Raw genomic sequence first — 72089 nt, forward strand, 5'->3', positions numbered from 1 at the left:
TTATAGACGCCGGCTCATCTTTCAATTTTTAACGTCGGAGCTCGACGGTCTTCCGCTCGGAGAGTTTATAGACGCTGGCTCGTCTCTCGATTTTTAACGTCGGAGCTCGACGGTCTTCCGCTCGGAGGGTTTATAGACGCCGGCTCGTCTCTCGATTTTTAACGACGGAGCTCGACGGCCGTTAAGGCTAACTTTAACATAGCCGTTCGGTGCAACCATTAGCCATCCTTTGAATCATTTTTGCTTCCTGCATTACAAGGACGTGGGGCGACCAGAATATACACAAAAATGAGTTACATCAGTGCACCTTTCACCCAGCTCTATAAGGCTGGAGATGATTCGCGCTCATGGTCGTTCCAGCTGCCACCCGTCTTCATCCTCCAAATAATAAGCGCCCGAGCGGAGCTTTTCGATAACCTTGAAGGGGCCCGCCCAAGGAGCCTCCAGCTTGCCGACGTCGCCGACCGGCTTTACTTTCTTCTAGACAAGATCGCCAACCTGGAATGCTCTGGGGATCACGCGCCGATTATAGTTTTACTTCATCCGTTGCCGGTACGCCATCAGCCGGACGGATGCCTTGGCTCGTTCTTCATCGACCAAATCCAGCTCCATGTTCCTTCGCTCGGTGTTGCCCTCATCATAATTCTGGATCCGGACGGACTCGACGCCGACTTCGACAGGAATCACCACTTCTCCGCCGTACACCAGATGGAAAGGCGTGATGCCCGTTCCTTCCTTTGGAGTCGTTCGGATGGCCCATAGGACGCTCGGCACTTCATCCACCCAACTTCCTCCCAAATGGTTGAGCCGAGCGCGAAGAATGCGAAGGATTTCTCGATTGGCTACTTCAGCTTGGCCATTGCTTTGGGGGTATGCCACGGACGTGAAGTGTTGCTCAATGCCATAACTTTTTCACCAATCTTCGAGCAACTTTCCAGTGAATTGTCGCCCGTTGTCGGAAACAAGTCGTCGAGGGATGCCGAACCGACAGATGATGTGTTGCCAGATGAATTTCTTGACTATCTGTTCAGTAATCTTGGCTAGTGGCTCGGCCTCCACCCATTTAGAAAAATAATCGACTGCCACTAGCAAAAATTTCCACTGCCCGGTCGCCATAGGGAATGGGCCGACGATATCCATTCCCCATTGATCGAACGGACAGGAAATCGTGGATGTCTTCATCTCCTCTGCCGGTCGGTGGGAGAAGTTATGATACTTTTGGCAAGAGAGACACGTCGACACGGTCCGAGCGGCGTCTGCTTGTATGGTTGGCCAGAAGTATCCGGCCAGCAGGATCTTCTTAGCCAGCGATCGTCCGCCCGGATGCCCTCCGCACGATCCTTGATGCACTTCTTGGAGGATGTATGCCGAGTCTTCCGAGCTCACACATTTCAACAGTGGGCGGGAGAAAGCCTTCTTGTATAGTTGATCTCCAATAAGTGTGAACCGACCGACCCTCCTCCTTAACAGCTGGGCTTCATCCCGATCAGACGGTGTAGCACCCGAGCGGAGAAACTCTATGATAGGTGTCCTCCAGTCGCTTGGAAACGTGAGGCCCTCCATTCGGTCGACGTGCGCCACCAGAGATACTTGTTCAATTGGCTGCTGGATGGCGACCGGCGTTATTGAGCTCGCGAGTTTGGTTAACTCATCGGCCGCTTGATTCTCTGCTCGGGGTATCTTTTGGATAATAACCTCCCTGAAGTCGGCCTTGAGTTTTTCAAAGGGTTCGGCGTAGAGTTTGAGCCGAGCGTTGTTAATCTCAAAGGTACCAGAGAGCTGCTGAGCGGCCAACTGAGGGTCTGAATGCAGCATCACCCGTCCGACCCCTACATGCCGGGCGGCCTGTAAGCCGGCTATGAGGGCTTCATACTCTGCCTCATTATTTGTAGCTCTATAATCAAGCCGGACGGATAGATGCATCTTTTCTTCTTGGGGCGACAACAGCAATACACCCACACCGCTCCCGAGCCGAGTGGACGATCCGTCCACAAATATCTTCCACATGGCTTCGGGCTCTGGCCTTTGTACTTCGGTGACAAAATCCGCTAAGGATTGCACCTTTATCGCCGAACGGGGCTGGTACTAAATGTCAAATTCACTTAACTCCGTTGTCCATTTGATGAGCCGTCCGGACGCTTCGGGATTCAGCAACACTCTTCCCAATGGGCTATTCGTCCGGACGATGATTGTATGAGCCAGGAAATAAGGACGGAGGCGCCGAGCGGCGAGGACCAAAGCGAAAGCCAGCTTCTCAAGCCCGGTGTAGCGAGATTCAGCATCTTTTAAAATATGGCTCAGAAAATATACAGACTCTTCTCTACTCGCTTTCACTAGTGCCGAGCCTACTGCTTGCTCGGTTGAAGACAAGTAGATACAAAGCGGCTCACCCGCAGCTGGCTTGGATAGTACCGGGAGAGAGTTCAAATATGTCTTCAGATCTTTGAAAGCCCGATCGCATTCTTCGTCCCAGTGAAACTTAGTGGCTTTGTGCAAGATTTTGAAGAAAGGTAGGCTCCGGTCGGCGGTTTTGGAGATGAACCTGGACAGAGCAGTTATCCGACCGGTCAAGCGTTGCACTTCCCTCAGATTTCTTGGAGGCGGCATATCTTGTAGAGCTTTCACCTTGCTAGGATTTGCTTCGATACCCCGCTCGGTCACTATGTAACCCAAGAAACGCCCGCCTTTTGCTCCGAACAGGCACTTCTGAGGGTTCAGCTTAACTCCGTATTTCCGCAGTGTTCGGAAAGTCTCCTCCATTTCTTCGAAGAGGTCAGCCGCTCGGACGGACTTGATGAGAATGTCGTCCACGTATACTTCGAGATTTCGCCCGATCTGCTCTTTGAATACTTTGTTCATCAAGCACTGATAAGTAGCTCCCGTGTTCTTCAGTGCGAACGACATTACATTATAGCAATAGGTGCCGTCGGTTGTAACGAAGCTGACTTTTTCTTGATCTTCTGGGGCGAGCGGCACTTGATGATAGCCTTGATAAGCGTCGAGCATACATATTAGCTCGCAGCCCGCGGTGGAGTCTACCAGTTGATCGATCCGCGGCAGAGGATAAAAGTCTTTCGGGCAAGCTTTGTTGAGATCCCGAAAATCTATGCACACTCTCCACTTGTTGTCCGGCTTGGAGACTAATACTACGTTCGCCAGCCAGCTTGGGAACTGAACCTTGCGTATATGGCCGGTCTCCAGAAGCTTCTCAACTTCCGCCCGGATGATGGTGTTCTGCTCGGCGCTGAAATCCCTTTTTCTTTGCTTCACCGGCCGAGCGTCCGGTCTGACATGTAGCTCGTGCTGCGCTATGCTCGGTGAAATTCCGGGCAGCTCATGCGTCGACTAGACGAAGACATCACAGTTTTTCTGGAGGCATTTGTTCACTTCCTGTTTCTGGCTTGCCTCCAAATCGGCCGTAACAAACGTTGTGACCTCCGATCGGGACGGGTGAATCTGCACTTCCTCTTTTTCTTCATAAACTAAAGAGGGAGGCTTTTCAGTTATAGCGTTCACCTCGATCCGTGGCGACTTCCGAGCGGAATTTGCTTCTGCTCGGACCATCTCGACGTAGCATCGCCGAGCTGCTAGTTGATCTCCCCGTACTTCACCCACTTTGTCCTCGACGGGGAACTTGATCTTCTGGTGGAAGGTGGAGACGGCCGCTCGGAACTCGCTGAGCGCCGGTCGTCCCAAAATGACGTTGTATGATGAGGGAGAGTCGACCACCACGAAGTTTGCTGTCCGCGTCCTCCTGAGAGGCTCTTCTCCCAGTGAGATAGCCAGCCGGCTTTGTCCGACCGGCAGGACTTCATTGCCCGTAAACCCGTAGAGGGGGGTTGTCATGGGCAGCAGCTCGGCTCAGTCAATTTGTAGTTGATCAAACGTCTTTTTGAATATGATGTTGACCGAGCTTCCTGTGTCAATAAAAATGCGGTGAATAGTGTAATTGGCTATTATCGTTTTGATGAGCAGAGCGTCATCGTGGGGCACTTCAACTCCTTCCAAGTCCCCGGGCCCGAAACTGATTTCGGGTCCACTCGCCCGCTCTTGGCTGCAGCCGACTGCATGGATCTGGAGCTCCCGGACGCTCGCCTTCCTTGCTCGGTTGGAGTCTCCTCCGGTCGGCCCACCAGCTATGATGTTGATCTCGCCTCGGGAAGTGTTGTTTTTATTCTCTTCCTCCCGGGTGGACGGTCTGGGTTGCTCCCTAGACATTCGGGGATTGTCTTCACGTCTCTGTGTATGCTGCCGCTCGGGAGTCTGCCTTTGCCGCCTATCGGGTATCGTCCGCTCGGCTTCACAGAGCCTCTGTCGCCTGTCAGACGATGGTGATCTGCGGCCGCCACTCCGAGGAAAGGGATGAGCAATCAAGGGAAGACTCCGACAATCTCGGGTGTTATGCGTGTTCGTGCGATGGAATGAGCAGAACATGGGAGTCCATTTCTTCTTTCTCCGGGGCCGCTCGGCTGCTACTTCTTGGACATGAGGTCTTGGATGAGAACGAATTGCTTCGGCCCGCGGTCCTCTGGGCGGCTGATTAGCGGTATGCGTCTTCCACTCGGCATGGGGAGTCCGTTCAGTGGGAGTTTCTTTTCTTCGGGCCGCTTGGGCTTCTTCCACGTTGATGTATTTGTTGGCCCGGTGTAGCATATGATCGTAGTCCCGGGGTGGCTTCCGGATGAGCGAGCAGAAGAAATCCCCGTCCACGAGGCCTTGTGTAAACGCGTTCATCATTGTCTCTGAGGTGGCCATTGGAATGTCCATGGTCACCTGGTTGAAGCGTTGGATATAAGCCCTGAGCTGCTCCCTAGGCTTTTGTTTGATGGCGAAGAGGCTCACGCTAGTCTTCTGGTAGCGCTGACTACTGGCGAAATGGTGGAGGAAGGTCGTACGGAAGTCTTTAAAGCTTGTAATGGATCCGTCCAGCATCCTCCGAAACCATCGTTGAGCCGATCCAGAGAAGGTGGTCAGAAAAACTCGACACTTCACCCCATCTGTATATTGGTGAAGGGTAGCCGTATTTTCAAATTTACCCAAGTGATCGTCCGGGTCGGTGGTTCCATTGTATTCACCGATCACCCAGGGCACATAGTGCTTTGGTAGAGGGTCCTTCAAGATGGCCTCTGAGAACTGACGATTGACCCGCTCGGGCGAGGCGTCCGCTCGGGGGGCTTTGCCTTTTCTGTTATCCCGCATTGGTACTTCATCTGACGAAGAGCCTCTATCGCGATTAGCTGCTGCGGCTTCAGGAGGAGTGCGGAAGAGAGCTCGATGGAATGGAACTGTGGCCGGTGGTGCTTCCGCTCGGCCACCTGATGCTGATGCGGCTTGCTGCTCAGGCCGCTCGGCTGGTGCCTTCTGTTTTTGTTCCACAAGCTTAGCGGCCCTCAACTCGATCAGAGCGTCAAGTTCCTCCGTGGAAAGCGTCACCGTGTGCTGTCGTCCAGCCTCGTCCATTGTTTCTGTTCGGATGCAGGAACGTTCCCACAGACGGTGCCAAATTGATCCTGTCCGAAAGCTGAATCAACGGACGCTGGGCACGTGGAGCTCTCCGGTTGCTGACGTAGGTCTTCGAATGCTGGTGCGAACTTCCGGCGATCCTGCAAAGAAGTCGGGCCGGGAAGGGGTTCTCGGCGACGACCCTCCGACGCTCAAGTCAGAAAACGAATGGCAAGAAGGTGGCTCCAGGGATTTCAGATTGCATACCTCCGATGAAGTCTGATGGCGTTTATATAGAGCCTCGAGATCTTGGTGCACACAACCGGAGGTGTACACGTGTCATACCCCATACCGCAACATGGGCTTGTCAGAAGAGCATGTTTGACTCCATGCCGCTACAGTCTGAGCGTCTCCTTGATGGGACAGCAGAATATTCGATCGCACCATACTGCGTATGGTTTAGTCTTCGAACATGCCTATTGTTAGCAACAGGGGTTACTGAGATGACGTCCACACTGTCCCCTACTCTTTGACTTCCTCTTCTAGGATCGACCATCCAGCCGCTCGGCCAGAGCGCTCGTCTTTAGTCCGACGTAGGTGGTCGCCCGTCCGGGAAGACTGAGGGTCGTCCTTCCGCTCGGCCCTTCGTTCCTGTTCAATCGAGCGCCGGAACCCCGACTCCTGCCGGGGCGCCTGTTGCCATCAGTTATTCACCGGTCGGCCGGCCGGGAGGTCGGCCCATCCTTCTCCGGTCGGTCGATCGGTCCGCCCTTTCTCATGAGTCCGGTCGGTCCATCCCTATCCGATGGACCACCTGACCCTTTGACTTCCACTTGGCATTGACTTCCCCGCATGGGGGTTTCCTATTCTTACCGCCGGATCAGTCATTATTAAAACTCGGGTTCGATCGTCGGATGCTTCCTGCACCAATAAATACCTCCCGTAATTTATTTTCTTTCAGAAAATATGATACCACCAGAGGTGGATCTACGATTTTAGGTTTCGGGGGGAGGGGGTGTCGTATACTAAGTGACAAAAATAATTATTAAATACATTATATAATAATGACATCTCCAAACTTTCAAAATGCATAATGTATATTTAGTTGAAATGTGAAAAATAAAAGAGAAAAAAAATTAAAATTTAGTCCTACGAAGATTCGAATGCAAGAGGTGTGTTAAAATAAAAATAAAACTTACCATTAGACCAACTATACATATATATTTAAATTGAGATAAAATTATATATATATACTGATAAAATTTTAAAAATTTCTCTATAAAATTATATATATTTTTTTTTTTTGGAAAGGGAGGGTGGCTGTGACCCACTCATGTCCTAATGTAGATTCATCCCTGGAGACCATCCTGGAAGAGCGACTAAGGTGAGAACTTCACCATTTTCTTCAATAAATTGGTATTTTAGTAGTGTAGTCTTCCTTTTGAATTAAAACTCACATATTAAATTCAAATGTGATGTGGATATATCCTAGGGGTAGTGGAGAAATTAGAAGGGGGAGGAGGGGCATAGGGGTCTTTTTACTGTGTACGGCATTAACGGGGAAAGAGGATACTGTTCATGGGGAGGTTTTTTCCCTTCGTGGGCTTTGCTTCGCCGTCGCCAGGAGGATGGGGTTCTTCCTCTCACACTCCTCGTCGGTGCCGGCGCCGCCCTTCACCTCTTCTCCTCTCCCATTCCTCCTCGCGACGCCGTCGTCGGACTCCCCTCGCCCTCCTCGCGACATCGTCGTCGGACTCCCCTCGTCCTCCTTGCGACGTCGTCGCCGGATAGACCGGCCTCCTCCTTTGCTCCTCTCCTCCTCACCGCGTCGCCACCTGGGGCCCTCTCTTCCGCCATCGAGGAACTCTCCTTCCTCCCTCTCATGCGGCTCTCCTCTCCACAAGACCGCCAGGTGCCGCCACCTCACCGGAGGCCGACAGTGCTGCTGTAGATGAGGGAGTGCACCTCCTCTTCTCCGTGGTCGTGGCCCCTCATGTGCCTCCACTGTGAACGCCACCGCCAGCCGAGCGGCGCCCACCTCAGAGCTGCTTCCTCTCTCCCCACAGCTTTGCCCGTCGGAGCCGACGACACAAGCAAGAGGGGGGAGGACGCCACTGCCGTCACCAACAACTCCCCTCATCAGCAGCACACTCCGACGAGCCAAGGCTGTGCGCGTTGGGAGAGGGGGCACTACTGCCGTCATCGTGGGTCATTGGACCGCCTTCACCGCTCACCAAACCGCCTTCATCGCTCGCTGGTATCCGCAACTGCCCCGTCGCCTCTAGTGTTCGTCAGCTCTGCGCAGCTACCCTCTGGATCGCCAATTTTCGTTGGCCACGATTCCCCCTGTCCATCGGGACAGATTTGAGCATGTTCCTCATCCACTTTGTTGTAGTTTTCGCATCGCTATTGTGTTCCGACCTTCATCCGCGGTTGTATTTCGGATTATGTACTCTGTGTTTAATCTCCTTGTTGTTATTTTTCGGCCTGCGTTTCGTTATCTTGTTCTGGTTTGCATGCTGAAGTCATATCCCGGCCTGCGTGCCGACGTCTTATCTCGATCTGTGTGCCAATGTTTTATCCCGGTCTACGTACTGGTACCTTATCCCGGGCCACGTGCCGATGTTTTAGCCCGGTCTGCGTGTCGATATTTTAGCCCGGCCTGTGTGCCGAGATCACGTCTAGTTTCATGCCGCCACTTCCAGCTCTGTGACGTGTCCGACTCTGCTTTATCAGATCCAGCTCTTCGTCTGGTGCATGCATATACTCTTCCGGATCATGATAACTCGAACAGGATCCCATCCGAGGATGTCCCCTTAGACCAGGGTACGTCTTTATATTCGCCTCTCATTTATTTCATTAAATTGGACTCTGATCAACAAATTGATGTCACACTACTGTTTTCTATAAGGACTGCCCCACGTCATTTAGAGTGAGTTAGCAAAAAAAAACTCAAATTGACATGCACCGAAAAACAAATAACAAATACAAATCAAGAAATACAATTATTCTATTAAACTACTAGATTAGAGGATATTCCTACCAAACTAAAAGATACCAAGTTTACTATTTCCTTAAAAGCTAAACCTCCTAAAGAGGAATTCTTATCAAAATAAACTCTTAAAACCTTAAAAAGTGTTTATTTTGATTATTCCTCTTCACCAAGCAGAATTCAACTCTAGGCGAATTATTAACATTTTCTTTTGAGTCTCATTTCTAATTATTAAGTTTAGGGAACAATCGCACTTATATTTTTCTTCCTTATCTTTCTTCTCTGGATGCCTTCTTCAAGTGAGTAAAAAATTAGCACTCACTTTAAGCTTTGTCTTCTTTTTGCCCTTTTTGGTGACTTCAGCTTAAACAAGTTTATAAGATACATAAACAAATATTATAATCAAATTTTCCTAATGCAGTATGAATGATTTGAAAAATATGTTATAAGTAAACTTGAATTCATGAATGCAAGATGACAATCTATCATATCACTAAGTATTTTACAATAATCATTAGTCATAAGGCTTAGGTAAGGAAACTGACTCGTTCGGCAAGATAAACTTTTAAGCCATGCATAATTATCTGCAAAGGGTAACAAGCCAATCAACGTTTTATTAGACATCAAAGTTCCATCTGTTTCTTGAAGATGTCTGTGAGTTTACTGCTTTAAGCTCTGTCCTGTTTTCTTTGGTAATTCAGTAGGTGCTTATTCTACACGTTAATTCTAGGGTAGTACTTTGAACCCCTCCAGTAACGCCTAATGTCCAACCACAATCAACTTACCATTTAGCACTTCTTCAACTTATTACTAACTAGACTACCCCAAAAGTGAAAGGTCTGAACTCTAACTAGCACAAACCATACCACTACTCAGTACACGAATACATGATCTCAAACCATTCCTAATCCTTGCCAAACTTATCGTAGCTGTCCATTTTGCTCGTCAACTTCTCCTTCTGTTCCTGAGTTCCTTTCACAACTCCTTCCTTGGCGTCCTTCGCCTTCTCCCCGACAGAATCTGATTTCTCTTTGGCTTGTCGTAAGAACTCCTCGGCCGTCGATCTCGCCTTCTCTACGACCCCCGGTGAATCATCTTCGTGCTCGGTGGAATACTGAGATAGATCGATGATAAATAAATCGAAATCCAACAAAAAAAAATGGAAATCTTTGGGGGGGGGGGGGGGGGGGGGGATTAAACGATACCATAATAGTGGGACGGGGATGGGATGTGGAGCTGAACGGGAAGGGACCGCGGCGAGCAAACAACGCGAAGCTCTTCGCCTTCATCTTCTCGATCGATGAATGAATCGCGACGCCGACGATCTCTTTCGTTGCTTCTAATTTAGTTCCATAATTAAATACTTGTGGTAGTGGTGGTACGTGGAGGCGAAGGAGACGGGTCCGGATAGTTCGTGAAACGTGTCTGGTAGCTGGAATGCCACGTCGAACAATAAATTTTGTACGGTTCGATCTTATCCACTCATAATCGATGAAAGGGCTGTTTTATTCATCTCAAAAGACTAGTAGAATTTTCTGCCTACTTACCTTTTGGAAATAAAGAAAAAAACATTTAAAACGGCGCTCTTCGTTATCTCAATTGTTAAATGGTTGTTTTTAATTATAATTAAAATTATTATGTCATAACAATATGACAATTATTAATGATTGATCCTTTTAAAATTTTCCTTATTTATTTATTATAGAAGCAAAACTGCCCAAAATCTCGCACGTTGTCCTGACATATATACAAAACGAACCTGCATCTGAATTAAACTACCAAATTGCCATCTGAATTAAGCAATTTATTCGAGACGGCTTTCTATTGGGGGATTGAATCGTCTTCTCTGTCTTGGGTCGCCGATCGGCTCTCTTCCCTGCGATGGGGAAACAACTTGCCTTGATCTCCTTCTTCGGCGCCGTGACCCTCCTCCTCCCGCTGTTGTGCCTGGCGCAGGGAGAGACAGACGACGCACCGGCCACTTATATCGTCCACGTGTCTCCCTTCCACAAACCGGCCTCCTCCCCCACCCACCTCCATTGGTACGCTTCCACGCTGCGATCTCTCCCTCACCGGCCGGCCGCCCACCTCCTCTACGACTATTCACGCGCCACCTCCGGATTCTCCGCGCGCCTTACCTCAGGCCAGGCCGCCGCCCTCCTCCGTCTCCCCTTCGTCCTGGCTGTCCTCCCCGACCGCCGCCGCCAGCTCCACACCACCCGCTCCCCTGCCTTCCTACGCCTCTCGACCTCCTCCGGCCTCTGGCCCCTCTCCTCTTTCGCGTCCGACGTCGTCGTCGGCGTCCTCGACACCGGGATCTACCCCTCCCGCGCCAGCTTCGTCGATGACTCCCTCCCCCCGCCCCCTTCCTCCTGGCGGGGTTCCTGCGACGCTGGAGATGGCTTCAACGCCTCCTTCTGCAACCGCAAGCTGATCGGCGCCCGGTTCTTCTACAAGGGCTACGAGGCGGCGAGAGGCCCCATGAATGAGACGAGCGAGTCGAAGTCGCCGCTCGACACCGAGGGCCACGGTACCCACACCGCCTCCACCGCCGCCGGATCAACCGTCGCCGAGGCTGGGTTCTTCCAGTACGCCCGCGGCGAGGCACGCGGGATGGCTACCAAGGCCCGGATAGCGGCATACAAGATCTGCTGGAAATCCGGGTGCTACGACTCTGACATTCTAGCCGCCATGGACGCCGCGATCGCCGATGGAGTCAACGTCATATCGCTCTCCGTCGGTTCTGGCGGCTTTTCCCCCGCCTTCTACCGCGATTCGATTGCCATCGGGGCGTTCGGCGCCGCGCGTCACGGAGTGGTGGTCTCGTGCTCCGCCGGGAACTCCGGCCCTGGACCGCGCACCGCCGCCAACATCGCGCCATGGATCCTTACTGTGGGCGCATCTACCATCGACCGGCAGTTTCCGGTCGATGTGATCCTCGGAAATGGATCCACCTATGTCGGCGTTTCGCTTTACTCCGGAGATCCATTGGATTCGACCTATCTTTCTTTGGTCTATGCCGGAGATTACGGATCTCGGCTTTGCATTCCGGGCTTGCTCAACTCCACCATGGTCGCCGGCAAGATCGTCCTCTGCGAGCGCGGAGGCAATGCGCGTGTCGAAAAGGGTAGCGCCGTGAAACTGGCCGGCGGAGCCGGAATGATCCTGTCCAATGATGCCGGAAGCGGGGAGGAACTCGTCGCAGATTCCCACCTTGTTCCGGCCACCATGGTAACCCACACCTCTGGCGAACAGATCAAGGACTACATCAAATCCCAAGCTTCGCCCACAGCTACCTTCGTCTTCCGCGGCACCGTCATTGGCGACTCACCGGCCGCACCCAAGGTGGCGGCTTTCTCGAGCAGGGGGCCCAACTACCGTGCCCCGCTTATCCTCAAGCCGGACGTTATCGCTCCCGGCGTCAACATCCTTGCGGCGTGGACGGGGAAGAACAGCCCGACGGACCTCGACATCGATCCGCGGCGGGTCGACTTCAACATCATCTCCGGTACCTCCATGTCGTGCCCCCACGTCAGCGGCATCGCTGCCTTGCTCCGCGGCGCCTACCCTGAATGGAGCCCTGCCGCCATTAAATCCGCCCTGATGACCACGGCCTACAACACTGACAACGCCGGAGAGCCCATCAAGGATCTGGCCACCGGCGCCGAGTCCACTCCGTTCGTTCGCGGCGCCGGCCACGTGGATCCCAACCGGGCCCTCAACCCCGGCCTGGTCTACGACGCCACCACTGACGACTACCTCGCCTTCCTTTGTGCGATTAACTACTCGCCGGAGCAGATCGCTGTCTTCACCAAGTACGAGATCAGCGTCAACTGCTCCGACGCGGCATTGGCCACCCCCGGCGACCTCAACTACCCTGCTTTCGCCGCCATCTTTTCGTCGAGCAGCGACGTGATCACCTACAAAAGAAGGGTCCGCAACGTCGGAGCTTCCGCAGCGGTGTACGAGGCCAAGATCACCAGCCCGCCGGGCGTGGACGTGACGGTGACGCCGAGCAAGCTGGAGTTCGACGCCGCCGGCGAAAGCTTGTCGTACGAGATCAAAATCGCGTCTTTGGCTGATGCGGCAGCCTCTGGTGGTCAGGCCTTCGGCTCCATCTCATGGAGCGATGGAACGCACGAGGTGAGGAGTCCTATTGCTGTGACATGGAGGCAAAGCCTCGTTTCCTCCATTTGAGCAGGAGAACGAGCTCCAATTTCCGGCGAAAGAAGAGCTTTATGGAATTCGTTCTGCTGTTGAATCCATGCTTTCAGACATGGAATCCCTTCCGAACTGTGACGGATCTGAGAGTTCACTTGCTTTGGATTTGAAACAATGAAGTTGTCTTTTCTGTGTGCACTGCATTTGTTTTGTTTCAACAGATGGTTAAGGGTGTCGATTGTGTTGTTAAGGTATTTAATCTGGTAATTGCAAATTAATTTTCATAACTAATGGTTAGGAGTAATATAATCAAGTAAGTTTGTAATGTAATTAATAAATGTAATGTAATTAATATTATATTACTATTTTTATGAAAATATATTATATTATGCATGTAATTTTGAATTATAAGAAGATTTGTTTAGTATATATTATAAATAGTAAATATAATTTATATTATTATAAAATAATAAAAATATCATGTTAGATGGTAATGTAATTGGGTTATATTTTGTTGGCTTGATTATACCGTAAGGTTGATTATCATTCATCAACGAGGTTGATTATCCCTCATCAACGAGGTCAGATCTAGTAGATAAAAAAGTAGATTAAAGGATGGACAATTTATAATTATGGTTGAATTTTGGTAACGATTTGATCACAATTGGTTGTAATCTCTTTCTGAATTTATCATCCCTCAAGATTATAGTTTGGGTCGGGACAGGGGGTCAGAAACTGTCTCCACTCGGCGCTGAGTAGCCTGGCCATTTGCCCACCTTCGGTGGCTTTCAAACAGTCTTTGGTCATCCGTCCCGATTTAAATTATAACTTGGGAGGATAGTGAACTTAAAAAGGAATCACAATTAATTATAGTTGGATCATGATTACGATTAGATCATAATTATAAATTATGAGTGATCAAATCCCTAATTATTGTTATTATTTTTAATCAGGAATCTGGCCTCCTCATCAACGTAACCTAATTGAATGGGAATATGTATGTAAATTACTTGTTTTGATAAATAAGAAATTAACATTCAAGACCAAAGGTTATTAGGCTTCTCCAATAAACGGCAAATGCACTTATATTAATTTGATTCAAATATATACGTGTTACTTCTAGTAAGATAAATAAATAATAACAAGATTATATCCCTAGTATATTATTATTTATATTTAAATAAATATTATTTTATAGTCACAAATTAAATTTTCTCTTCCTCATTTAATATGTCTATTGTGTCACCTGCCTTCCAAGTTCCATCCATGTAAATAAAACTCCCCCCTCACTCATCCAACTCCAACGTCAGGTAACAAATCTCTTCTGGAGTTCAAAATTTTAAAGTCTACAACTTATCTTTTATAAATTAAAATACTTCCTTAAACAAGATGTTAAAAATAAACTCAATAAGTCTACTAAATTCAAATATTGCTCCTCCAACTTCAATGATTACATAGGAAAATTTTCAGCTTAATATAGACATGGATAGAAAATGTCAAGGGCCACTACAATGACATTCATTCTAGAATGGTAGAATCTTGGAGTATCATCAAAACCATTAATTCCACTTGGTTATCTTGGACAACCTCTGGCGAACAATTGTGAGCCTTTAAGAAGGAAACATACTTTGAAAATACCATAACAGAAGTAATATGGTGTTGGCGGTAAGCCCTTTACATATCACAGCCACAAAATACGAGTCCAGATCTTCTAGTCCATAATTCCTGATCTCTTTCGTAATTTGCACGTCGGATCAAGACCAGAATTTGACTAAAATTGGTTGCGATTTTTTTTAGATTCACCTTTCCACCTAGATTATAATTTTGAGTCGAGACAGATGGTTGGAAGCTGCTGATAGTGGACGGACTATATGATGCCGAGCAAGGAACGGCCAGCCCATCGCCAACTACCTCTGGCTGTTTGTCTCGATCCAAAACTACAACCTAGATGGGAAGGCAAATCCAAGAGAGATCGTAATAAATTTTAGTCAGATTCTCATCCTGATCCGACGTGAAAATTATGGAAGGAACCCAGGACATGATTTACAAAACTTTTCGTTCTCAGACTACAATGAAGAGCATTAAAGGTAGCTTAGTAAGAACATAACTGGCAATCAAGAAACAAACAAGTACTGGTTCGGAGAAAATTTAAACACGATTCTTAGATTTTAAGAAGCATAGGGTTCACCAAAATGTTAACAATTGTCCTAACAGGTTGTAAGGGCTGTTAGTATTTAAAAGACCATGAGATCTATAAACATCGGTTATCATTTGTATATGGTCACAAGTAGTAATATCATCATCCACACTTCTACAACAACTTGGGTACGGTAAAGAATAATTTAACATGCATAGAATGTTGCCGACACAAATTGGCAGAAAAATCCACTCCAATCAGATCTCAGAAGAATACAGTTGCACTAATTCTGGTTAACTGATCAACTTACACCAAGCAGCAACTTCATTAGTCCAATGGCATCACTCACCCGGATAGAGATGAAGATAAGATAAATGACAATGAGGCCAAATCCTAATAGCTTGTTGGGGCGCATATCGTGTCTTGGCAAAACAAATAGAGCCCATAAGAGTCCAGACATAAGAAAAGCCATGGTGTAGATACAAGAACTGTCTTGAGGAAGCATAAATGAAGCTGGTCTGGCTGAACATGCACCAAGCAACATAGAGATTCCTAAACCTGCAAGTGTATTAAACATTGGTCCAGCATAACATCCTGACATGGCAACTTGAACTGCATCGCCACCATTCAGTGCCAAAGCAACATTTGACATCAAATCACCCATGGAGTTACCCCATGCCAACACAGTTAAACCCAGTATGGATGGATTGATCTGCAATATCAAACCCAAGGAAACTAGAAGTGAGAGCAACTCGCCGGCAATCATATAAAACCAGACAATGCTCATGACAAACCCTCCTGAAACCCAAAGGAGCAGGTACTTCCGAGGTGGGTGTTCGTGACTAGTAAACATTAGAGCTAAAACTCCTAGAACCCCACCAACAAGTGCACCTACAAGGAACACAATGGCACTAAACACAGAGTCTTCATTATGTCGACTATTCCATAGAAATGCCAGAAGAATTGGTGCTAAGGTAGCACTAGCAACGGCATATACCTTTGACCATCTATCTTCCTCAACAACTGGTATAGTCAACCTTCTTGGAACCGATAGAGGAATCTCCAGAACATTCAAAAGTTTACCAAATAATGTTGTACCAGTCTCCTCCTCCTCCTTCCAACCCCAAGGAGGTCTCGGCTTTTCATGTGAATGACCAAAACCTTGATTTGAATAGATGGCTACATGGGAAGCCCAGAACCACTGGGGCAGATTATTCAAGTGCGGTGCATCAGCGCCTGCATCATCGTCAAGAAAATGGCTACACATAGGTAAGTCTTCGTCGCTTGCATAGGAAAATATGCTGCCTCCAGGTGGAAGCAATGGCGTCAAGGAGTCCAACTTCAACCTATGGGCCTGCTCCCTGAGAAGCTCATTTGCTGCCACGATGAAGGCATACAACACATAGATCAAGATGAACATCACTGCTCCCAAAACACTTATCTTTCCGATGATCAAGATTATGGATAATGCAGCAAGAGCGAACAAAAAGAAGCTAACATCCCTTATGAAGCACTTGCGATCAATCTGAACATTCTTGTCAGCAACACAAAATGTAACTGTGCCAACGACAATGCAAGTGACGAAAGTAGCTCCCCCAAGCACACTGTTGAGGCCAACTCCGCCAGATCCGCTGGAACCCATAAACGCTGCAATGCTAGCAAAGACATCGGGCGCACCATTACCAAGCGGAAGAAGAGTAACGCCAGAAACTGTTGGAGAGAGCCTCAACAGACTCGACACATTTGCCAGGCTAGAACAGAAGTAATCCGCTGCGGTGTTGCCAAGCAAATAAAACAACGCCACCATCCACAGGCCAAGCACGGCGTATCCTAAAGCCGGAAAATTTTGACAGGTGCAGTAGAAAAAAGCAAGGTAATCGAAGAACCCGTCGGTATCACATTTTATGTGCGACCTCACGTACTTGCACTTGGCAACGAAGCCCTCCGACCGGGCTAAGCCGGAGCAGAGACTCTGGATGTTTCCAACTTCTGAAATCGTAGAATTAAAAGACGAAACCTTTTCAATCAGCCGGCGAGGATGGATACTCGTCGGAGAGGAAAAGTAGTCCAAATCCTGTTGGGGGAACTGATTGCGGAAGACGTCGTGCCGGTTGAAGAGGAAGAGCAACAGGATCACGGAGAACGAAGCATTCAAAAGCGCTCGAATCCGGTAACCACGCGTCAATTTCTCCACCATCTCCACAAGCCCCGGCGAAGAACCCGGCGTCTGGAATCAGGAGGATCCACCGCGATTAGGGTTTGACGGAGCGGCGGTCGATCTGAGAGGATGGGATTGGTGGAGGGCGTCGAGGATTGGATAGCGCGATCAGGGATTGAGGTCGCGCCTGTGATTGAATCGACCGCGCTTTTGTCGTGTTCTCGGCTCCGTTTCCGTCTTCCGTTTTCCCTCCTCGAGGAGGTCCGAGACAAAGGGACGAGGAGCCCCGATGGGCCGTCTTATTCATCGACTCGCCCGATTTGTGGATTGCAATCTTGACCGTTCCTTGAGGGACGGTGGATGATTTACTGCTTACGTGTACGGCCGCCCTTTAACTCCGTTTGAAATTTCAATGCAATAGATAAATAAAAATGAATTTTTGGGAATTTTTTTTTCGCAATGACATCGAATCCGCGACAATGGAAGTTCGGAACTCTCGCCGTAGCCTTCCCCGTGTCAGAGGAGGAAGCGCGGCCATTTCCGACAATGGAAGTTCGGAGTCGGATCCCAGTTCTCTCGCATATCCATGTTTTTCGAGTACTGAGCCCTACGATGCATCCCGACCAAGGAAGCCGGTGCCCGAAGTAAGGAGAATTGATGGTATTTAGGAGAGCTTGAGTTTGATGCTAGGTTTCCTTGCTTTTTGGATTTGATCCCGACCAACGGGCCATGCGCTGGTATTCTTTGCTGTACTAGGGGTGAACTTCTTTACGCCTTCATCTGATTCTTGTATTTATTATTATTTTTTCGTTTGTGCGGGATCGAAATGCAGTTCGATAGTGGGAATGCACTCCAGATTGGAAAAAGTTTTCCTTTTTTTTTTTTAATTTCTGATTCGAAGGAGGTGTTGTAAGGGAAAGGCGGAGAGGTTGTTTTTACAAAGTCGAAGCTGATTTACTGCGTCAATCCATGGATGAAGGAGGCTCCTTAGATGGACTATGGTGGACCTTTTGAGGGATATGTGGTTGGCGTTGGGACAACCGATGAGCTACGTACTGAGGTGTGATAAGTCGACACCAATGGTTGCGTTGATGATATTGCAACCCTGGTGCTACTTCTTTATGTTATCTGATACTTCACTTATCCAGCTTGCTTTTGTCTTGAGATTACTTAGTTTTCTCCTCTTGTGTTTGCTACTATTGTAGTATAATTACTTGCCTTTGGAAGTAAGAGATCCTTTCAGACAGGACAGTAATGTCTACTTAACCCGATCAAAAGTTTTCCATGCTAAACTTAAGGTTGATGTTACTTCGATTTGTTTGCAGAATACTTGCAACATTTCTTGGGTGTCACAAATAAATGATATCTGAATTTCTGAAATAGGAATCACTGTTCTTTAAGTTCCCCTATTTTTATGTTCTGAATGTCTTCAGCCTGATGCTTTAGTTTGGTATTTGATCTAATAGCTTGAACAAGATTCATGGTATGAACAATTGGGCATGTTCTGGATGACCAATAGATTATTTAATCATACAAGTTGAACCGATTAGAATTAGAGAGGTGAGGGATACAAGGAAATCATATAAAACTCCATTTAACAGAATTAAAGTGACATGAACGTGTTGTTTCATGCTAGTTTGTGGAAAAACCTTATTATTAGGAAACAGTTGTGATATTGTTCTGGATACTCTGATATTTGTTGTCGTATTATTTAACAACAAAGACTAGTTTAATCTAGATCTTGAAGGCTGATTAATGATGGGAGAATGTTTTAAAGTTGGGACAATTTCTTGCTGCCTGGCTGATAATTACTGTAAGTGAAAATTCAAGAGTGATTTGATCTTTAGCTGGTCGGCAAGTCAGACTTTGCAAGTTATTCTGGGTTTATCAGCTGTTCCTTCTTTGGTGAAAGGCCAGCTTTTGCTTCTTTGGTTAATATTCCTTCTTGACGCTTCTACTAGACTAATGCTTTCTTTTTATCTCTCCTCAACATCTGGGTTTATTTGCAGCTCTCCTGGCAGTCATGGATTTCTCGTTTCAGGAGGTCCGGCAAGATAATTCCAGCAGGTGTTGTATCTCCTGTCTCCCTGGCCATGGTTGCTCTCATGGAATTCTTCATAATTCGCATGCTCAATGTCTCGAGAGAGTTCATACTGTTGAAACACAAACACTTCTGCTAAGGTTCTTGCATATTCTGAGGATATAGAACTAACTTCGATATTTGGCACACATTTCTTATGTATATTGTTCTTCTTTCCTACATCTTGAAAGCATTTAGGTGGTCAAAGTAGTTGGTCCACCTGCCATCCCATGGAATAACTGAGGTCGGTAGGATAAGGGATAGTAGAACAATGGACCAGCTTGGTTATGATGATGATTCGTTTCAATTGTAAGGCCCAACACAGATATTGCTCACTGTTGGATTTCACCTGTTAACTTTCTGCCTTGCTATCTAGCCTATCCCTTTCTGATGCACTTTCAATTGCTACTATCACAACTAGGTTAGCAATCCGGAGGATGGTGCAATAGCTTACTTCTTTTCTCTCTTTATCTTTTGAGCTTGTTTTTTTTTTTCTGGTTAGAAATATGCACATCTCATTCTTCTTTCTTGCTTTTGACTTCTGTTAGAATTTCTGTCTGAACGTTGCTCTTTATTTAGTAAGTGAACAATGCAATTTATGAAAGAACGCGCTCTCTTCTTTTCTTGATGACTGCCTCTGCTTTCACGTTTTGGTTATTCACTTTATGGAAGAACATGCTCTCCTCGTTCCTAGAGGACTGCCTTGACTGAATTACATTATCCATGTTAGATTTCTGTTTTTAAAATTTAAAATTTAGGATAGATGAATTATCTTATCAAATTTAGGTATTCATTTTTTTACAATATAATACCTCAACTTTTTTATAATTTATTCTATATTTATTTTTTATTATGTTTTCCCTACTTAATATTTATTTTTCATTATAAAGATTTTTTTAAGTAAAATATAAAATTTAAGATAAATTTTATATTTTAAAAAATTAATATGGCTTAACCCTTTTAACCGGTGATGCCAAGAATTGAAACTCTCTTTTCCATTAAAATGCTTATAGTTCCTTAACTAATTAGAGGGTGATATATTTATTCCACTGATTATGTGATTTACTTTTTTTTCTATATATATATATAATATAAGGATGAATTACGAGGAGTATTTGGGACTTGCATATTCTAGTGTAGTCTTCTCGTACATGGGATATCTATTAGAATATATAAATATAGAGAATTGTAGTGCAGTACTCTCTTCAAGTCTCTTGCTTGCTTGAGTATAATGATTATACAGTGGGGGCATCAAATTCTCTTGCTTGATTATATGATTATACAGTCGTGGCATCGAATTGTACTCCTTTCTTTTGCCGTCGCACCACAATTTGGCTGGCTCTCATCGCCACCACACGGTCCGAAAGGAATCCCTTCTGTTCTTCTCTCCTTTGAAAAAGTAGAATTTTTGATGAGGTCATCCAATTCCCAATATAAAGCTTCCTTCTGCCTGGCTTTCTTCTTTGGCCTCTCTCTCCGTCACAGCTGCAGCCTGCTCTCTCACAACAACACACAATTCCATGAGCATCTCCCTTGAAGACTGTTACTCCAAGCTCGTGCTGCTCTGCCTTCTCAAGGAGGTCGCCCTTCTCCTCCCTCTCCTCCTCAGGTGGCTATTCCTCCCCAGCTACGCCCGGTGGCCTTCTGCATCCCCCTCCCCCTCCCCCTCAGAAGACGCCGCAGCCAGAGCGCGACGCCTCGCCGCGGCGGTGAGGGCAAGCCTGCGCGTCACGACCTACGAGGACCTGGCGGGCGAGGAGGAAGACGAAAGGTACGGCGGCGCGGGCGTCACGTGCGCGGTGTGCCTGAGCGAGGTGGCGGCTGGGGACGCGGTGTGGGAGCTGAGGAACTGCCGCCACGTGTTCCACAAGGGCTGCTTGGACCGGTGGCTCGACCACGACGAGCATCTCAGCTGCCCGCTCTGCCGCGCGGCCCTCCTCCCAGCACGGCGACCGCCGCCTCCGCCACCGGCAGAGCCCAGCTGGGCCGTCGAGCGCCTGCTCTATCTCTTCGGCGATGACCATCTCCTCGCTCCTCCTCTGTAGCCCTATTTCATGGAATCCGTTATTAATTTTAAATTTAGTTATTATAAAAATCCCTAGTGATTATTCTGATGCATATCAAACTAATTATATATGGTGCTTATTGTTGGTGATGTGACAGACAAATATACTCCAATGAATGACTATGGGGAGTAAAATAATTTTTTAATCAATTCAATTTACTTTATATGCCTTCATTAATGCTTGCGATTAAATGAATTATACTAATCTGATAAAAAGAATGATTGATTCCTATTTAATTAAAATGTTTTCTTTTCCCTTATGAAAATTTTTTCCTTCTTTATTATAAATAAATTAAGAAAATCATCAAAATTCCTTTAAATATATATATTTTAAAAAATATCTATTTTATCCAATTACTCATTGTAATTATGTAATGAAAATGTTCTAGGCATGTTATCTCAGTGTATATTGAGCAAATAATAAAATCATAATTAAATATTCCTGACGATGAATATTAATTTTACAAAAATATGAAAAATTACATTTGGCTTAGATGATATATAGATATAATAACTTAATGATCAAATAATTATTAAATAAATTACGATGTGCTATTATTTGTGGATCTAAAATTCCAATAGAAAAAATAATCTAAAAAATAAATCAATGCAAACGTCTTTTATAGTTCATCAAATGTGTTCACTTTGATGGAAAAACTTATAATTCAATCAAAATTCAATTACCTAATGTTATATTATTATGATATTCATTTAATTTATTTTTTATATTTTTGAAACATAATTGATGGATAAAACAAATGTTTTAGTCAATAGCAAAAAATAAAATAAAATAAAATAAAATTTTTTTATGTAATATTCTTCATATTAGTTTGTAACATCACTATATAAACTTCCTATTCCTATGTTATTTGCTGGGCTTTGATCCGATTTCTTCTCTCCGAGAAGAATGGGAGGTCGACCTTTGTTTTATTTCTTAGTTCTTCCTGATTATTTTATTTCTCATACGGGGAGCTCTCCGCCTTTGCCTTCGATCCACATTCCACAAAGAAACAACTTCGATCAAGTTTTGCATTTCTCCTCGGATTCAAACCAGGCTGCGATATCGTCTCTCAGGGAATCGGTCGAGGTTACTTGTTGTAGTGTTTTCTCAGGTAAAAGATCTCTCTCTCTCTCACTCTCTCTCTTTTTTTAAAAAAATGTTTCCGTGGTCCCGAGCATTTGCGGGGTGTAATATTAGAAGCTGCTAAAGTTTGTAATTTATGATTTGAGGGAATTTTTCAAATGTTCTGTACATGTAAAATAGCTATCGCTTGAAGTTATTTATGCATTGTGTTTTGATCTTAGAGTCAATCTATTGTTCTTGAACAAACTGAATGAGAGATTCTGAATTTTGAGGGACGATAGAGGCCACCGGGCTCGCGTTCATTGAGAATAATATAGGCATAAGATTAGGAGGGTTCACACGGCATACAGATTAGGGATTTGAGGTAACAATTTGGGATTTAGACCTTAGGTGTTAGAATTTCTTCTGAAGTTGAATGCTAAGTTTCATCAATCCTGCCGTGTATTGTGATTTATTACTTTCTCAATTAAATTAGGAGCTGTAAATCTGATGTATAATCAAAATGCCAGAAAATATAAATTTCACTTAGAGGAATTCATTGAATTCTTTCTTGCTCTTTGAGGCATTTTTTTTTTTTTTTTTTGGTGTTTGTTACTTAAACTTTACCTCAATGTATTAGTTCAACGAACCCAAAGAACATTGTCCTTTGCTTACAAGCTCACTTTTTCACGTATTCTTGGCTCGATCAATTATCTAATCATTAATTGACTGCTATATCTTATTTTGACTGGATTCTAGTATGTTGAGATACTAATACATTGAATATCTAACTTGTACAGCTTCTGCTGATTCACTTGGAAGCCATAGACAGAGCTTCAGTTAAACCAGAGAAATATGTCAATATCTAGAAAAGATTTGGATCCTGCTTTCCATGGGGCAGGACAGAAAGAGTATCCTTCATCAACAATATTTGTATTATTAATATGTATAATTTGATATTGCCATGAGATTATATTCCTTGACAAAACATAGTGGGATGGAAATATGGCGCATTGAGAACTTTGCCCCTGTCCTTGTTCCAACATCTTCGCATGGGAAATTTTTTATGGGTGACTCGTATGTGATTTTAAAGGTACTACTGTCTCAAAACATCATAATTTTTTAGTCTTTTGTGAAAATTTCCTATTTTCCTGTTGCCAGAGCAATTTTATCTCTTTTAAAACTATACATGATTATGATTTATATGGTAAATCTTTAGGATGTTCTATCCCATAGAGCTTTACCTAAATGCAAGTCATGAACCGTATGAACTTATTGTGACAAATTATGATTCAAATTTGAAGAAATGTCTATGAGTATAAATCTTTAAGAGCTTATGAATGTTTAATCATTAAGAGCAAACTTTTTCCCCACTATTATTTAGCTTTTCAGGATCCCATCTAGAATACATTTTGCACCATCATTAAGACAATGTAAGAATACATTTTAATACTTGTCAGAATCTGTTATAGATTATACTTTTGAGGCTTGGTTGTTGTTGTATTTATATATGGTTCAGAAAATGTCCACCCAGGACCCTCAGCATTTTAGAACCATAAATAAAAAGTGGGGAAAAAAGACAATTGAACAAAAACTTGATCATCTTGATTGTTTTTCAAGTGTTTTTTTTTTGGCCCAAGTTATTCCAGGTGTACTAAAATATTATTGATTCATAAATCTACTGTCTCCTACTTCTTTTCTCTGCAGACAACTGCTACAAAAAATGGTGCTTTGCGTCATGATATCCATTATTGGCTTGGTAAAGATACTTCTCAGGTTAGGGTGTTAAGTCTTCTAGTTCATGGTTCCCCTTCCCCTTCTGAAATAGTATGACGTTTTATATTATTTTAAGGGCAGGATGAAGCTGGAACTGCTGCCATCAAGAGTGTTGAGCTTGATGCTGTTCTTGGAGGACGTGCTGTTCAGTATCGTGAGGTACAGGGTCATGAGACGAAAAAGTTCCTCTCTTATTTTAGACCATGCATCATGCCACTACAAGGCGGGGTGGCATCTGGATTTAAGCACACTGATGTCAACGCGAACACAAATGAGACTCGCCTATATCTCTGCAAAGGGAAGCATGTTGTCCACATAACAGAGGTACCTGAATGATCTGCAAATTATGGATATATAACCATCATTAAGGATTTTCTTATTTCCCTTCATTATATATATAGGTTCCTTTTGTTCGGTCATCCCTCAATCACGATGGCATTTTCATTCTGGACACAAAATCTAAGATTTTCCAATTCAACGGATCCAACTCATCCATTCAACAGAGGGGTAAAGCTCTTGAGGTGGTCCAGTATATTAAAGACACCTATCATGATGGGAAGTGCGAGGTAGCGGCAATTGGTAAGTTCTTAGACTGAAGATCTTTGTTCCATGAATGCCAATCTGACACAAGGTTACTTATAGAGGATGGTAAGTTGATGGCTGATGCTGATGCTGGAGAATTCTGGGGCTTCTTTGGTGGTTTTGCACCTCTTCCACGAAAGGTGCCTTCTGAGGGAGTAAAAGATGTGGAGACCTCTACAAAACTACTTTGGTAAGTTCTATAAATTGCAATGTATCTTAATATGTAATTTAATCTAAGGTAGTTTCTGATAATTTATGACTTCTTCAGTGTTGAGAAAGGACAGCCAGCAACAGTTGATGCTGACTTACTGACCAGAGATTTGTTAGATACTAACAAGTGTTACTTGCTGGATTGTGGCATTGAAGTTCATGTGTGGATTGGCAAAAATACATCTCTTGAGGACAGGAAAAGTGCAAGTTCTGCTGCAGAAGTAACAAACAACACTTGCCTTGAAATGACTAGCCATTTCTTATTTCTCTAGTCAATATACTCCTCATTTTACTTGTACAGGAACTGATAGGTGGGTCTGACAGACCAAAATGTCATTTAATGCGTGTTGTTGAAGGATATGAGACTGTCATGTTTCGATCAAAGTTTGATAGATGGCCAGAGACAACTGGTGTGGCTGCACCTGAAGCTGGTAGAGGCAAGGTAGCTGGTAAGTTGAAAACAAGTCTTTGCATCTCTTCTGTTTGATATCAAAATTGTAATTTTGAGGTTGCTTCTACTGTCTTAGCCCTTTTAAAGCGCCAGGGGTTGAATGTGGAAGGCCTTGCAAAGGATGACGCTGTCAAGGAAGACCCTGAACCCTTTATTGATTGTACAGGTGATTTAAAGGTATTGTTTTTAGCTTCCATGTTCTCAGAAGCTTTACTTTCTCAAAAGTTTTGACTTGGAGGGAAAGAAGTAGACTTGTTTCTCCATTCCATTGAGCAGGTTTGGCATATAAATGGGGAAGAGAAAGAGCTTCTTTCATCTACCAATCAGTCAAAATTTTACAGTGGAGATTGCTATATTTTCCAATATGCATACGCTGGTGATGACAAAGAGGAGCGACTTATTGGCACTTGGTTTGGGAAGCTGAGTGTTGAGGTAAATTCACTATGTTCTTTTGTCTTGTCTATTTTTACAAAAAAAAAATATAAAACCATCATAAGAAGAATGATCTCTTGGAGCGTAAGAAATACAAACAAAGACATGGCATGGTTTTGCAAGTATAGCCACCTAAAACAATGCAAACAAAAACATAGGTTTTTAGTTATGAGTTTTAAATTTCCATGTCATGACAATGTAAGCAGGTCTTTTCCAATAGCAACAAGGTTTGAATTATTTGTATTGACTATATGAATCTAACATTAATTTGGTTTTCCAATTTAAAGTGTATTGACTCATAGTAATTGATGATTCCAAAGTGCATAACTGCTTTCCTTAATGCTTGGCTTATTTTTTCTCTTCTTTCACTGTATCTTTAAGAAGATTATCGCTGCCTTTCATCTGAGAATTTGAAATGGAAAAAAAAAATTGAATCATTGTTTGTCAGAAATTATTATTCCTTATATTAGATAGTGGTATCGAAAAGTATAATTGTTCTTGATTGGAAAGGTATTAAAATCATAATTAAATTAAAAACCTGTGGGTCCTCAATATGAAGGCTTTCAATACTTTATAGTATCACCTTTTTCATTAATTTTGCCATCTAAGATTTTTTTTAGTTCTTTTACTAAACATAATGACAGAAAAACAATAGAACTGATTAATGCAATGGTTTTATTCTTCTCAATCCATGATATCTAAATGGTCCCTTATCTTCAACTTAGATACTCTTGTTTGCTTTATGATTTACTAAAAGTGCATTTATTCTTTGAAAATGTTTGTTTGACCCAAAAAAAATTAGTGTTGTTGTTCTCTCTCTGAGTTGGCCATCTCAAAAAGTGATTGACACAATTTCTTTGAAAAGGATGCTGGACATACTATAGTTTCTTTTTTGATATAAGGCAAGTTAAAGGTGGATAAATTCTAAAATTAAACAAATACAGGATGATCGAGCAATTGCTATATCCCTCTCCAAGAAGATGGTTGAAGCCCTGAAGTCACAGGCTGTTCTGGTACTCAAGAAATTATCAACATTGAAACTCCATATCTGCTGCTGAAAGTTTGAAAACATTGTGCCCGTTTTTGCCTATCTAAGATATTCTGCTTGTTCTTATTCTTGTCGACCTGTTCAGATGCTTCTAAATTTGCATTTTCAGGCTCGCATTCATGAAGGAATGGAACCCATTCAATTCTTTTTAATCCTTCAGAGCTTTATTGTTTTCAAGGTATATCTTCAGTGATGAAATTTGGATGTTATTGTAATTCCTGCAAACTCCTAAACACTTTCATTTGCAATATCAGGGAGGTCTGAGTACAGGATATAAGAACTTTATCGCAGAAAACAACATTCCTGATGAGACATATTCAGAAGATGGGCTTGCACTTCTACGAGTTCAAGGTTCTGGACCAGATAACATGCAAGCGATACAAGTGGAACCGGTGACTTTCTCATACTCAAAGTTCTTTCATGAACAAAAACTAAAAACCTCTAGCTTCAAACTTGAGAACTTTATCTTATAATGTTTAGTGTGAATTTATTGGTATCTTGTCTTAAATTCATGTAATAAGAATATGAAGTGTCTTTGAAAGATATTTACTCAATCAAACCACTATAGAATTATGCTGAGTATTTGTTTTATCTCTAAACAGGTGGCTTCTTCCTTGAACTCTTCATACTCTTACATTTTACATAGTGACGCAATAATTTTTACATGGATTGGAAATCTTACTACCTTGGAGGACCATGAGCTTGTTGAGAGATTGCTAGATCAAATAAAAGTATGTTAACCATCCGTGCACACTTCATTCAAGTGTTAAAGCTTTTGGTAAAGAAAAGATGTAAATCCATCTTTTGTGAAAGCAATCTCACATAATTAGTATCATGCATTCTAACTTTCCAACAACTCACCAACTTATTTGCTTCGGTAGTGTCTAATTAGATATAATGTTGAACAGCCAAATCTTCAGTACAAACCTCTAAAGGAGGGCTCAGAAACTGAACATTTTTGGAGCTTAATTGGAGGTAAAGCTGACCATCCCAGTCAAAAGATTACAAAGGAACCAGAAAGTGATCCTCACCTATTCTATTGTAATTTATCCAAAGGTATCATGTCAAATTAATCTAATCTTAATCACTAACTAATGGCATCTTTTTCTCTCTTATACTATAAATCTAAAGTATTTTCTTTTATTTCTGTTGTTGACATGTTCATAACGAAGACCCTTCTAAGGTATGCTACAACTGACAATCTTTTCTTCATCTGTAGAATGTGCCTTATTACTGAAAAAAAAACATGATTTCAGGTTACAGAGATATTTAATTTTAACCAAGATGATTTATTGACTGAAGATGTTTATATCCTCGATTGTCACTCAAACATCTTTGTTTGGGTTGGAAAACATGTGGACTCCAAGATTAGATCACGAGCCTTAGAAATTGGGGAGGTATAGGTGCATAGATGCTCATCAGAAGCATACAATCATGTTCCTTCTTGTTATGGCACAAAAGTGTATCAATTCATGATTATTTTTGTGTGTGTGTGTGTACTTATTGCAGGAATTTCTTGAACGGGATTTTTTAATTAAAAAGCAATCACGAGAAACACCAATATTCATAGTGACAGAAGGAAATGAGCCGCCGTTCTTCACTCGTTTCTTCAAGTGGGACTCTGCAAAAACACAAGTACGCATTTTAGGATGCATTCACTTTTTCTCTATTCTTTTTATTAAATTATGTAAACTTTTCATATTTAATACCATTTGACATTCATACCAGATGCATGGAAATTCATACCAGAGAAAGCTTGCGGTAGTCAAAACTGGAACGGTTCGAGCTTTTGATGTAAGATACAAGTTCAATCTTTGATCGACTGTAGTTTATCGTGAGCCGATATCTAAGTTCATTTGTTAACATTTCAGAAGCCAAAGCCACGTGTGCCATCTTATGGTGGTGGGAGAGTAAGTGTTACTGATAAATCTAATCGTTCCAGAAGCATGTCTATCAGCCCTGACAATGCTCGTGCAAGGGGAAGATCTCCAGCATTTACTGCATTAGCTAAAAACTTTGAGAATTCAAGTGCCAGGAATCTTTCTACACCACCTCCAGCCGTTACAAAGCTTTATCCTAAGTCTGCACTGGCAGAGTCTGCAAAATCAGTAGTACCAAGGTCAGCAGCTATTGCTGCTTTAACTGCATCTTTTGAGTCTACAAAGGGAACTGTTGAATCGAAGTTGTCCAAAGGTATGTAGCTAAAAGACCATAAATCTTCATTGTGCCAAAAACACAAGTATGACCTTGCGAACGTTCAGGAGTAAGAAGTATTGCTAATCATGGAAGTCTAGAAAGCAACTCTAAAGAAGGTGTGAGAACTGATGACCTCACCATTAAAGAAGATATCAATGAGGGTGAAGTTGAAGGTGAAGATGAAGATGACAGTGGGTTACCCAACCATCCTTATGAACGCTTAACCACGACATCAACTGATCCTGTTACCGACATAGATATAACCAAGAGAGAGGTATACACATATCATTATACCATGTGCAAATGCCGAGCTACCTTCATCTCTCAAATTTGCTTGCTATTCTCCTCGCAGGCTTACTTATCCTCAGCTGATTTTAAAGAGAAATTCGGCATGAGAAAGAGTGCTTTTTATGACCTTCCAAAGTGGAAGCAAAACAAACTTAAGATGTCAGTTGATTTGTTTTGAACACTATCATCTGCTTCCAATTTTCACAAGATAGTTGTAATCTGAAAGGTACAACCTCGCACATTCAAATTATTTCTCAGGTGTCTCTCGTATCCTCATCAGTTTTGTTTGTTCTACAGATTGATCCCTTTTTTTTTTCACTTTCTTTTCTTTGTTTCCATAAGATGTTTCATTCTGTTTTAGATAGGAAAAGGGATGCCATGTGTCCAGAATTCAAGAGTGTATTCTTTGAGGAATGAAATAAAATGCTGAGACAGCTACACAACTTTGGACATTGGTGTTGTGGTTGTTTCAGTGGATATAGTTTATTTAGTTATCTATCATGCCGATATAGTTTCTATAATCCAGAGTCACTTTGTCATTCTATAATTCAGTGGTTTCAGTGTATTGTGTACAACATTGGATCTGATACTATTCCCTAAAAATCTTCTAAACTCATTTAGTTCCCAATTTGACAAGCTAAACTGATTTTTGTTGAGGATTCATTTGTTTCTAAGAACAAACATCTCTTATGTGTTTATGTAGCAAAAAAAAAAAAAAAAAAACTAAAACACTAATTGAAATGGGCATACAAATTAAAATATTTGAGATACAATCAATCAGATTCACCATTATAGATTTCAAATAAAAGAGTTAGAGGGATAATCAATCACATAATAAAAAACTATGAGATAATAATAATCATGTGTACAACACTACAAGTATTGAGTTCTTCATTGAATCATTATCAACTTCAATTACTTTTGGTGACTTAGTCGATTAAGACTAATTATACTTGTTTGTTCAATCTTCAGGTCAAACTTCACTCCTTCAACAGGTCTATCATTTACTTGTGAAACTGTCCTACAACGAAAGGACCAACCAAAAGAAATGAACATGGGTAAAAGATTTCAAAGCATTGTTAACTACCATTTCTCTTGCCACAAACAACAAAACAGTAGAGATATTGTGAGAATCATTGCTTCCAACTAGACACTTCAATGAAAAGCTATATCAAGTTTTTTTCTTCATGAAATCTAAAAAATAAATAATATTTCTTTTATGTTTTTAAACAATTAATTTTGAAATTTTAAACATTTTAATTCTTTTTTTTAAGAAATCGCACACAAGAAAAAACTTTTCTATAGAGTTCTTTGCCTATTTTTTTTTCTCTCTTAAACTAACCAAGTGGGTACGAACTGTGAGAGAGGTGGGGTTGTGAGTGTTGACATTTAAATTAAGAGCTACAAAAGGTGTTTCCATTAATACTAATAATGGTACTAAATGTCTCTAAAGGTAAACAAGTCCTTGTCTTGAGTGAGATCTGACTCAAAGAACCCTAATTCGGTCCCCGCCTATTGCGACACCCCACTACTCCTTTGTTCTGCTTAATCTCCTTCAAATAATGCGTTAAAGAAGCTACATGTGAAATTATTTTTCTTAGTTTCTTAGGGTATGAAAAATGCAATAGAAAATAATTAAAATCTTAATAAAGTATACTACTTCCACATGCTATTTGTTATCACTCCAATTGATACACTCATTCTCACGTCCAAGATTTTATTTTATTTATTGTTTATCTCAAACTAATTATGGATCAAAGTAATTAGTGATAACTTCACTAAGATAACAATGGTTTTTGAGTTGAGTTAACTACATAGAATGCATTCCATGATTTTACTTTTATTGTAAATATTAATTTAAAGTGTAGTGATCAATGATAATCCAAGTTATTGGGTGTAAAGGATTCCCAAATCAAACTTTAATATCATGTTGGTTGAAACCGATGAAAGTTTGAATCTAGATTTCTTTTCATGCTCACTTAGCCATCCACACTATTTTATAATTATGTAAAAAGGTCTTCATCTTTTAATGCATCTTTTCGTAAAAAGAAGATCGACCCTACCCTTAAGGGTCTACAAGACTAGGCTATCCATAAACAGTCCTTATTGTTTCAAAATTTGAATTAAACCAATAAAGAAAATCTAGTTTAATTGAAAACTTTATTATAATTGGCCTCATATTATTGTCAATTAGAATGAACAAAGTGATCCAATTTGATTTTTTTTCTTTAAATTATATCCTTAGACCATGATATTTTCAAGCAAATGAAAGGTCATCGTGTCACATCAAATCACATCTCAGAGATCTCATGAAAAAGAAAGTCATCTTCAGTCACCAAATGGCGGCAAAAGCCACAATGCTACCCACAAACTTTAGATAGCTACATTCAACCAACAATTGCTTCAATGTTATATATTCATTTAGTACCTTGATTTGAAAGCAATGGAAGAACTACCACTTCATACCATCACATGCATTTGTCGCAATATTTTATATATATATATATATATATATATATATATATATATATATATATATATATAATTGTTATGATATGGACTATTTCTTACGGATTGCTATGAAATGTTCTCGTGGGCATGCCATGTCAGTTTTTTTATTTTATATTTGCATTTTCCCCCCTTGTTTCCTTTCCTTGCCGAAACCACTATTCGTGTGCCAATCGTGCCAGCCTCGCCGCCAGCCACTCGCCCACTACCGGCCGAATCACATCCAGAATCTCGGCGACAATCTAATTGAAATCCAGCCGCGATCGCTATCGCTAGTGTGGCGGTCAGATCGTGCCAGATTTTGATCGGATTCTGGTTGCAATTCGACCGTGAACCGACCGGGGTCTGACAGTGATCGGATTTTGGCCGCGATCATGTCGGATTCCTGCCACAATCAAGCCGGATCACAACTGGAATCCGACGCGATCGAGTTTGATTGCGGCTAGAATCCATGCTGCGATCCCCCACCATGACAACCTTGCCGCACGCCACCTGTCGACTACCCGCCCACCGTGCCGCCCGCCCACCATGCCAGCCTCATCGCCCGCCCACTGTGCCTAACTCGCCGGAATCCATTAGCGACTGCGGTTGGAATCCATGTCGCGATCCCCCTAACTGTTCACCTTCCCCCCATGCTATAGCATTGGGGTGGGTCCAGGCGGCCAGAGGCCGCCGGCGGTGGGCAAGCAGTGGGCGGCCAGGCGAGTGGCTGGTGGGCGAAGCTGTGCGGTGAGTTTAGGTGAGAACGAATTGTTTCAGCAAGAACGAAGGAAAAGAGAAAAAGTTGCATTTAAAAAATTAAAAAGAAAATGACAGACAAGGTCCGTAGCAATCCGTAGGAAATAGTCCGTAGCATAATAATTTTCTCTCTCTCTCTCTCTCTCTCTCTCTCTCTCTATATATATATATATATATATATATATATATATATATATAGGAAGGGGTCCTCAGCATTAACCCTCGGACGCTTAAATTAGTAATCAATTCTGAGAGAGGAATAGTGAAATAAAATGTAGCAATGAGCGTGTAAAATTGTGTAGCATCGCGTACCTTCGTTTGTGGATGAAGATCTTCTTTTATAATGTTACTATTGTGTCTACATACGAATTACGAAGCATTTCTAAAAGAGGATAAGTCATAAAGTGACTCTAATACCTTTCCTAAGATGAGCCTGCAAATCTCCATGATTTGACAGGCTAGAAATTTCAAAAGTATGATTTACCTATAAAATATCTTCTATCCTCCATGGTACAAAACGCCAAAAGAGCGTACTAATTTATTGGGCTATAGGACCCACAATAGACTACTTTGACCAATCAATTGAATTAATGATATAGTCCGACCATCCTTATTTCCGAGAAGTACTCGGTCAATATTTATGAATACAGTCGGTGACTCAGCTTTCACTCAACTTCTTTATTTGAACTGTATACAACTAGGTATCTTGTTGGTGCGGGAAGCATCCGACGATCGAACCCTAGTTTTGATGATGGCAAAGGGATTCAAAGTTAAGGTTATTTGTTATCTGATATGCTGAATGAGTTTGCAGGAAAGTCCTAACTGCGGTTAGGCAGGTGGAAAACCCAAAGGGGTAGTAACCTTAGGTCCTAGGTGTTGGGACCGAAAAGTAGCTAGAGGGGGGGGGGGGGGGGGGGGGGGAATAGCTCGTCGCGTGCTTCGTGGTTGGCGTTGCTTGTTTCTTCAAAGATGTGCAGCGGAAATGTACAAGAAACAAAATACAACGCTAACAAATAGATTTTACTTGGTATCCACCTCACAAGAGGTGACTAGTCTAAGGATCCACGCACACACACACACACCTCCACTAATAAACACTCCTTTTCGGTGACTACCGAAGGCGGAGAAACCCTACAAGTTCACACTACAAGAAGAAAGGGAAAGGATACACAAATACAAGCAAAAGCTTACAATGAGTATAGAAACCCTAACCCTAGCTTTCTTCTTCAGCTGTAGATCCGCCTCTTGACTTGGAAAACCTCCAAGAACCCTCAAGAACTGGCGATCTGATCTTTGTGGAGAAGCTGTGGAAGCGCTGAAGTGATCTGAGATGAATCAATGAAGTTCTACAGAAGAAGACGCACGCCAACGACCTTTATCTGCGCCAACGGTCGGATCCCGATCGATTGGATTGCTCCCAATCGATCGAGGAGGCTTTGGATCGATCAGTGGATCGATCCAGAGTGCCTCTGTGCTCTCTGGAATAGCCTGGATCGATCAACTGATCGATCCAGGGCTCATCGCGCGAAATCGCAACTCCCAATCGATCCACTGATCGATTGGGGCCTCTGGATCGATCCACTGATCGATCCAGCAGGCTTCTGTGCACTCGCGGCTTCCTCCCAATCGATTCACTGATCGATTGGGACGAAGGCTTCTCGCAGGGACACCCCAATCGATCGGCCGATCGATTGGGCTCCAGCCAATCGATCGGCTGATCGATCCAGCTGTTGGTTTTTGCCCAAAACCAAGTCCCAAAGCCCCCAAACCAACATCCGGTCAATCCATAACCTGTTGGTTCATCATGACTAGCATCCGGTCACCCTTGACCTGCTAGGACTCCCTCACCAAGTGTCCGGTCACTCCCTTTGACCCACTTGGACTTTTCTTCATCTTGCCAAGTATCCGGTCACTCCCTTGACCTACTTGGACTTTCACCAGATGTCTGGTCAACCTTGACCCATCTGGATCTCTCCGTGCCAAGTATCCAGTCAATCCTTTGACCTACTTGGACTTTCACCAGATGTCTGGTCAACCTTGACCCATCTGGATTTCTCCGTGCCTGGCTTCACTCACCAGGACTTCCAATCTGCCTAGCTTCGCTCACTAGGATTTCTCTTCCGCCTGGCTTCACTCACCAGGTCTTTCACCTAGCTTCACTCACTAGGATTTTCACCTGGCTTCACTCACCAGGACTTTCATTTTGCCTAACATCCCAGTTAGGACTTCCCAGTCAAGTATCTGGTCATCCTTGACCTACTTGACTCTTCTTCAATCAATCTTGTATTGTCAAACATCGAAACCCAAACCAAGACTCACGCTTGGTCAACTAGGTCAACCTTGACCTGAGGGATGTTGCACCAACAATCTCCCCCTTTTTGATGTTTGACAATACCAACACTATCACTTACAATACCACATGTAAGTTAGGCTAATCCCATAGCCTAAACCTTCTTCATGTCACTAGGTAATGAATACACAAGTTAAGCCCTTCATTCTCCCCCTAAGAGGGCAAACTCCCTCTAGGTAATGAAAGCCTAACTTACTCCCTTTCATTCTCCCCCTATTGGCACACATCAAACCATGCCTCATTTTTGGGCACACATCAAACCATGCCCCATTTTGGGCACATATCAACAAATTCACTTATTGAAAACTCTCCCCCTGAAGAGTTGCTCATCGTTGTTCACAACTTCACTCGTTGTGATCAACACGATAATGAAGGTCCCATACCCTTCATTATCCTTAACCCTACATTCTCCCCCAATGTAGGCAAATGTCCATCCTTGAGCATTATCCACTTGAAACCACTTGAACAATGAGGATATCCACTCCCCATTAAAGTTCAAACGCTCAACCTTGAGCATGTTCTTAACGGAAAGTTAACCACCTTCCAAGGTTCATGAAAAATAATTTTCATGTCTTTAAAGAGTCCCTCCCCCTAAAGACATGGTGGTAACTTCTGTCATTGCACCAACAATGACTTGGAATCCCTAAAACTTTAGGAAACCCAATTTTAGAAGTTTTGAGGTTCAAATATTCAAAATTTGAAACAAACCTCAACCTAAACTTCAACTTAGCATTCCTTAACCAATCCATCCTTGTTTTCTACATGAAAATACCCTTTTTATGTATACAAATGTATTTTCAGGGGTTTGGAATGGTTACCTAGACTAAAATAGGTTCAAAGATGCTGAAATTAGGTCTTCCCAGCCAAAATCAGCAACTTGGATCGATTGGAGTTGGGTTTCAATCGATTGAACCTTACTGAATCGATCCACTGATCGATTCAGGAGGGCTGGATCGATCGGTGGATCGATCCAGGAAGCTTCTGTTCGCGAGAAGCTTGCTCACAATCGATCGCCCGATCGATTGAGACCCTTCAATCGATCGGGTGATCGATTAAGGTCTGATAGTTGCTGAAATTCACTTTCTGTGAATTTCAGAAGCCCCTAGAAAAATCTACAAAATTCCAAAAATCGTAAAAATTTGTGTAGACATTATTTAGGGTATATACTGTCAAGGAAAAATAGTTTTCTAAGAAAATACTTCATATTTTCAAAGATTGACACAAAATTGAAACCTTGCAAAAACTTTAGTGTTTTCTTCAAGTTTGTGTCTAACTATTCAATGGTGATTACTCTCAAAAGATAGCTTTTACCAAGGTTTTCCAAAATTATTTTAAAAACATTTTCAAAACCAATATCCCACCATATTCCTTGGGCTTAATGCACATGACTTGTACATTAGCTTTCCCAATGATGGGAAAACACATAACTATGTGTTTTGATGAACTTAAAACTCAAAAGAATGCACGAAATCAACATCTTGAGTTTTATTCATCATCCTAATATCTCACTTGTATCTAATGTGCACTAAAACATATACAAGTCATCTTATTGGTCTTTGTGAGATGTAAAGTTTGGTTTTGCCCTAATCTAGAGATCATGCATATATATCTAGGCATTTTGTGAATATTGAACATCCACTTAGGATGTTACTTGTTAATACCACTTGTTGACAACACTTGTTGATAAATGTCATTTGTCCTTGCTTTTAAGGAATTAAACATAATGCATGATAATGTTATGGCATACATCAAAATGAAATAGCTTTCAAAAGAAAGATTCCTATAATTACATGATGTATGTATGATCTGACATGGTATTTTTATATTTGTCATAATAAGTCATGAATGACAAATACAAAACTAAATATGGTGTCATGGCATGTGATGGACAAACATAACATGGCAAGGTTTAGCATAAATAAAATTACCTAGATTACCTATCTAAGTATCCTTAATCTTAGCTAACTTAAAAATTAAACCTAGATTGCCCAAAAGTGCTTCAAGAAAATGCCAAAACCTATATTGGCATTTCTAATTCTCTTGATTAATTTTTGCCAATTGAAATTAAGCGTATTCCTCAAATATTGGCAAATAATAACCTTGAAAATGCTCCTTGAGTGTCAATTTCTTCAAAGTTGGGTTAACTACCCTTCTTCTTAGAGTTGACACTCTCTAGCCCATCTATGGGGTAAGAAGATGCTCCTAGGAACCCAAAACCTATTGGTGCTCCTTCGATGCTCTAGGTATTCATTAGGGATAACTTCCCTAGATACCTTCCTAGTGACATTGTTTGGATTCTTAGAAGCCTTGGTCACTTTTTCTAGGTCAACTCTAGGGATTGCTTCCCTTGTGACCTTGTTTGTGACTTTCTTAGACTTCTTAGAAGCCTTAGTCACATTTATTGCAAAAATACTCTTAGGGATGACCTCCCTAGTATTTTTGGCTTGCCCACTAGACCTATGATTGGTTCCATAACTATATGGAACCCTATGATAGGAAATTACATCCTTCTTAGCCTTTGGTTTGTATCCCAAACCTCTATGGAAATTGGATGACTTTGATACTCCTAGCCCTAGATTTTTACCCTTAGACTCTTGTGTCATATTTATGATTTTTCTAAGGGTCTTCTCTAAATTATCAAGTCTTGACCTCAAGACTTGATTTTCCTGCCATAATTCTTCAACCTTAGGTTTTTTACTAAAACTTTGATTTTTCTTCTTCTTAGGCAAATACCTAGAATCCTTAGGGTTCTTGCCTAAATTTCTATCTACCTTTTTAAACCTAGGTTGAGAGGTTTTAGCATGATAAGCTATATGTTTTTCCTTAATGCTATCATGCTTCCTATTTTCATGGTAAATAGCATTAAAATAATATAGATTAGAATTAGCATGCTTTTTACCATAATTTAAAGGGGCAGGCTCAATGAAAGTTACCTTTCTTTTTACCTTGGAGGCTCCCCCTTGAATTGAGCTTCCTCCTTGAGCCTTGACCACCTTCTTCCCCTTTGAGCATTGACTTCGGTAATGCCCCTTTTGATTGCAAGAGAAACACACAATGTGCTCCTTGCTCTTCTTTGTTGTGGGGATGGTCTCCTTGGGCTTTACTTTGCCCTTTAGTGCCACTTGGCCCTTTTTCTTGGCCAATTTAGGGCACTTGTTCTTGTAGTGCCTTTTTTCCCTACACTCAAAATAAATAATATAATCTTTATTATTTATTGAAATGTTTATACCTTCATGTGTAGGGACGGCACTTGCTCCTCCATTTGACTTGGAAGTAGAGGCTTCCTCTTGATCCGAGGATGATACTCCACCATTTGATTTTGCTTGACTTGTGGAGGTGGAAGCCTCTTCCTCCTCTTCTTCTCTTGACCTGGATGTAGAAGCTTCTCCTTCTTCTTGATCCGGCGTCACCAAGGATTGTTCCCCCTCAATCCTAGAGGTGGAGGCTTCATCATCTTGTACATGGAACAAGGAGTATGCTCCCTCCTTGTTCCCTTCATTGCATTCCCTCGAAGATGAAGCTTCTTCTTGGACTTCTTCTTCTTCAGAAGTTGAGCATCTCTCACCTTCGGAATCCTCCTCTTGGTTTTGCTCCAATGAGTCACCCTCTTTGGATTCCTCTTGATTCGGTACAGTGGAGGGGATCTCATGAATTGATGCCAATTTGCTCCAAAGCTCCTTGACATCCTTGACCTCTCCAATTTTTCCAAGAATGTGGCTAGGCAATAGATTGACCAAAAGCTTGGTCACTTTATCATTGGCCTCACATCTTTGGATTTGTTCTTGGCTCCAATTGCTTTTCTTGAGGACTTTGCCCTTTGAATTTCTTGGAGCCTTGAAGCCTTCCATTAGAGCAAACCATTGCTCTATCTCCACCATTAAGAAGTTTTCGATCCTTGATTTCCAAAGATCGAAACTAGTAGATGTGTACGATGGAGCCACCCTTGTGTCAAATCCAAGTCCATCTTGGAATTGCATCTTTAAGTTGAGCTTCTTGAATTCTTTGACTTTGATGAATTTGCTCCAACTTCTTCACCCTCTAGCTTTGCTTGTTTTGTTTGCCCCTTCCGGCGATGATTCCGGTGAAGAGCGACCTGGCTCTGATACCACTTGTTGGGACCGAAAAGTAGCTAGAGGGGGGGTGAATAGCTCGTCATGTGCTTCGTGGTTGGCGTTGCTTGTTTCTTCAAAGATGTGCAGCGGAAATGTACAAGAAACAAAATACAACGCTAACAAATAGATTTTACTTGGTATCCACCTCACAAGAGGTGACTAGTCCAAGGATCCACGCACACACACACACCTCCACTAATAAACACTCCTTTTCGGTGACTACCGAAGGCGGAGAAGCCCTACAAGTTCACACTACAAGAAGAAAGGGAAAGGATACACAAATACAAGCAAAAGCTTACAATGAGTATAGAAACCCTAACCTTAGCTTTCTTCTTCAGCTGTAGATCCGCCTCTTGACTTGGAAAACCTCCAAGAACCCTCAAGAACTGGCGATCTAATCTTTGTGGAGAAGCTGTGGAAGCGCTGAAGTGATCTGAGATGAATCGGTGAAGTTCTACCGAAGAAGACGCATGCCAACGGCCTTTATCTGCGCCAACGGTCGGATCCTGATCGATTGGATTGCTCCCAATCGATCGAGGAGGCTTTAGATCAATCAGTGAGGCTTTGGATCGATCAGTGGATCGATCTAGAGTGCCTCTGTGCTCTCTGGAATAGCCTGGATCGATCCAGGGCTCATCGCGCGAAATCGCAACTCCCAATCGATCCACTGATCGATTGGGGCCTCTGGATCGATCCACTGATCGATCCAGCAGGCTTCTGTGCGCTCGTGGCTTCCTCCCAATCGATCCACTGATCGATTGGGACGAAGGCTTCTCGCAGGGACACCCCAATCGATCGGCCGATCGATTGGGCTCCAGCCAATCGATCGGCTGATCGATCCAGCTGTTGGTTTTTGCCCAAAACCAAGTCCCAAAGCCCCCAAACCAACATCCGGTCAATCCATGACCTGTTGGTTCATCATGCCTAGCATCCGGTCACCCTTGACCTGCGAGGACTCCCTCACCAAGTGTCCGGTCACTCCCTTTGACCCACTTGGACTTTTCTTCATCTTGCCAAGTATCCGGTCACTCCCTTGACCTACTTGGACTTTCACCAGATGTTTGGTCAACCTTGACCCATCTGGATCTCTCCGTGCCAAGTATCCAGTCAATCCTTTGACCTACTTGGACTTTCACCAGATGTCTGGTCAACCTTGACCCATCTGGATTTCTCCGTGCCTGGCTTCACTCACCAGGACTTCCAATCTGCCTAGCTTCACTCACTAGGACTTCTCTTCTGCCTGGCTTCACTCACCAGGTCTTTCACCTAGCTTCACTCACTAGGATTTTTACCTGGCTTCACTCACCAGGACTTTCATTCTGCCTAACATCCTAGTTAGGACTTCCCAGTCAAGTATCTGGTCATCCTTGACCTACTTGACTCTTCTTCAATCAATCTTGTATTGTCAAACATCGAAACCCAAACCAAGACTCAAGCTTGGTCAACTAGGTCAACCTTGACCTGAGGGATGTTGCACCAACACTAGGGGGTGATAACCCTAGGTGAAGGAAAACCCTAAGGGGCAGCAACCTTAGGTCATAGGGGTGTTGGTTGCTACTCGGAAAACCTAGAGGTTTCACTGTACAAAAATTTTGTACAAAGGTCTAAACCTTTTCCTAGCTACCATGTGTTCTTTTAAATTAAATTTTGGATCGCCTGCGGAACTTAACACGTTTGATCCAAAACTTAATCTATTCATTCTTTTAGGTTTTGGCTTGGGTCTCCTGCGGAACTTAACACGTTCGACCCAAATCACCTTAAGTTATTAATTCCATTAAATATTAATTTCCATAATTGGTTCCCAGTACTGACGTGGCGAGGCACATGGTCTTCTTGGATATGGGAGCAACCACCACCGACTAGACAAAACCTTTTATGGAAAGCTAATATTTAATTTCCTAAAATAACTTTAGGTTAACCGAAAAGAACAATCAAATCACAAGAGAAAGAAAAACAAAAGAAAACTATATCGAAAACAAATTCGAAACTCTAGAATCGTATGCCTCTTGTATTTAGTATTATTTCCAAAAATAACTAGTATGATGCGGAAACAAAAATTCCTAGTTATACCTTTTAGAAAGACCTCTTGATCTTCTACCGTATTCCTCTTCTAACCTCGGACGTTGTGTGGGCAACGATCTTCCGAGATGAGAACCACCAAGCACCTTCTTCTTCCTTACAAGTTTCGGCCATCAAAACTTCTCCTAGGATGAAGAGGTTCGGCCACCACCACCATGCTCCAAGGGATGCTAGAAAAGAGGCTTCTCCTTCTTCTCCTTCTTAGATCCGCCACCAAAGCTATCTCCACCATGAGAAGGTTTCGCCACACAAAGGAGAGGAGAGGAAAGAAAGGGCCGGCCACACCCAAGGAGAAAAGAGAGGAAAATAGAATAGAGTCGTTAGCCTTGAAGCCTCCTCTACCCCTCTTTTATAATCCTTGGTCTTGGCAAATAAGGAAAATTTAATAAAACTTCCTTAATTCTTTTGCCATTGAAAAGGAAAATTTATTTAATTAAAATAATTTTCTTTTCAAATTATAATGGGCCACTCTTTCCCCAAAACAAGGAGAGTTTTAATTAAAACAAAATTAAAACTTCCTAATTTGTTTCTAGAAATTTATAAAATTTCTCCAATAATTTTAATCCTTCATGATTGGTTAATAAAAAGAAATTTTATAAATTAAAATCTTTCTTTTAAACATGTGGATAATTTCCAAAAAGAAAGTTATCTTTAAAATTAAAATCTCCTTTCAATCTACAAATAAGGAAAGATATTAAATCTTTTCTTAATCTTTGTAGAAACTAATAAAAGAGAATTTTAATTTTCAAACTTTCTTTAAATCATGAATATAATTAAAAGGAAAGTTTTTACCAAAATTAAAATCAACCTTTAATCTACAAATAAGGAAAGAGATTTTAACTCTTCTCTTAATCTTTTGTAGAATCGTATAAAAGGAAGGATTTAAATTTTAAACTCTCTTTTAAATTATATTATCCACATAAGAAAAATTTTAAAATTAAAATTCCTTTTAATTTTAATAGGGACGGCCACATGAATTCACCCATGAACATACCCATGGCCGGCCCTAGCTTGGTCTCCAAGCTAGCTTGGCCGGCCCCTATAGGATGAGTAAGAAGGTGGGTATAGGTGGGTATAGTACTCTATAATTAAGAGGCTACGATAGGGACCGAGAGGAGGAATTGGTTTTGGTCTCCCGATAAAATTAAGCATCCCGTGCTCGCCCCGAACACACAACTTAATTTTATCAATAATAATTCATTCCACTAGAGAACTATTATTGAACTACCGCACCAATCCCAAATTACATTTTGGGCTCCTTCTTATCATGAGTGTGTTAGTCTCCCTGTGTTTAAGATAACAAATGTACACTAATTAAGTAAGTTACTGACAATTCACTTAATTAATATCTAGCTCCAAGAGTAGTACCACTCAACTTCATCGTCATGTCGGACTAAGTCCACCTGCAGGGTTTAACATGACAATCCTTATGAGCTCCTCTTGGGGGCATTCTCAACCTAGATCACTAGGACACAGTTTCCTTCTATAATCAATAACACACACTATAAGTGATATCATTTCCCAACTTATCGGGCTTATTGATTTATTGAACTAAATCTCACCCATTGATAAATTAAAGAAATAAATATCAAATATATGTGCTTGTTATTATATTAGGATTAAGAGCACACACTTCCATAATAACTGAGGTCTTTGTTCCTTTATAATGTCAGTATAAAAGGAACGACGTCAAATGGTCCTATCAATACACTCTAAGTGTACTAGTGTAATTATATAGTTAAGATAAACTAATACCTAATTACACTACGACCTTCCAATGGTTTGTTCCTTTCCATCTTGGTCGTGAGCCACTGTTTATAATTTATAAGGAACCGATAACATGATCTTCTGTGTGTGACACCACACACCATGTTATCTACAATATAAATTAATTGAGCAACTACATTTATCATAAATGTAGACATTTGACCAATGTGATTCTTATTTCTAGATAAATGTTCATACCAAAAGCTAGGCTTTTAGTATACACTCTAACAATCTCCCACTTATACTAAAAGACTAAGCTGCCATATCTGCTGCCATACATCTGATTCCCAAGCCTTTCAAAAAGCTCTTGCCTTAAGAACCTTAGGTTATCATCTGATGCAATCTAGGCGGCAACAACTTCTCCTCGTTATACAATTTCTTGTATTGGGTAGTACTTGCGCTCTATTGTGTTTTCTTGCCTTATAGACTCATGGTTTCTTCGAGTTTGTTACTGCACCATTATTATTACAATAAATTGTAATAATCTTTGGACAAACTAGAAATCATATCTAAGTCTATCTTGAGGTAATTAAGTCATTCAGCTTTTATGGCTACCTCAGAGGCTTGCCATATACTCAGCTTCTATGGTGGAGTCCAGAAAAAACACCTATGCTTATCACTCTTCCATAGTTATAACTTTTCCTCCTAAAGTAAACACAAAACCCCGAGGTCGACTTATTATTGTCACTATCCGATTGGAAGTCAAAATCCGTGTAACCCACAGGGACCAAATTAACTGCATTGTAAGCTAGCATATAATCTCTAGTGCCTCTAAGGTACTTTAATATATGCTTTACTGCAGTCCAATGACCTTGTCTAGGGTTACTTTGATATCTGCTAACTATGCCCTTGGTAAAACAGATTTCTGATCTCGTGCATAGCATACATTAGGCTTCCGATAGCCGAAGCATAAAGAACTGCCTTTATTTCCTTTATCTCCTTTGATGTCTACAGAAACATATCTTTAGATAAAGTTACTCCATCCTAAAAAGTAAGAACCCTTTCTTGGAGTTTTGCATGCTTAAAACGAGCAAGGATTTTTCCGATGTATGAAGCTTGGAATAAGTAAAATATTCTTTTCTTGCGATCCCTTATTACTTTAATCTCAAGAATATATACATTCTTCCAAGTCCTTTATATCGAATTGTTTGGACAACCATACCCTTACTTCTGACAACATTTTGATATTGTTTCCAACTACCAAAAATGTTATATACGTATAGTACAAGAAATACCACCACACTTCCATCACACCTTTTGTATACACAAGACTTATCCAGTTACTAAATGAATCCAAAGGTCTGGATTACTTTGATAAACTGGATGTTCCAAGACCTTGAAGCTTTGCCTCAGTCCATAGACTGATTGAGCTTGCACACAAGATGCTCTTAGCCCTTTGCAACTAACCCTTCTGGTTGCTTTATATGGATGCTTTCTTCAAGACTTCCATTAAGGAATGCTGTCTTGACATCCACTTGCCAAATAGATAAAAGAATCCGGATAGACTTAAGCATGGCTACCAGTGAAAAAGTTTCCTTTTTCATCAAGCCTTGCTTTGAAAGTTACTACCTTCCTATCTATCCCTCTTTCCCTATTATAGACCTTTTTACACCCAACGGCTTTTACACCATTTGGTGATTCTACAAGCTTCCAGATTTTATTAGAATACATATATTCTAATTCTGTTATTCATTACTCTTTGCCAAGATGCTGCATCTTTATCTTGGAGTGCTTCATTATATGACCGGAGATCAGGTTCATGTCCTCCAGGGATCGAGTCCAAAAACTCTCCCAAAACATGAACCTATTTAGGTTGCCTAACAACCCTCCCACTACAACAAGGCACTTTCTGTAATTGTGTATCAATTGTGATACGTGTTGCAGTTTCCTTGTGGTATCTCATCTTGTACAGTTGGTACTAGATTAGACATATCTTTTATTATTTCCTTAAGAATAAATTTTCTTATGGGCACATAGTTTATTACATAGTCCTTTTCTAAAAAAAACGGTCATTGATGCTAACAATGACCTTCTGATTTTTAAGATTATAAACCTACTTTCATTTCTCTAGGATAACCCACAAACAAGTGAATTCCTGTCCAACTTATCATTGTCTCTCTTCTGCATATGTGCTGGACTACCCGAATCTGAATATGCTTCGAAATAGGCTTACGCCTATTCAACAATTCTATATGAGTAGAGAGTTCTGTCTTTGGAAGGTACTATATTCACTTTCGTTTCCAGAGTATATCCTTAAAATGATTTTGGTAATATTCTAAATAACTCATCAATCTACTTATTTCCATAAGAGTCCTATACCTTCCTTTTTCTACACCATTCTATTGGGGTGTACCAGGTGCAGTTAGTTGGGATTGAATCCCTACTTTTAATAAGTGACTCCTAAATTCTCCTAAGAGATACTTGCCACTACGATCTTACCATAGTGACTTTTACTTTAACATTTCTCCGCATCAGCCTTGTACTCTTTGAACTAATCAAAGTACTTAGTCTTGCGGTACATTAAGTAAATTTATTTGTATCTTGAATAGTTGTCTATAAAATAGACAAAATATTCAATACTACCTCTTGTCTGGATAGTCATAGGATCACACAAATCAGAATGAACTGATTTCAACATATCTTTGACTCCATACCCCTTGGACTTAAAAGCTTCTTGGTTATTTTCCTTCCAAGTAAGACTCGCAGGTTGGAAAGATTTCCACTACCAATGAACCCAAAAGTTCATCAGCTACTAATAAATTCTACTCAAGTATAACCTAGTTTTAGATGTCAAAGATATAATTGGTTCATTTCCGAAGGTTGCTTTCTCTTAAAATTAGAAGATGTGTTACTAATTTCCATTTGTTGCATTGTGGGAGTTATTGGATTATAAATTGTCAACCATCATACCAGAATAGATAACTTCCATATTTTTCTTGATAACAACTTTGTTATCAAAATAGACACAATATCTATAATAGTTTAGAAACTGAAATCAGGTTCTTTCTAAACTTGGTACGTAAAGACAATTACTTAAAGTCCATATTTTATTCTTATCAAAGGATAAACATCTCCCACTGCAACAGCTACCACTTTTACAGTAATGCCCATGTGGACGGTGATTTACCTTTCATTTAGTTGTCGGGTTTCCTGGAACCCTGCAATGAATTGCAGACATGATTAATGACATCTTGTATCTACACTCCAGGTTCTGGTAGATAACACCACTAGACATGTTTCAACTAATGAATTAAATACACCTAAATTGTTCTTAGTTCTAAAAAGACAGTCTACCTTAATGTCCAAGTCCTATTTCCAATCATTACAATTGGGACTACTAAGTCTTTTTCTATAGTATGACTACTAGGGATTGACAAACATCCTAAGAATCACAAAAATATTTGGTCAAGATCAACTCCTTAAAATCTCCATGAATTTTGTGTATACAAAATTGAAGAGGAGATTTTATTCATTAATTTTATTATCTCGTCAACTTTACTTTATGACGAATAAAATTAATAGTTGATCTGTCTTTGATCAAATATTTGGTCAAAACTCTTTGAATTTAAAATAATATTGATTCCTCAAACAATATTATTTAAATTCACCAACACCTCAAACACCGTGAATTTTGCATGCCACGTTATTGTGGACGTATACAAATTCATCATTTGTAAGAGGAGGGTTTTACCCATTGACTATCTTGTCAATATAACTTTTCGACAAATAAAATTACCTCAAACATCATGAATCTTGTATGCCACGTTAGTGTGGACGTATACAAATTCAAACATTTGTAAGAGGGTTTTATTAATTTTATTATGTTGCCAATCTAGTTTTATGACAAATCAATAGTTGGTTTCCCTTTGGTCACACAAGTGATAGTAGTGACTCCGTTGGGGAGGATACTATTAAATGTGTCTAAGTGTATACCATTACTTGACACTAAGTCCATTAATAAGATTATGCCCCTTCCGTTGGGGAAGATCACACGCTCTTAATTAACTTCCTATAGTCATCCAAAAATGGAAGTCTGTTCTAGTGATCCACAAACAAGCTCATCCGTTATGGAGGAAGGCACTCAGAGCCAACACGCAAGCTTGTTTGCATCACTTACAAACCAGTAATGGAGACCATGGGATTTACTTAAAAATCCCTCTCCCACTTAGTTATTTATAAATGAGGAATTTTAACTATGCTAGCCTACTAAATATGTAAACCAACATGCACACACAGCACAATATAAAAGCAATAAATAGAAAATCTAATTTTCAACTATTATGGCTTTTATCTCTAGTTGTCCTCCGTGTGTTGCCAACCCTAGCTGCTGCCATCTTTGGCCACCGCCACCGGGTCTAGTTGTCGCATCCATCTTGCTCCTTGTTCCGCTGCGCCTCTGGTCCTCAAAAGGTTCCACGCCTTGCAAGACTCGATCCGCGACATAAATAGAATTTTACATTTTTCGATCCTATATTCCTCGAAGGAATGTACATGTATCTAGATCAAAAAATAAAATCCTAATAAAACTAAATACAGCTTCTGCTGTATTTTATAATACAATCATACACACACAATAAAATGCCCTTGACATGTCCAAGGGTCCAATCACACATATAATAACTATAAGTCATAATAGTTGGATCCTGCATCCACAAAGTTAGCACATCCTACTATTAACCTGCCTAAATTATGTATGACATGTGCATAATTAAACTAATACCAAATACACAGAGGCAATACCCTAGCTCTGATACCAATTGTTGGTTGCTACTCGGAAAACCTAGAGGTTCCACTGTACAAAAATTTTGTACAAAGGTCTAAACCTTTTCCTAGCTACCATGTGTTCTTTTAAATTAAATTTTGGATCGCCTGCGGAACTTAACACGTTTGATCCAAAACTTAATCTATTCGTTCTTTTAGGTTTTAACTTGGGTCTCCTGCGGAACTTAACACGTTCGACCCAAATCACCTTAAGTTATTAATTCCATTAAATATTAATTTCCATAATTGGTTCCCAGTACTGACGTGGCGAGGCACATGGCCTTCTTGGATATGGGAGCAACCACCACCGACTAGACAAAACCTTTTATGGAAAGCTAATATTTAATTTCCTAAAATAACTTTAGGTTAACCGAAAAGAACAATCAAATCACAAGAGAAAGAAAAACAAAAGAACACTATATCGAAAACAAATTCGAAACTCTAGAATCGTATGCCTCTTGTATTTAGTATTATTTCCAAAAATAACTAGTATGATGCGGAAACAAAAATTACTAGTTATACCTTTTAGAAAGACCTCTTGATCTTCTACCGTATTCCTCTTCTAACCTCGGACGTTGTGTGGGCAACTATCTTCCGAGATGAGAACCACCAAGCACCTTCTTCTTCCTTACAAGTTTCGGCCATCAAAACTTCTCCTAGGATGAAGAGGTTCGGCCACCACCACCATGCTCCAAGGGATGCTAGAAAAGAGGCTTCTCCTTCTTCTCCTTCTTAGATCCGGCCACCAAAGCTATCTCCACCATGAGAAGGTTTCGGCCACACAAAGGAGAGGAGAGGAAAGAAAGGGCCGGCCACACCCAAGGAGAAAAGAGAGGAAAAATAGAATAGAGTCGTTAGCCTTGAAGCCTCCTCTACCCCCTCTTTTATAATCCTTGGTCTTGGCAAATAAGGAAAATTTAATAAAAACTTCCTTAATTCTTTTGCCATTGAAAAGGAAAATTTATTTAATTAAAATAATTTTCTCTTTTCAAATTATAATGGTCGGCCACTCTTCTCCCCAAAACAAGGAGAGTTTTAATTAAAACTTCCTAATTTGTTTCTAGAAATTTATAAAAATTTCTCCAATAATTTTAATCCCTTCATGATTGGTTAATAAAAAGAAATTTTATAAATTAAAATCTTTCTTTTAAACATGTGTATAATTTCCAAAAGGAAACTTATCTCTAAAAATTAAAATCTCCTTTCAATCTACAAATAAGGAAAGATATTAAATCTTTTCTTAATCTTTTGTAGAAACTAATAAAAGAGAATTTTTAATTTTCAAACTTTCTTTTAAATCATGAATATAATTAAAAGGAAAGTTTTTACCAAAATTAAAATCAACCTTTTAATCTACAAATAAGGAAAGAGATTTTAACTCTTCTCTTAATCTTTTGTAGAATCTTATAAAAGGAAAGATTTAAATTTTTAAACTCTCTTTTAAATTATATTATCCACATAAGAAAAATTTAAAATTAAAATTCCTTTTTATTTTAATAGGGACGGCCACATGAATTCACCCATGAACATACCCATGGCCGGCCCTAGCTTGGTCTCCAAGCTAGCTTGGCCGGCCCCTATAGGATGGGTAAGAAGGTGGGTATAGGTGGGTATAGTACTCTATAATTAAGAGGCTACGATAGGGACCGAGAGGAGGAATTGGTTTTGGTCTCCCGATAAAATTAAGCATCCCGTGTTCGCCCCGAACACACAACTTAATTTTATCAATAATAATTCATTCCACTAGAGAACTATTATTGAACTACCGCACCAATCCCAAATTACATTTTGGGCTCCTTCTTATCATGAGTGTGTTAGTCTCCCTGTGTTTAAGATAACAAATGTCCACTAATTAAGTAAGTTACTGACAATTCACTTAATTAATATCTAGCTCCAAGAGTAGTACCACTCAACTTCATCGTCATGTCGGACTAAGTCCACCTGCAGGGTTTAACATGACAATCCTTATGAGCTTCTCTTGGGGACATTCTCAACCTAGATCACTAGGACACAGTTTCCTTCTATAATCAACAACACACACTATAAGTGATATCATTTCCCAACTTATCGGGCTTATTGATTTATTGAACTAAATCTCACCCATTGATAAATTAAAGAAATAAATATCAAATATATGTGCTTGTTATTATATTAGGATTAAGAGCACACACTTCCATAATAACTGAGGTCTTTGTTCCTTTATAATGTCAGTATAAAAGGAACGACCTCAAATGGTCCTATCAATACACTCTAAGTGTACTAGTGTAATTATATAGTTAAGATAAACTAATACCTAATTACACTACGACCTTCCAATGGTTTGTTCCTTTCCATCTTGGTCGTGAGCCACTGTTTATAATTTATAAGGAACCGATAACATGATCTTCTGTGTGTGACACCACACACCATGTTATCTACAATATAAATTAATTGAGCAACTACATTTATCATAAATGTAGACATTTGACCAATGTGATTCTTATTTCTAGATAAATGTTCATACCAAAAGCTAGGCTTTTAGTATACACTCTAACAAGGGGGTGGTAACCCTAGGTAGTGGAAATCCTAAAAGGGAGGGGGGGGGGGGGGTAACCCTAGATGGCGAAAAATCCTAGGGGGTGGTAACACTAGGTGAAAAGTCCAGTCGGTCTGGAGGACCGGACTGCATCAGGTATGCTCTCCTGAGTGGAGTAGGTGAGGACGCGTTCTCCAGAAGAGGGAACAGTAGGCGTCAATTCGACCTAGGGTTTCCATCGGAAATCTGAAGTCAAAATCGGGCAGTCCGGTGACTGTCAAACATTTATAATTATACTATTATTATGTGATAACTTTGTCTTACAGAATATGTGTTTGTTTTTGACACTAACATGTTTTGCATGGTCAAAAGAACAAAGTTTGCATCGGATGAACAGTACCCAAAGGCGCCCTCCGTGGAGCTTGGAGGCGCCTCGGGTGCAAGGCAAAGTTGGTTGCACAGAGGAGTTGGAGGCGCCTCCATGGGACTTGGAGGCGCCCTGGACGCTGGCTTGGAGGCGCCTCCATGGGACGATGGAGGCGCCCTTAGGTGGATAAGCGGCAGCGACCCGAAGCTCATCGCACCATAGAAAGTGGGATAAGCTTTCATGTTTGAGGCGCCTCCATGAGGGGTTTGAGACACCTCCAACAGCCTATTTAAGAAGATCTTGACTAGTACCTCAAAGAATCAACCCTTAAGCAATCAATCTTCTTTGTGCTGCTCAATAGACGATCCAGAAAAGCTGTAGCAAGTCCCCGACGACCAGGAGCCTCAAACTTAGTGTTTTTGTTGTCGGTATAAGTTTTAATATAGCTTTTAATTGTACTTAATTTGTAAACTTTTTTTGAAATTATAGTTGTTTCCCAACGTAAACGCTCAACGAGCGTGGGCCTTGGAGTAGGAGTCGCCCAAGGCACCGAACCAAGTAAATCTTGGTGACCTTATGTCTTGCTTTTATTTTCTATTCCGTTGCTTTACTCTTGTCGATTTTTTAATCCGAAACGTGTGAAAGCCACGAGTGCTATCCCCCCCCCCCCCCCCCCCCTCTAGCACTTCTCAATCCAACAATTGGTATCAGAGTAGGGTCACTTTGATTTGGTGCAACCACCAATCAAGCATTCTTTTCGTGGTGATTTTAGTTTTTCGGAGTCGATCGGAATCAGTATTCTTGTCGTCTTTCGATCTAATTTTCCTTCGTAATTGGATTTGTCTCGAAGCTGGTGCAACACAACTCGAGATTGTAATTTATTTTTACTTTATACCACACTGTTAATCCAGGGTCAAGTCCTGGGACTCCCTTTTTGTTCGTTTTTCTGTGTAAGATTTTTTACATGGCTCTTCAAGAAGGGTATAGCACCGCTCGCCCACCACTCTTCACCGGAGATGACTTCGGTTACTGGAAGGGTCGGATGGAGGCGTATCTCCAGACTCACTTTGAAGTCTGGATGATCGTAAAAATCAGGTTTCAACTACCAATTGACAGCGCCGGCAAGCCAATATCATACGAGGACTGGGAGGCGATTCTTATCAAAAAGGTAGAAGCGAATGCCAAGGCGACCTGGACCCTCCAGTGCGGCCTATCAAAGGAGGAGTTGAACCGCGTTGGCCCGTTCTCGAGTGCCAAGGAACTTTAGGAGAAGCTGATCGAGCTTCATGAAGGAACATCTGACGCCAAGGTAAACAAGAGAGATTTAATATTCAATAAACTATATAATAATAAAATACAGGAAAATAAGGGGCACATCAAGGCCAACTGCCCGAACCAGAAAGATACAAAAAAAGGCAAAAAGGAAGAAGGCAACCTGGGATGAGTCATCCTCAGAAGAGTCCAACGATGAAGAACTCGAACAGACGAGTTATCTCGCAATGATGGCCCGGGATCAAATCAACGAATTCGGAAGCGAGGATGAATAAGAAGCTGTGTCTGAGAGAAGCCACGGATCCGTATCCGTTTCCAAAGGGCCAAACCCCTCTGTAAGTACGCGTCATTTATACAATTTAATCAATTATTTAATGCATAAATTAGCTAAGTCCAACATTCGGATCAAGTCGCTTCTAAAGGAGGTAACCTCCCTTAAAGAAGTGACTAATTCTGAATCCTTGACTGAATCCGTTCAGACTGAAACCTCAACTCAAGTTCAAAAGTTTGAGGAAGAAAATTCCAGCCTGAAAATTCAAATCAAGGATTTGAAAGTTACCTTGGAACGGTTTACACTAGGTTCCAAGAATCTTGACTTGATTCTTGGAAAACAGAAAGTCGTAAACAATCGATCTGGACTAGGGTTTAAAGCTAAAAAGAGATACCGGTCTTATTTATCACTTATTAATAGACCAAACAAAAAGATAGTCCAAGCATGGGTACCTAAGTCCAACTTGGTTAATCAAGTTACACTTGGTCAATATTGGGTCCACAAGGATCAAGTCAATTTCCTTGATAGATCATATCGAGGCTATGATCCAGTGAGATCCAATAGAAAAACTATCTCTAGAATTGTTTGATGTCTGTTTATTTTTTTTCCTTGGTAATAAGCATGATTAGACTAGGATAGTTTAAGGACCTAGGCGTAATTTACACTTGTTTAGTTAAACCTAGAGGTTTCAAAAGGAAAATTAAATATATATTTTCTTTGAAAGGCTCTGTCTAGAAGTGGTGGATGATCCCATACCTAAGAAGGCCTAGTGCCTCGCCACAGCCTGGGAGCCGATCTTCGAAATGTATATTTAATTAACCAATTGGAAAACCTAAGTTTAAGTCAAATATAAATTAATCCTTAGAAATAATCTAAATCAAAGATAATCATCTCACAAAACTACTTAAGGTTCCCTGATTGATAACTTAGAATCGGGTGAGATGGATCTAGGCTGAACTTAATTTAATTAATTAACTTCTCAATTTAATCCAATTAATTAATTAATTTAGTATAATAAAAATTATTTTTAAAAAAACTTATTTAAAAAATCTTTTTAAAACTTATTTTAAAAATCTTTTAAAAATTTATTTTAAAAATCTCTTAAAAACTTATTTAAAAATCATTTAAAAACTTATTTAAAAAATATTTTTAAAAAACTTATTTAAAAATATTTTAAAAACTTATTTAAAAAATATTTTAAAAACTTATTTAAAAAAATCTGGCTTAGCCTAGGAACTTACCCCTAGAAATCATGTACCCCTAATTTCAGTCAGAGCATCTCACAAACACCCTAGAATTAACTTGTTTGTGTTTGAAAAATATTTAGAATGGTGTGAGATGCATAGGGTACTGCTTGGACTTAAGAATGCTTATGTCTGTGCATCGACATAAGTCTGGGCGTTAAATACCAAATAACAGTAATCAAGTTAAGTTATCCAGACTTAGTCAAATATAACTGGATCACTAACTTAACTTGACTAACTAAGTGAAAACTATTGCTCTCTAAGTAAACAACTAGTAGCTAATTGTTAAACATTTGGCCAAGGAAATTAAGTAATTAATTTCATATTTTTGTTACTCATGCTTGGACGTTAGGAATTTGTGTAAAGGAACAATTTTTTGTAAAAATGGCCTTAGTTAAAATTTTACAAGTTTTTCAAATTAAGTACTTTTCAACATCATCTTAAGTATTTTTCAAAGGCTTGTGAAAATTTAGTTAAGTATTTTTTCAAAAGTTTCTCAACTTTAATTATGTTTTTTAAAAAGCTTTTCAAATCTAATTAAAAAGCGTTTCAAAACTTAACTAAGTAAAAAGAGTTAGTTAGTTAAATGTTGTTTTATACTAAGTGTTTTGCAAAGCTTTTTTAAATTCCACTAAGTATCTTTCAAAAAGTTTTTCGAATTTAGCTAAGCAGTTTTTAAACTTTTCAAAGTTTACCTAAGAAGATTTTCAAGCTTTTCAAATATAACTAAGTAATTTGTCAAAATGCTTTCAAATATAACTAGGTAAACGCTTTCAAAGTTTTTAAAGTGTGGTTAACCCTCTATTTTTCAAAAAAAAATCCTTTCTTTAAAAGCTAAGTGCTTATCTCTATTTTTCTTTTTTAAAAGATAAAAATTATTTCTGAAAAGATAAGACTTCTCAAACCTGACTAAGGCCATCGATCACTGTTCTTTCTTTACTCTCTTGCTTATTTTGATATATGGCAAAGGGGGAAGTAGAAGGAAAATTCAAATTCAAAGAAAAATTTGAAAATTTAAATTCAGGGGAATTCAGGGAATCTTTTATTAAGGGAGAGCTTTTTAGTAAATTTATGCTTATCAAATTTACGCTCATGCTAGAGATGCTTTATAACATTTCTTTATTGTATCTCTTTATTTAACTTTGAATTTCAATTGTCATAATAAAAAAGGGAAAGATTGTTGGTGCGAGAAGCATCCGACGATCGAACCCTAGTTTTGATGATGGCAAAGGGATTCAAAGTTAAGGTTATTTGTTATCTGATATGCTGAATGAGTTTGCAAGAAAGTTCTAACTGCGGTTAGGCAGGTGGAAAAATCTAAAGGGTGGTAACCTTAGGTCCTAGGGGGTGGTAACCCTAGGTGAAGGAAACCCCTAAGGGGCAGTAACCTTAGGTCCTAGGGGGTGGTAACCCTAGGTGGTGGAAATCCTAAGGGGGGGTAACCTTAGGTCTTAGGGGGGGGGGGGTAACCTTAGGTGGCGAAAAACCCTAGGGGGTGGTAACCCTAGGTCATAGGGGGTGGTAACCCTAGGCGAAAAGTCCAGTCGATCTGGAGGACCTGACTAACATCAAGTATGCTCTCCTGAGTGGAGTAGGTGAGGACGCGTTCCCCGGAAGACGGAACAGTAAGCGTCGGTTCGACCTAGGGTTTCCGGTCGGAAATCCAAAGTCAGAACCGGGCAGACCGGTGACTGTCAAACATTTATAATTATGCTATTATTATGTGCTAACTTTGTCTTGCAGGATATGTTATTATCACAAGGTCAAAACACCACAGGACCTAACTTAACTTGTTTGATCACATCAAAACAACCTGGGGTTCCAACAGATATGACCTTTGTCTCTACACTTGTAGCACATGATTACCTTCTTCTTTCTTGACTTAGAACGAGCCTTGCTGTTGTTACCCAATCCATGTCGAGATTTGCTCCTACCATGCTCTTGGTTGCTATTTACCACAAGTCTTTCTCCTTGAGAAACTTCATCGTTTGTTTTCTTCCTTTGGTGAAAACCTAGTAACGCACCCGTGATCTCCTCCAATTTGAGAGTTTCCTTTCCTCACATCAAAGTAGTAACTAAATTCTCATCGTAGGAAATGAAGGTAGAGAATTCAACTACATCAGCGCCTTATCTTCGTCTTCGATCTTCACATCAACCCGCTTCAGATCACTTATAATCTGGTTGAATACGTTGATGTGCTGGCTCAGATTAGTTTCTTTTGTCATCTTCAACCCGAATAATTTCTGCTTAAGATACAGCTTGTTTGTCAATGACTTTGACATGTATCGGCTTTCCAGCTTTTGCCAAACTGCCACCGTACTCGTCGTCCATGACATGGTACATCACGCCATCCATAAGACAAAGCCTGATTGTTGCTATTGCCTTCGCCTGAAGTTTTTCCCAATCTGATCTCTCTATGCATTCCGATTTTCTTTCTCCTAGCGCCTTCACCATGCCTTGTTGCACCAACAAGTCCTTGACCCTTCTCTGCCATAATCCAAAGTTTCCGGCTTTGTCAAACTTCACCATATCAAACTTCGCAGAAGTCATCCCCGACATGTTGAAGAAATCCGCCAAAAACTTGTAGCTCTGATACTAATTGTTGCGCAAAGAGAGGGCAACACCTCTCAACCTCTAAAGTGCGGAAGAAGAGGAAGAGAGAAAAGAGATTGCGCAGAGCAATAAGATAAAGATGCACAAAAGGAGAGCAAACACGAAGGAGAAGAATAAGAGAAAGAAGAAGAGTTACCGTGGTTCGGCGGCCTGCCTACTCCACAAAATGGCCAAAGCTTTATTAGAATTCTTTCTACACAAGAGAATCACATCTAATAATTCTTATGTTTGTTGTTATACAATAGGTTTACAATAACTTCTATAAATAATGCACAAACCCCAACCTCGGTACAATCATAACAGAATTTTGTTATGAAAAATCGCAATAGAAGTCTGTTATAAAAAGTCATAACAAAATTCTATTATATAAAATTGTAATAGAATTTTATTACAAAAAATCTTAACAGATTTTTCTTTTATAACATTTATCGCATTGACCTCATCCAAATATGAGCCACCCGTCAACACTCTTGGAAATAACTAGCACTAAAATTACACAAATCATGTCATTCTAAATGTGTTACGACTATTTAGCAAAATATTATTATCATTGGTGCGGGAAGTAGTGAATGACCCGATGAAAGGTAGAAATAATAATTAAGATAACGTGGTAATTAAAAGTAAAAAACTCTTTTAATATCAATTGACTTTATTCTAATTAGACCTCCGGCCTCAATCCCTTCATTTCTCATGGACACCATTCCAGTCTTACTTCTGGGCGGCCTCTTAACCGGTCGAATCAAGGGCTTAGTCCCCTTCTCATGGGAAGAGCTATCAATCTAATCTCGGTCGTCCTCTTAGCCGGTCAGACACAGGGCTTAGTTCCCCTCTCATAGGCAGCCCACTCCCCTAATCCCGGCCGGCCTCTTAGTGTTGGTCGCTACTCGAAAAACCCAATGGCTCCACTGTACAAAAATTTTGTACGTGATCTGAACCTTTCCTAGCTACCATGTGTTCTTTTAAGTTAAACTTGTATCTCCTGCGGAACTTAACACGTTTGATTCCAAGTTTAACTTATATGTTCTTTTAGGTTTAGATTTGGATCTCCTACGGAACTTAACACGTTTGATCCAAATCACCTAGGTTATAAATTCAATTAAATATTAGTTTCCAAAATTGGCTTCCAGTACTGCATGGCGAGACACTTGTCCTTCTTGGATATGGGAGCAACCATCACTGACTAGACAAAGCCTTTTAAGAAAAGTTAATATTTAATTTCCTTATATAACTCTAGGTTAACCAAAAGGAACAATCAAATCACAAGGAAAAAAGAAAAAGAACACAACATCGAAATTAAATTCGAAAAACAAGAATCGAATGCCTCTTGTATTTGATATTTATATAAAGAAAAATTAACTAGTATGATGTGGAAATTAAATACTAGTTATACCTCTTCCTTGTATGCTAATGGGCTCCTTCTTATCATGAGTGTGTTAATCTCCCTGTGTTTAAGATTACGAATGCCCACTAATTAAGTGAGTTACTGACAACTCATTTAATTAATATCTAGCTCCAAGAGTAGTACCACTCAACTCTATTGTATGTTGGACTAGGTCCACCTGCAGGGTTTAACATGACAATCCTTATGAGCTCCTCTTGGGGACATTCTCAACCTAGATAACTAGGACACAGATTTCTTCTATAATCAACAACACATACTATAAGTAATATCATTTCTCAACTTATCGGGCATATTGATTTATCGAGCTAAACCTCACCCTTTGATAAGTCAAAGAAATAAATATTAAATATACATGCTTGTTATTATATTAGGATTAAGAGCACACACTTCCATAATAACTAAGGTCTAGTTCTTTTACTAAGTCAGTACAAAAAGAACTTACCTAAATGATCCTACTCAATACACTTAAAGTGTATCAGTGTAATTTATTACTCAAGATAAACTAATACTTAATTACACTACGTCTATTCTGATGGTTTGTTCCTTTCCATCTTAGTCGTGAGCAACTATTTATAATTTATAGAGAACCGACAACATGATCTTCTAAGTGTGACTCCATACTCCATATTATCTACTATATAAATTAATTGAACAATTACATTTAACAAATAAATATAAACATTTGACCAATGTGATTCTTTATTTCAAAATAAATGTGTACAAAAGCTAAACTTTTAAGTATACACTCTAACACTTAGTCAATCAGACCTAGGGCTCAATCCCCTTCTCCTGGGCACTGCCTTGGTCCTACTCCTAGCCGACTTTACTCTAGTTGGACCCCAGGGCTCAGTCCCCTTTTCTTGCGTACGGTCTCGGTCTTACTCCCGACCGGTCTCTTAGCTAGTTGGACCCGGGACTCAGCTCCCTTCTCCTGGGCACCGTCTTGATTTTACTCCTGATCGGCTTCCTAGCTGGTCGAACCACCAGAGGGACAACATTATCAGGGAATCACAATAACTTGTCAGAAAATACCAGATTTTTGTCAAGAAATATTCCAATAGTCTACCACATACTAACTACAGAACCTTCCTCTACCCAATGGAAGTCTGTCGTACATCTTCTTTCACTTGACACCCTCTGACATGCTATATTTTCTGATGCCTTATGATTGTGGAGATTACAAAATATAGTATAAAATAATAGTCTTACTCCCGACAGGTACGTGCTTACGCATAAGGGTGTAAATGAACCAAGCTGCTCATGAGCTATTCGAATCTCGATTCGATAAAAGTTCGTTTGAGCTCGTTTAATGAGATTCGTTAAGATAAACAAACCAAACTCAAGATTCACAATACTCAGCTCGTTAGCTCGTGAACATGTTCGTTAGTAAGCTCATAAATCAACTTTTAAATAAAAAAATAATAGTTTTGATATTGAATTTATAGATTTTATACTCTACTTATGAAAAATATAGACAAATATATTAAAAAAATTTATTAGAATAAAATTATAAATTTTAATAAGAATATTATAATTTTCTCTAAATATATAATTTAGTTTTAATTAATATTTAAATTTATAATTTATATTTATTAAACTCGTTTAGGCTCGATAAAAGCTCGAATAAGTTCATGAGTCATGAATATATTCGTTAAATAAAACTCGAGTTCGGCTCGATTATAAACGAGTCAAACTCAAACATTCAAGAGTTCGACTCGGCTCGGCTCGATTACACTCCTACTTATGCGCACATGTTTACTGTTCTTTATCTTTTTTAGCTCGACTTCTCTTATGACTTGAGCGTCGGAGAGCCTACGTCAAGGACCTCTTCTCTTGTTCTCATTCTAATTAATACTTCCGGGTGCTTGGTTTGTGGTGCTTGTAGGATCGTAGATACTATCAACGATCCTCCCTCTCCAGCTCTCAGATTCCCCTCTTAGTCAACATTTTCGCCATTGTCATTGGTATCCTTATCCGACTCAACTCTCGGACAAGAACAATCAAATATATTACTTGTATAAATGATATTGTTATATACGTTGAATGTCAATGTTGTAATTCCATGACAATATAATGGGAAACAATTTATAACTTACAATAGCATGAGAGTATATCAATATTTGTTGTTCTTTCTTGGATCTTATTCTCCCCATTGGTCCCTTTCTCATTGTATACGCATGCTCACCACCTTCCATGCTCGATGAAAGTATTGATAATGTTTCTTCTTTATGATATTCTGCATTTAAGAGCAAGGACCACTCTCAAGCACATGCAATATATATAGAATTATAGATGCTCTGGCATGTGTATCACAATAGAACTTTTACGGCGACGACCATTGTCCTTTTACGGGCAACTTAATCAATTGCATGCACGCGGACAATAACTAGCACCACAAGTGTGAAATTGTCAATGAAGTGATAAATGCAATTGTGATGAATGATATTTAGATATCATGAAAAATAATAGAAGTGAAATTTATCATAGTAAATAGAACTACCAATGTCAATCCTAAGAAGACTTAGGCTTGAGTTAGATTATCAATCAATGTCAACAAGAGATGAATACTATTGAAAACGTTATAATTTATGAATCTCATTTTGTAATATAATATTAAATAAAATATTCTAATAACTACAAGAAATACGAGACTTTTAGGATATATGGATGATCACTTTAAAAAAATATATATACGAATAATGATAGAATTTCTGACTGAATTTAATTCAATCGATAATTATTGACTGAATTTAATTTAATCGGTATTTTCTGACTGAAATTAATATTCAGTCGGTAATTATCGACTGAATTTAATTCAGTCGGTATTTCCCGATTGAAATTAATATTCAATTGGTAATCACCGACTGAATGCTTATTTCAGTCGAACCGATCGAATTTAATTCAGTCGGCAAATCTCAAATGCAAGTGTGGTTTCGGGGCTTACGGGTTTAGGGTTTTGGGGTATTCCGATGGAATTTGCATTCCGTCGGAAAACCCAAATAAAAATTAGGGCACGTGAGCTCTTCTCCTCTCCCCGTGAACCTCTCTCACATTCTCGACGATCAGCAACCCCTCTCCTCTCCCATTCTCGATGATCGACAACCGGGGACTTGGAGTATGCTCCTCTCCTCCTCCCTTATCTCTTCCTATAAAGTTTCACGCGCACGCGAGCCAACCTTAAGCCCTTGCGATCAACCGCCACAGGCCTGCTCGTGGCCGATTGGCTATTGCAATGGTCTGCTCGAGGCTGGCCGGCCGACCGCCGCAGGGGCCTACTCGCGGTCGGCCGCAGGGGACTACTCACAGCCTCTATTGACTACCTCAGGAGCCAACTCGCGACCACGACCGACCGCCGCAGGGGTTTGCTCGTGGCCGGACATAAGCGCTTGCTCAGCCGTAGAGGTCCTTAATTATTTCATTGCATATTTGTGGCTAATATCTATTTGTTTGAATCTCTTTAAACTCATGTAGAGGATCTCAAATATTTAAGACAAACAAAACTTAGATATGATGTTAAGGTGGATTTAATAGTTTGCATGTCTATTGTTCTATATATTATATTTATTTTACTTGCATTATCTTTTGTTTATTAGAGTTAGTTTCATTATATTTTATTTATTAGAGTTAGTTTCATTATATGTATTACTATTTCATTTAATGATACCCTAAGCAACAACATGAGTTTATTAGAAATTATAAGTTTATAATGATTCTCTAAGTAATAACATGAAATTTTAAGTTTGTAATGATATCCTAAGCAATACATATTCTAAATTTATCATTCATTTACTTTAGTGTAGAGGAGATTTTTGGTAATATGATATAAAGATCATGAGATAAAATTGAGCTCTTAATAATGTTTTATTTAAGCTTATTTCAAATGATACAAGTTTAATAATATTTCAAATTATATTCTCATTAGATAACAATATATATGAACAAAGCTTGGATGTACAATCAATTAGAAAATGGATTTATCATAGATGATTTTATTGCTGAAGTTGAACAATTTGTGAACTTTACTAAAAGTAATCCAGAATGTATGAATGGTGCCGAGTTACGGTGTCCGTGCAATCATAAAAAATGTCAAAATAGAGTTTTCTGTGATGAGAATACTATAAAAATGTATATATATAAATAATTTTATGTCAAATTACTACAATTGGTACTATCACGGAGAGCCTTATTTATATAAACCAATTGTGTCTTTTAGTGGTTCGTCATCTGGGACAACTGTTATCGCTGCTAAAGTATCAACTAATATTGATAATACAATGCAATCAATGGTTCACAATGTGATGAATGCAGTTGATTATTCTAATATAGATGAAATTGTTGAAATGTATACTAAAAGCCTAACTTTTTGTATAAACATTTATTTAGAAATAAGAATCACATTGGTCAAATATCTACATTTATGCTAAGTGTAGTTGTTCAATTAATTTATATTGTAGATAACATGGTGTGTGATGTCACACACAGAAGATCATGTTATCAGTTCCTTATAAATTATAAACAGTTGCTCACAACCAAGATGGAATGGGGCAAACCATAGGAGTGGTTATAGTGTAATTAGGTATTAGTTTATCTTGACTAATAAATTACACTAGTATACTATGAGTGTATTGAGCATGACCATTTGAGGTAGTTTCTTTTTATACTGACTATATAAAAGAACAATACCTCTGTTATTATGGAAGTGTGTACTCTTAATCATGATATAATAACAAGCACATATACTAATATTTATTTCTTTAATTTATCAAAGGGTGTGATTTAGCTCGTTAAATCAATAGGCCTGATAAGTTGGGAAATGATATTATTTATATGACGTGTTATTGATTATAGAATGAAATTGTGTCCTAGTAATCTAGGTTGATGATGTCCCCTTGAGGAGCTCATAAGGATTATCATGTAAACCCTGCAGGTGGACTTAGTCCGACATGACAATGAAAATGAGTGGTACTACTCTTGGAGCTAGATATTAATTAAATGAGTTGTCAGTAACTCATTTAATTAGTGGGCATTCTATATCTTAAACACAGGGAGACTAACACACTCATGATAAGAAGAAGCTCATATAGTAATATGAGATTGGTGCGGTAGTGTAATAATAACTCTTTAGTGGAATGAGATATTATTGATGAACTCGAGTTGGGTGTTCGGGGCGAACACGGGAAGCTCAAATTCATCGGGAGACCAAAACCAATTCCTCCTCTCGGTCCCTGTCATAACCTCTTATTTATAAAGTCTTATATCCACCCAAACCCAACTTCTTACCCACCTTAAGGTGGTCGGCCAAGCCTAGCTTGGAGCCCAAGCTAGGGTCGGCCAAACCAAGGCTAGATGGGTTCAAGTGGTGGTCGGCCCTAGCTTGGAGTCCAAGTAGGGTGGCCGACCACATTAGATTAAAAGGAGTTTTAAATTTTAAATCTTTCCTTGTGTGGAAACCATGGTTTTAAAAGAGTTTTAAAAAAATTATAAATCTTTCTACAAAGGATTAAGAGAAAGGTTTGATATCTTTTCTTATTTGTAGTTAAAAGGAAGATTTTAATTTTTGATAAAACTTTCCTTTTTGTAACCATCCCCATAGTTTTAAAAGAGAGTTTTAAAAATTATAAATATTTCCTTTTATAACTTTCTACAAAAGATTAAAAGAAAGATTTGATATCTTTCCTTATTTGTAGTTGAAAAGGAAGATTTTAATTTTGGAGAAAACTTTCCTTGTAACCATCCACATGTTTTAAAAGAGAGATTTTAATTTATAAAAGTTTCCTTTTATAACCAACCATGAAGCGAATTTTTAAAAGAGAAATTTTATTTTAAAAATTTCTGGAAACAAATTATGAAGTTTTAATTTTGTGTTTAAAACTCTTCTTGTTTGAGGATTTGAGGTGGCCGACCATTAATAGAATAAAAGGAATTTTTTTTATTAAATTTTCCTTTCATTGGCAAGGAAATTAAGGAAATTTTTATTAAAACTTTTCTTATTTGTCAAGACCAAGGAATATAAAAAAGAGGGTAGAGATGTCTCACCTAATAACACATCTATTATTCCTCTCCTCTCTTCCTTGGTGGTGGCCGACCCTCATCTTTCCTCTCCTCCTTTTCTTCTTCTTTGGTTGTCGACGGCATCAACCCTTGGAACTTGGTTGGTGGCCGGAATTAGCTTGGAGAAGAAGTAGAGAAAGGAGACTTTGTTTCTTAGCATCCCTTGGAGCTTGGTTGGAGGTCGAAGTTCTTCATCTCAAGGAGATTGTTGGTGGCCGAAACTTGCAAGGAGAAGGAGGCTTGGGTGGATTCTCACGGTAGATCGTCGCCCACACAACGTCCGAGATAAGAAGAGAAATACGATAGAAGATCGTGAGGTCTATAAGTTACAAAAGGTATAACTAGTTATTAGTTTCCGCATCATAACTAGTTTATTCTTTTGTTTAGATCTTGAAATATCAAACACAAGAGACTAACAATTCTAGGTTTCGGATTTATGATTCGACTTTATATTTCTTTTGTTTTTCGATCTTGTGATTCGATTGTTCTTAATGGTTAAACTTAGGGTTACTATAATGAGATTAAATATTGAATTTTGTTGAAAGGCTTTGTCTAGGAAGTGGTGGATGATCTCATACCCAAGAAGGCCTTGTGTCTCGCCATGTTTAACCTAAAAGTCGATCTCTGAAATAAATATTTAATCAAATTTGTAACATAGGTGGATTTGGATTAATAATGTTAAGCATCGTTTGCGATCCAAGTCTAAACCTCTAAGAACAGATAAATTGAATTTGGAATCAATAATATTAAGTTTTGTTTGCGATTCCAAATTTAATTTCTAAAGAACACAATAGGTTGTTAAGAAAAGTTTAGGACTTGTACAAAATTTTTGTATAGGGGAACCGGTACGATATTCCGAGTAGCAACCAATAGAAATACCAACACCTGAATATCAGCAACTATATGAAATGTTAAAGGCTAGTGAAAGAGAAGTGTGGGAAGACATTTCTTCTGGTCATTCTCAACTATTAGCTACTGTAAGATTATTGAATATGAAAGCAGAACATCATTTTTCTGAAAGATGTTATGATGATATTTGTCAATTGATGTCAGAGTTGCTCCATGCTGATAACATAATGATTGATAGCTTCTATGAAACAAAGAAATTGATCAGAGATTTAGGTTTGCTTGTAAAGAAGATTGGTTGTTGTATAAACAACTGTATGATATTTTGGAATGAAGACATCGATCTAAATGAATGCAAAATTTGTATTCACCCTCATTTTAAGAATCATACTCATATACCAGGGAAGAAGAAGAAAAATATTGCTTGGAAAGTTATGTATTATTTTTTGTTAAGTGCTAGACTTCAACGCTTGTATGCATCTGCCGCTATAGCTTGCCACATGATATGACATCATGAGGATGAGCATGAGCACAAAGGAGGTATAATGTGTCATTCTTGTGATTTTCCTGCATGGAAACATCTTGATACTATATTTTCCTCCTTTGCAATAGAACTATGCAATGTGAGATTGGAACTTTCTGCAGATGGATTTCAACCATATGGTTAGTCGGGACAGCAATATTCATCTTGGCCAGTTATATTAACATCGTTGATCCTGTCCAAACTCGATGAAGGCGGCTGGCTGGGGATGTGGCTCCTTTGTAGACTGTGAGAAGACTACGCCCGATCTGCAAGGACAAAAATATCAGCCCCGAGGCGAGGAAGGGGTCCCCGGCATTAGCCCTCAGACGCTCAAGTTAGTCACTGACAACAACAAAGCATAACACGAATAGTAGAGGAGAGCTCTAAATAGTAGAATAGGTGTGTGCGCGTACCTCCTTTGGTGGTTGGATCCCCCTTTATATAGAGTTGTGATGACGTCCCCAGGCGTATGGAATTGTAAAAATGTGTAAGCACATGTCCCAAGGCACCTGCACATTTCCATACTTGTCCTATGAAAGGACATGTCAGCAAAGCGTCTCTGACACCTTACCTTAACGGGACATGTCTATCCCTAACGTGACGGCAGAACCTTCTGTCATACGATTCACTTGTTGACCATGCTTGGTGTTAACGGCACTATCTCCTAAAAGGATATTAAGGGATACGTCAGTGATCCCTTTGCTCGGCCGAGCGGAGGAGTACTCGATCGCGGGATAGCTGCTCGGCCGAGTACTCCCCCGCTCGGCTTGACTGGGCCGCTTTTCCATGGGATAACACAACCTGATAGCTTGTGTTTGCCCGACCGGGCTAACGCTCCGGTTGCCCTAACACTCCTTCACTCCATGATGAGCGTCCAATGATCTTAGCTGCACGGGCCTTCTGCTCGGACCAGATCATGGTCGGTCGAGTGTCTCATTCCTGATGGGCCATTGTAGTAGAGACGAACTCGTGTCCCTTCAGGGCATGCTTGCCGGTTTTCTGGCGTTGACCTTCTTGATTTTGACCTTCATGTTAGCCTCTATCTCCGTCCTTTGACCCGCACTTAGTAGGTCCCCCTTTATCACCACATCACAAGTAAGTCTAGTCGAAGGAGGTTGCAAGTCCGACTAACTAGATGAGTAGTGCCTTGGGTGACCTTCTGCCTATCGGACACTCTCTGTGGTCTGGTTGTCGGTCAAGAACTAGTTAAAACACCTACACTGGACTCAGCCCTGAGGACCCAACCTGTCTTTGCCTGACTATGAATTATACGGGGGTAGGCGTCAGGGCCATACGTAGAGACTGAGCTGCTTGAACTTAGATAACCTGAGCAGTAGGTAACCGGCTAGGGACTAGTTAAAGCATCTGCCCCGGACTCAGCCCTGAGGACCCGACCTGTCTTTGCCCGACCAGGAATTATATGAGGGTAGGCGCCAAGGCCATACGTAGAGACTAAACTGCCTGAGCTTAAATAACCTGAGCAGTAGGTAACTGGCCGGGGACTAGTTAAAACACTTGCCCCAGACTCAGCCCTAAGGACCCGACATGTCTTTGTTATTTTTGAACAACGCTTGAGCGGCGCCTTACCGAGATGCTTTGGGACCTTAACCATACGAATCTCACCAAGTCGGGGGCTCGCCCGCTCAGGTGCATTCCTTCAATACTTATCTCCTGCAACCGTATATTTTGGCATCCGGTATTTGTAACCACCGCTTGGCTAGAGATCATCATTATTACCGGCTTAAGGTCGCATGAGTTTCATCAATTGTACCTGGGTTTATAGCCTTTGCTTGGTTTAAATCGCAAGAGTTTATAGTCGCCGTTCGACTTGGGCAAGAGTTTATAGTCACCGTTCGACTTTTGATTGTCGTAGACATGGGTTTATAGCCGCTGCTCGATTGTTGATTTTCTCCGCAAGAGTTTATAGTCGTCACTCGACTATTATACTCACTGCTCCAAGATTTATAGTCACCTCTCGACTTTTGTGAATCTCATTCGAGTTTATAGCCACCGCTCGGCTAATGTTGTTATTCAACATTATAGGTTTTATAGTCATCGCTCGACTGTTTCTGATTCTCCTGAGTTTATAGCGGTCACTCAACTTTTTTTTAAATTCTGATCATAGGGTTTATAGTCGCTGCTCGACTTAACACATGGCAGATCGGCCAAATAGTCTCGGACACTTAGTTTTTTCCTTCATCATTCCCTGCATAACTAATACAAATGTTATGGCAGGTTACTTAACACATTCATGAACCTCTAGCCCATTCGGTACGGTTGAATATGATTTGCACTCCAGGGCCACTCAAGGGCTTGTCCATGTTCATCTTCCAGATAATATGCTCCCGACCTAAGCTTCTGAATCACCTTGTACTATCCTTCCCATGACACATCGAGCTTAGTGACGTCTCCGACCGACATTACTCTTTTCCAGACCAAATCCGCGACCTGGAATGACCTTGGAATTACTCGGCGATTGTAACTTTGCTTCATACGCTGTCGGTACGCCGTTAGCCGTACGGTCGCTTTATCCCGAGCTTCATTTACAAAGTCCAACTCTATCAATCATCGATCGGTGTTATCCTCGTCCTAGAGTGACACTTGGTCGGACTCTACTCCCACTTCGATTGGCACGACTGCCTCTCCCCCATAAACTAGTTGGGACGGGGTTATGTTGGTCGCCTCTCTAGGAGTAGTGCGATACGCCCATAGCATACTTGGGAGTTCGTCGACCCAGCTTCCTCCAACATGATCGAGCCAAGTGTGAAGCCCTCTGAGGATTTCGTGGTTGGTGACTTCTGCCTGGCCATTGCTTTGCGAATAGGCCACTGACGTGAATGATTGTGCAATGTCGTAACCCTTGCACCATTCTCTGAACCTTCGCCCAGAGAACTGCCTTCCATTGTCGGAGATGAGCCTGCGCAGATGCCGAATCGACACAAAATATTCTGCTATATGAATTTGATAACCGTATGTTCGGTTATCTTGGCGACCGACTCTACTCTACCTATTTCGAGAAGTAGTCGACAGCCACCAATAAGAATCACCTTTGCTCGGTCGCAAGGGGGAATGACCAACTATGTCCATGCTCCACTAGTCGAACGGCCAAAACACTGTCGACGCTTTCAGCTCGTCTGTAGGTCAGTGTGAGATATTCTGATACTTCTGGCAAGACAAGCAATTGGCCACTGTCTGAGCGACATCTACTTGAAGCCTAGGCCAGAAATATCTAGCCAACAGGATCTTGTGGACCAATGATCGGCCGCCCAGATGACTTCCGTACGATCCTTGGTGCACTTCTTATAAGACATTGTCGATATCATCCGATCTGACACACTTGAGCAGCGATCAGGAGAAAGTTTTCTTGTATAATTGATCGTCGATCAGCGTGAACCTCCCGACTCTCTTCTTGAACATATGTGCTTCCGTCTGATTAGCGAAATTGGTACCTGATCGGAGAAATTCGACAAAAGGCATCCTCCAGTCGCTCGGCAAGCCTCCTATGGTCGTCCTGTCGATGTGCGCCACCAATAGAACTTGTTTGATCAGCTTGTCAATGACAATCGAGCTCAAGGAGCTTGCTAACTTATCCAGCTCGTCAGCATATTGGTTGTCCGATTGGGGAACTTTCTAAATAATGACCTCCTTGAAGCCCGTCTTTAACTTCTTAAATGCCTCAGCATACAACTTAAGCCGAGCATTATTTATCTCGAAGGTTCTCGTCAGTTGCTGGGCTGCCAACTAGGAATCTGAATGGATGAGGACCCTTGTGGCTCCCACGTGTCGAGCTGCTTGTAGGCCATCTATCAGAGCCTCATATTCATCCTCGTTGTTGGTGGCCCGATAGTCTAGCCGCACGGAGAGCTGCATTCTGTCCTCCCGCGGTGATATCAACAAGATCCATCTCACAGCCTTGCCGAGTGGACGAACCATCCACGTATATCCTCCATGTCGCCTCCGGCTCTATATTCTGGACCTCCATGACAAAATTGGCTAAGGCTTGAGCTTTTATCTCCATTCGGGGCTAGTATTGTATATCGAAACTAATTTTACATTGCATGCTGCCTTATTATGAACGATCAGTGATTTTCTAGCATACTCATTGTTGTAGGGATGGAACACGGTTGGTAAATTAGCATGCACACATTGCATGATAGAGTCCGATGCATTTTCATTACCTTGCAGTGGGAAGGTATCTTGGTTTGATAATCACCGTAAATTTTTACCAATTGATCACTCTTTTAGGCAAAATAAGAAAAATTTTCTAAAGAATATTATAATTAGAAAACCTCCCAACAGTTCATGCTTCAGGTGAACAAATCATTAAACAAATAGATATTTATGGATTTCTCCCAGTATCTCAGTCTAATTCTGATGAGATAAATAAATATCTTATTAGAATGTGCAAGTGTGGTTGGAAGAAAATGAGCATTTTCTGGGAGCTGCCTTATTGGAAGTATTTGAATGCGCTGGAATTCCGTTTTGTTTCAATTTCCCTTGTACAAAAATTGTACAAGTACAAAACTTTTCCTAGCCCGCATGTTCGATCAGACATGTGTTTGATCAATCAAGCAAGTACTTGACGGATCAAAGTACACCTTGATCGAAGCACAAGATTGCTGGCCTCTTGTATTGTTATTCAGGATCGATACAAAGAAAACTAAACTAATTACACAGCAAAATTAAAGAACTAGTTGTACCTTTCCTTTGTAGCCAAATACCTCTTGATCTTCTGCTGTATTCCTCTCCTCTTCTTGGACGTCGTGTGGGCGACGATCTACCAAGACAACAAACACCCTTCCCCTCTTTTCTTCCAAACCGCCGACCACCAAGAGAAGCTCTAGGATGGGGCGTCTTCTCCTCTTCTTCCTCTTTTCCAAGCTGCCGCCCACCAAGGAAAGCAAGTGGCACCGGCCCTAGCAAGGAAGAGGCGCCGGCCCCTAGCAAGAAGAAGAGGCGCCGACCCTAGCAAGGAGAATTATGGAAAATTAGGTTTTAGGGGACGCCACCTACTCCCTTTTATATCCCTTGCCACCGGCCCTAGGAAGGTGAGATAAAACCAAATCATGAATGGATAGACGCGAGGCTTTATATAGAGGCTACAACAGGGACCTAGAGGAGGAATTGGTTTAGGCCTCCTGATGGGCTTGGGCTTCCTGTGTTCGGCCTAAACACTCAACTCAAGTCTATCAATAATAATCCATACCACTAAAGGGTTATTATTGAACTACCGCACCAATCCCATATTACAATATGGGTTCCTTCTTATCATGAGTGTGTTAATCTCCCTATGCTTAAGATATCGTATGTCCGTTAATCTCCCATATTACAACTCAATTAATTAATATTTGATTCCAAGAGTAGTATCACTCAACTTTATTATCATGTCGGACTAAGTCCACCTGCAAGGTTTACATGATAATCCTTATGAGCTCCTCAAGGGGACATCATCAGCCTAAATAATTAGGACACGAATTCCTTCTATAATCAACAACACACTATATAAACAGTACTATCTCCCAACTCATCGAGCCTATTGATTTAACGAATAAATCTCACTCATTGATAGGTTAAAGAAATAAATACTAAGTATACATGCTTGTTATTATATAGGGATTAAGATGGTGCATATCCATAATAATAGAGATTTTGTTCTTTTATGTAGTCAGTACAAATCAAACAACCTTAAACAGTCATGCTCAACACACACATAGTGTACTAGTGTAATTTTATAGTCAAGACAGACTAATACCAAATTACACTACAACCGTTCCAATAGTTTGTCCCAATCCATCTTGGTGTTGAGCTACTATTTATAATTTATAAGGAATCGATAACATGATCTCCTGTGTGGCATCACACACCATGTTATCTATAATATAAATTAAATGGACAACTGCATTGACATATATATAAATATAAAATGCAAACATTTGACCAAAGTGATTCTCATTTCAAAATATTTCAAAACAGATGTTCATACAAAAGCTAGGCTTATAGTATACATCCCAACAATATTTACTCATTCAACATAATATAGATGTGATGCATATTGTGAAAAATTTCTTTGATAATATCTTTAACACTGTAATGAATATGCCTGGAAGAGTTAAGGACACTACAAAATCACGTGAGGAATTAAAAGAACTAGTCAATAGACTAGAGTTGCATCAGAATGAAACAACCAATAAGTTTCCAAAAGCTTGTTATACATTGGACAAAGATGGTAAACAAGTTTTATGTAGTTGGTTGAAAGAAATCAAATTCCCAGATGGATATGCTTCGAATATGGCTCGATGTGTTGATATGAATAAGTTAAAGATATTTGAAATAAAGAGTTATGACTGTCACATGTTCATGCAAAGACTTATTCTAATAGCCTTTCATGATTTACTTTCCAATAATATTTGGAAAGCACTTACGGAGTTGAGTCTGTTTTTGAGAGATATGACAACGAGGTGTATTATGACAGTCGATATGCTTTGGTTAGAAACAGATATTCCTCTCATACTCTGTAAGCTGGAGCGTATATTTCCACCTAATTTTTTTGATTCAATGGAATATCTACCAGTACATTTACCATATGAGGTATGAATAACTAGTCATGTGTAGTACAGATGGATGTATCCATTTGAATGATTTTTGAGAAAATTAAAGAAAAATGTTCGTAACAAAGCAAAAGTTGAGGGGCCAATATATAATGTTTATCTAGTTGAGAAAGCATCTTCCTTCTACTCCTATTATCTTGCTGATAATGTTAAAACCAAACATCGCATGTGTTGGATCGAGTCACATGTGAGGGGGGATGAATCACATGATTTTTTTTTAAAAAAAAAAACTTGTCTTTTCTTTTTATACTTAAAAGCAAAGTACGCAGTAGAAAATACAAAAGTAAAAAAACACAAGTTAGAAGATAAAATTAGACATAGTTGGGTTACTTGGTTCGGAGCTTTTGGCGATTCCTACTCCAAGATCCAGGTCTCACAGACCTATCGACTGGTAATTCACTAAACAACCTCTTCCGGTACCCCCAGAAAAGGAAATTGAGTACAAAGAAAGACAGAACAAGTGTAATATACTACACTTGTCCTTTTTGCAGATAAGTAACTACACAAATTATAAGTTCGTTACCCAACACCTCCAAAGATTGTCAGCTTAGGCTCGGTGTTGGTTGGCTCCTCGGTAGTAGTCGGGCTTAACAACATCGTAGCAAAGTCACAGCAGGAAGCCGAAGCAATTGGAACCTCAAATAGACGTGTAGAAGCTCGTATGAAAGTTGTTCTTGAAGCTTAAATCGAGAATCCCTTATAAGGGTTGGGGAAGGCACCTTTAGAGGCCTTGAAGGCACCTCTAATGCAGCAATTCTGATCCCAAACAAGTTGGCCTTTATCCACGACGAAGTCTAAACTTTATCCTGCGAAGGCACCTTCTATGCACTGAATGTGCCTTCTATAAATAGTGTCAAGGCACCTTCCACTACTTGAAGGCGTCTTCCATCCCCTGGAAGGCGCCTCGGGTACTGTTCACCCGAGGGTTTTTGCGCTCTTCTTGCCCTACAAAGTGTGTTAGTCCAATAAACCAAATAATAA

General features: G+C 40.6%; 4 protein-coding genes across 4 annotated transcripts; 2 read left to right on the forward strand and 2 right to left on the reverse strand.

Moving 5' to 3' along the window:
- Positions 1–8989: 8989 nt before the first annotated feature.
- On the reverse strand, positions 8990–9795 carry LOC121994297. Its single transcript, XM_042548382.1, has 2 exons — positions 9640–9795; positions 8990–9548 (listed from the first exon to the last, which is right to left on the reverse strand). Exons 1-2 carry the CDS (start codon positions 9721–9723, stop codon positions 9339–9341), a joined length of 294 nt encoding a protein of 97 aa, XP_042404316.1. The 5' UTR covers positions 9724–9795; the 3' UTR covers positions 8990–9338.
- A 442-nt stretch (positions 9796–10237) lies between these two features.
- On the forward strand, positions 10238–12886 carry LOC121997358 (subtilisin-like protease SBT1.4). The gene has a single exon (XM_042551725.1). It carries the CDS (start codon positions 10316–10318, stop codon positions 12629–12631), a length of 2316 nt encoding a protein of 771 aa, XP_042407659.1. The 5' UTR covers positions 10238–10315; the 3' UTR covers positions 12632–12886.
- Positions 12887–14847: 1961 nt separating this feature from the next.
- LOC121997359 (cation/calcium exchanger 4-like) lies at positions 14848–17160 on the reverse strand. The gene has a single exon (XM_042551726.1). The coding sequence runs from the start codon at positions 16927–16929 to the stop codon at positions 15034–15036; it is 1896 nt and encodes a 631-aa protein (XP_042407660.1). The 5' UTR covers positions 16930–17160; the 3' UTR covers positions 14848–15033.
- A 5758-nt stretch (positions 17161–22918) lies between these two features.
- LOC121997360 (villin-5-like) lies at positions 22919–29542 on the forward strand. The gene is made up of 22 exons (XM_042551727.1): positions 22919–23009; positions 23092–23191; positions 23806–23874; positions 23956–24198; positions 24276–24453; positions 24517–24646; positions 24725–24887; positions 24968–25115; positions 25194–25294; positions 25394–25549; positions 26494–26562; positions 26707–26775; positions 26852–26989; positions 27200–27328; positions 27506–27653; positions 27770–27780; positions 27854–27994; positions 28107–28232; positions 28326–28391; positions 28469–28790; positions 28859–29067; positions 29146–29542. The coding sequence occupies exons 1-22, from the start codon at positions 22954–22956 to the stop codon at positions 29257–29259; spliced, it is 2886 nt and encodes a 961-aa protein (XP_042407661.1). The 5' UTR covers positions 22919–22953; the 3' UTR covers positions 29260–29542.
- The last annotated feature ends 42547 nt before the right edge of the window (positions 29543–72089 follow it).

Source organism: Zingiber officinale, chromosome 6A (genome assembly GCF_018446385.1).
Source record: "Zingiber officinale cultivar Zhangliang chromosome 6A, Zo_v1.1, whole genome shotgun sequence".
Lineage (NCBI taxonomy): Eukaryota > Viridiplantae > Streptophyta > Magnoliopsida > Zingiberales > Zingiberaceae > Zingiber > Zingiber officinale.

Coding starts and splice junctions, on each gene's coding strand:
- LOC121994297 (XM_042548382.1), bottom strand. CDS start 9,723: ATGAAGGCGAAGAGCTTCGCGTTGTTTGCTCGCCGCGGTCCCTTCCCG. Junction 9,549..9,639: donor ATCCCCGTCCCACTATTATG/GTATCGTTTAAT, acceptor GATCTATCTCAG/TATTCCACCGAGCACGAAGA.
- LOC121997358 (XM_042551725.1), top strand. CDS start 10,316: ATGGGGAAACAACTTGCCTTGATCTCCTTCTTCGGCGCCGTGACCCTC.
- LOC121997359 (XM_042551726.1), bottom strand. CDS start 16,929: ATGGTGGAGAAATTGACGCGTGGTTACCGGATTCGAGCGCTTTTGAAT.
- LOC121997360 (XM_042551727.1), top strand. CDS start 22,954: ATGTCAATATCTAGAAAAGATTTGGATCCTGCTTTCCATGGGGCAGGA. Junction 23,192..23,805: donor ACTCGTATGTGATTTTAAAG/GTACTACTGTCT, acceptor TTTTCTCTGCAG/ACAACTGCTACAAAAAATGG. Junction 24,888..24,967: donor GTGCAAGTTCTGCTGCAGAA/GTAACAAACAAC, acceptor TTACTTGTACAG/GAACTGATAGGTGGGTCTGA.